The following is a 71,599-nucleotide window of genomic DNA, read 5'->3' as shown; positions in this document are numbered from 1 at the left end:
CTAAAGCCCACGGTTTTAGAAACTTTGTTGGGTTTGGGTTTCCTTCCTTCATTTCTGGAAAGATAACAACAGTTTTAAGATGCTTTTTTCCTGTTATTAAGGCCATCTACACAGACAAAAGAACTGGAACCACTAACCCAAAGGAAAGTGTTGCCTGAGAATAGAGTTGGTTTGGAGTTTGTTTGCATGTGGTAAAGCTTGACTTCCCCCACTGATGCAACCAAAACTAGAGCAGATGCTAATGTGTTGCAGGGACATTTTTAGGAGGGGATGTTGGTGGAAGTAGTTCCAGCAGATGGCAATGGGATTTTGTCCAATGGCATGCAGGACACGGGACAGGTGAGAAAGACGGTGAGATCAGTGAGTATTTGCTCCTTACCGTGCCAGAACTTTCACTCAAGTAAGGAGGTTCTTGCTCTATCATTTCAATTCCCACAATTCCCAAAGGCCATATGTCCACTTTGGGGCCATATGGTTGACCTGTCACCACTTCAGGCGCCATCCACCAAGAAGTCCGGGTTAGCGAGCACCGTTTGCTCTGCTCATGGGTGAGTTGAGTAGAGAGGCCAAAATCACCTGAGGAGAAAGCAAAATACTGCTTTTATTTGAATTCTGTGCAATTAGGAAAGCAAGCAAAAGAATTCCCCAGTAGAAGTTTGAAATTGTGCTGTTGAATCTCCTGGCATTGGCGACTTTAAAAATCCCCCCATTTTTTACACTGCATCTAGCAGTGGCTTTTGTTCTTTGGAAACTTTAGACTTGTAACTCCTTCCTTCTGGAAGGGACACACACAGAGCAAGGCCACTCTTGACTGCTTGTGGTTCCTTATACCTCTGTGCATGTTGCAACTGTGCCCTCAGCTCGCAGCAGGGGTCCCTGCACTGCCACCAGCACCATTTTTGGGGATCTGGCAGTCACTCCAAGCAGCCCCACACCCACATACCTGGAACGCTGCACCTGACCAAGAATATACTGACCCAGCTTGACAGAACCATCGGTTCTGAGAAGGATGTTGTCACTCTTCACGTCTCGATGGATCACATCGTTTGAATGAAGAAAATCCAGTCCTTGCAGGCACTGAGGGAGAAAACAGAAACAGGAGGGCAAAAATGAGTGATGTGATTTCATCACACAAGAAAGGAAACAAAGAATCTAAAAGATTCCCTCTCCAGGGGAATGGGGAGTAATGGCAGAACAGTAATGGCCACTGAGAGGAAGAGCTTGCTGCTCTAACACTTGCAGAGCGGGACCTTTCTGAGGAAAGGCACGTCAGCTTTTGAAAGAGCAACAGCACCTGCTGTTGTAGGCTGTCCCCTGCAAACCAGCCAGGATGACTCCTGCTGCAGTGCATGTGCTCAGAAGTAAAGAGCATTGTGGCTGCACTCCTATCCTTTTTAGCTGAGGATTGAGAGAAACGAGTCTCTCTCTTTTTTCTTTGCTGTTTGTTTCAAATCCTGCCACCAGCACCTTTGCTTTTACAGGCAAGGAATGCAGTAAAGACTGACTCCAGGCAAACATTTAGAGAGGCACGGTGGAGAACAGCAAATACAAATACAAGAGACAGAGCGAGAATACAACAGCAGGAGATAAGAGTACTGGCACTGAGTACAGGGAGTGCAGGGACACTGGCAGGCCTTTCACTTGAGATGCTTTTCTTGCCCGTAGCATACCAGCAACACAGAAACAAAGCTTGGCACAGGAAACCTGTTCTGAGCCCCTGTTTCCCAGACAATGCTGCCCAAGCCCTTGGAAACACAGATGGGATTGCTGACCTCCCGACTGATGGCTGCTGTCTCATCTTCAGACAGGCAGGTCTGGCTGACAATATCGCTCAGGACACCTCCATCCATGTACTCTATAACCAGCAAGAGGTCCTCACCCAGAAGGTAGCTGAAAGAAGGAAACAAGGGTGTGGAGATGAACATGCATGGCTATGTTGATTTTTTGCTTCCAGGTTTCTTATTTCCAGATGCCTTTGTGATAAGGACAGAATCAAAGGAATGGACATTCTCTCTTGGCTCTGCATTATTTGCAATCTGTGCAGTCTCAAAGAGAAAGGCACAGCTGTGAAAAAGGAGATGTCTTAGATGGGCAGCAAATGAAAAGTGCAGTTTAGAAACAGCCCAGATAAAAAACATGTCAGGCATGGTGTTTCTGGAAATAAGCACCTAGTCTTCCTGGCATGCATAGCAATGGCAAAGAGGGGAAACAATCCAAGCGAAATCCACTTTAGGATGGTTCATCTGCACTTAAGAAACTTTAAAAATCAATCCCAAATAAATGTGGAGGCAGTGAACTTTGAGGCTATTGAGTTAGGAAGATACAGCTGTACCAGGTTTTGAATAATTTTGGAGTAATTATCAAACTAGGTGTGCCAGGGAAGGCTCATGCAGACAAGATGCACTCTCTTCTCATCCATTGCAGATGAGTAGAGAAATATGAATAAATAAAAATTAACAGCTCTACTTGCTGCCACTGACCAAAGTGGGTTTTTAACCTCTCATGTTTGCTTTATGTAAACACACATCCATGGGATAAGACCATGACCTCTCACCTCTCTAAATAATTCACAACACTGGGACTCCTATACCTCTTCATGATCATTATTTCATTAAAGGTTAGCTCCTTCCTCCTCACTCCTTGAAGATTTATTTTTTTTATTGCCACCTAAAATGACATTGAAAATCAGTAACTTGGGAGGTTGGTGGCACGAGACCACAAGGCACGTGAAGTGAGTGATTTTGCAATGACACAGCTGAGCTGTGCCAAACTGCCTTGTGATTAGGCACTGCAGTAATTAGGAACTGACATTCCAACAGCCCATTTCTCTGCTCCCTTGGGAGCCAGTTACAGGACACATGGGGCCACTGACATTTTGCCTTGACCACTTGGTAAGAGTGGTGTCTCAGTTATCACCCACAAACCTCTGACCACACTCTCTGCTGCTTTGTTTGGGACTCAGAAGAAGTAATCCTTGCCTTAATACTCTGTGGATACATCTTGGGATATGGGCAGGGCTTAGGGCTTTCAGGGACGCCTTGAAGATCTCTCCCTACGTGCAGTTCCCAAGTGCAGCACTGCAGGTGGCTAAGGAACTACCAGTAACTTTCAGATGGATTTGCTGGCAGCCAGAAATGAGAATTCAGGACTATGAAGCTGTAGCCCCAAAGAGCAGTGAGGTGCTCTAAGGCACCACCTTTGTTTTAGCAATGGAGAGCGAGTGAGCGCGTCCTTCTCTGAAAGGACCCGCTGCCCTCTGTGCCTTCCTTCTGGCACCTGAGGAGGACAAAGTCCCAAATGTGTTTTATGGGCTGGCACCAGTCTGTGCTTCTTGTGCCTTTTCAGCACAGCTCTGCCCAAAGCTCCAGCCACAGCTCACACCAGAGGGGAAAGCCCTCGAGTGCAGCAGAGTCTGCAGGTGCTGTTGACATTTACCTCTCCTCCTGTGGCAGTGTCGAGTGCTCTATAAAAATCTCCAAAACCCCTAGAAAAAAAACAGAAGCAGAGAAAGGAGAAGCCATTTAGATCTTGCAGTGAAAGCCAGCCCACACAGGAGATCTCTGCTGGAAGTGTCAAAACCTGCAGGATGCAGGAGGGCTCTGCCAGAAGGCAGATGATGCATTTTCCTCTCAAGTGCATGGGCACTGGGCCTGTTCCTGAAGCACTGGGGTTCAACTTCTAAAGGGAGTTTAGTCTTTCCTCTTGTGTTTCACTTCCTAAACGGTGTGGTTCCTATCCTGACCACAGAGTGTTTCCTTCTTCAAACCAGGGGAAAGAATTGTTCCTGGGAACTGTTATCTCAAAGCTTTGATAGGGTGTAGGTTGCTCTTTCAGGCAAGCAAGTTTCTTCTCTTTTCATTAGTGTGCCAGTTTGATTTTGAGACATACAAAAAATGCTAAAGAAATTAACACAGAGCTGTCCCACACTTGAGAGACAAGGAGACCTTCCAGGTCCTGTTCCTTGATGCAGGCAAGACCTCGGTAGCAAGGCATCTCTGACAATGCCTTCTGAGCCCACTCACAAATTCTGAGCAGCATTGAGAGATGGGACAATCTATCCTTACTGTGTGAACCTCTTTGCAGCTGGCCTGACTTCACGCTGGATAGACATTCCACCAGAAAAACACCTGGCCCATGGTTGTGCAGGATAACTGCAGTTGGACTTACCCGCTGCCAATATATTTCAGATGCGTGTATTTCATATGGGGATTTTCAGTAGGGTTCACCATTCTCCCTGAGGGAAACAAAATGCAAGATGCTGACTTTAAAGCAGAGATCCCAGCTTCCAGGAGATACAAATGGTAGCCCCAGTGCCTGGAGCTCTGAGCCCTTTGTGGTCAGCTGGATAACAACAACCACAACCAGGCAGACAGCTCTGCAGCAGAGGTGGCCAGCACAGAGACTGATTTGTACAGTCTTTTGAAGAGTTCTCTTGACAGGAAACAAAGCACAGGGACGTGCAATCCCAGGAGAGGAGGACATCTTCCCCACCTTTCAGCAGTTTGCCAAAAGAATGCCTTCCCATTTGTCAACCAGAGCAGCTCAAGCTGTAACCAATCCTGACAGGGCTTTCAGCATCAGGACCCTGACCTGTTTATGAGCAGGCTGAGCTCAAAGATGCCCCTCTCCCAGCTAAGGAAGGCTCCAGCCTCTGAAGTCCCCCCAGTCCTCAGGGGCAGGGCAGCGACCATAACAAGGCTGGCAAAGCCCAAGCATGAGCACCGACAAGCAGTGGGAAGAAGCCAGAGTGAGCCTGAGTCCCGGACAAGCTGTTGCCCCCATTCAGGACACACCAGGATGGGCTTTGAGATCAGCCACACTGAGGCGCAGATCAGTGCCCTTTTTGTCCCAACAGGTGACGGTAGACACAGAATCCACTGGGCTCTGGTCTCAGCCCCACCAGGTCTTATCTGGGAACACAGCACTGGCAGCTGTTACGGGCAAGAAGCAGATTCATTGGGTTGTGCTGCAGAATCACAAAGGACTTGATGTGTTCTCCTAGAGACTGATCTGAGCAGGGCTTGGGCCAATGGGTAGGATTCTAACAGTCATGGGAAAGAGTGGGAATTGGGTATGGAAAAGTGCCATGGATCTGAGGAATATACCATGGCTGGGCTGGAGGCTCTCTCCTGAGAAATGCCTGCAGTACACTTTTATCTGATCATGCCACTTGGATGTGTCTCCTGGACACATCTTGATAAGCATAAAATTAGAAGGTTAAATAAAAGTTGTCATCAAAGTCTCTGTTTTTTCTTTGGGGGCACATGGAAAACACCTCGTGCTCTCTATTTGTCCTGTAACCTGATGTTCTTTCAAAGTAGTTCTTATTGACAAAAAGCATTCTCATGAAAATAAACTGTAGATGTAGTAGTGGTAACAGTAACAGTCATAAAAATGACATCAGTAAGATGTGGGGTAGAAGGGCTCCTTCAGGATGGAGAAAAACACAACAAAAAACCCCCATCAAAAATGAACAACACAAAAACAATCCCACCCCCCCCTCCCAAAAAAAAAAAAAAACAACAAATCCCCAACCAAAAAGACAAAACTCCAAAGCCAGTCCATTTCTGTGAAGTTCTTTTGCTCTGATGACTGGTTGGAAGTCAGGAGTCTAAGGAGAATTTATGAAGCTAAAAATTCTGTTCAGTTTGGCCACTAGCACACAGGACTTGCCTAGATCATTTGCTAGGTCACAGCCTTCTGCTGATCCAAGAACAATCCCTACTTCAGCCTTTAGCAGAGAGGGAAGCTCAGGCAAACCCAAGCCAGTCCCAGGTGCCCTCAGAGGCAGCAGGAACACCCAGAGCTCTCTCGCTGCCTCGGAGCACAGAACTTCCTCTGGGAAGTCCTAAATGGCCCTGTGACACCAAACTCAGGAGGAGCATTTGGTACAGCTCTGCTGACACCTGCCCACAACACACTGTCCCTCAGATAAGAAACACCCCAGACGTACCCAGCAGCTCCAGGTACTCCTCCTCAATCTCCTTTTCCCAGGAACTGCCCGAGCTTGAGTTCCCAGGTTTCACAGAAGGGCTTCCTCGAGGTGATGCTGCTGCGGCAGCAGGTTCAAAGCCCATGATGTGCTGGACCTGGAGCATTTCTGGTGGGCACTGTTCCTGTGCCTCACTTCTAACTTGGGGTCCTTCATTGCCAGACATTGGCTGGAAGTCTTCGCAGGCTGCCTGGTGAGACGTCAACACTCGCACATCAAGTCAAACAGAACAAAGCAGTCAGACTCTACAGCTTGTCCCTGTCAGCCAGGAGTCATCAACTGTGAGGAAAAGCAAAGAACAGATTGACAGGGGATACAACAGCTTGTTTCAATCCTCCATCTGGGTCACAAGTTCCACTGCAAAAACACCTCAAGAAAAAAGGAGAGCAGGAACAGGCCAGCAGGAATCAATTTGGATGACTGCTGGCCAAAAGGTCAAAGGACAAGTTTCACTGTCCAGGGCAGCAGTTGAGATTCAGCACACCAGGAAATGTCCTTCAGAGTGACTGTGATACACACACTACAGCAGCATGGCACTCAGAGGCATCACCTCACTCCCTGCTGCTCTGCACTGGAAAGGCAAGAAGGGCAGAAACCACCAGATTGGTGACTGCAGTGGCTGCATCCCTCTTTCACTCACTTGGTTTTGCAGAGACTGATGGAAGCGATTAAGTTTCTCTCTGATGATTTTCATTTCTTCCTCCAGCTGCTTATGCCTTGCCTTGATCATACTGTGAGCTATCTGAAGCTCTGCATCCAGCTGTTCCTTCATGGTCTTTAACAAACAAAGGAGAGAACATTTCATGAGTGGAGTGGCTGCCACTCTTTCATTCACCTGGCTTTGTTGATCGCGCCTCTGCTGATGGAGATTCTCCTCTTGAATTCTTCCCATGTCTTCCTTGTTCTTTCTCTTCACTGCCATGATGTCACTCTGAGCTTCGGGCAGCTCTGCTTGTGGCTCTGCCTTGATGTTCTGTACATACAAAAGCAGAGCAAGGGACTTAGAGCTGCCATTAGGCTCAGCTTTTTTCCTCTTGCAGCCTCAAAAATCACATTTATTCAGCCATTTCTTTCTGCTTCCCTCCCCACATCTTCCTCCATTGCAAACCTCCTGTCCCAGGGCTGATCTCTGCAGATTCCAAGGCTCTGTCCTTTCAGTGCCTGTGGGACTCCTGGCCTCCTCAGTCCCAGGAGCTCTGGTTTATGCCCCTCTTCCTGCCCTTCCCTCTGTTACCTGGCCAGTCAGGCTTACCTGGCCATTCTCCTGTGGCTCTTCCACCTGCTGCCTGAGCTGCTCTTCCTGCCCTCGGGCAGGGAACAGCTCTCCCTGAGTCTGGCCTGGCATCTCAGATGAGGCCGTGTGCTCCTGCTCTTTCTCTAGAAGCACCTGCACAGAAAGCAAGAGAAGATGGGTTTCAACTTCCCATATGCCCTTTGTGGGCCAAGACTCAAAGGCTGCTGGGCTCACACATTCCCAAAGCACTGTGCTGCTGCTCTGCTGGGTCATTCTCTGCCCGAGGGGAGGCACAGATTCCAAAGTGACCCTGGCCCTACAATCAGGGGCCATCTGGGACTGAAGCTCCAACAGCCTCTCAGGCAGCTGACAGGGAAGGGGTGGCATTTCTCAAGGGTCTGGTGAGGGCCTCCCTTTGCTTCTGCCATGTCCTGTTTGTTTTTCAGTAGTGACTGACACCTCGCCCGGTCCCACAGCTCCATCCTGGCTCTGCAGGTGGCTTCCTGGGTGAGCTCACTCCTTGTGAGAGACACTTCTGGAGTTCACGTTCTCTTCAGGTCTGAACCAGCATTCCTCCTTCCTGACATCCACCCTCTTGTTGGAAATCCGGGTCATTCAGGAGATGAGGATGCATGCAAAGATCTCTGATGGAAGTCAGAGAACCTCTATGGCCACCTCAGTATATGGAGGAGGACCAAGGTGTTTCTTCTCCCTCTTTTGTCAACTGAGAATTCTGACCAGCAGTAACAGAGTTTCTCCTAAGGCCCCATTAACGAATGCACTTACACAGCCCTGGGGATGCCAGTGAAGGAAACCATGTGTCATGTAATGCATGGCATGTATGACCAGAGTCACCAAACACCACCTAAACAGGGAATTGTTCCACCTCTCTCGGAGAGGCGGAAGTTTAAAGAAATAACTGGAGACTTCAGGGCACAAGAGGCTGGAGGAGGAAAACAGCACTGAGGGGAAAAAACAACCATCTCTGGAGGGGGAAACAACTCTGCCTGCTCAGAATCGGTCAAGGGAACATGTCTCCAATCCTCTCCAGAAAGGGATGCTTTATGTGACCTTTGCGCCTCCAACTGCCTTGGACCAGAGCCAGGAAGATTCAATTATGTAAATGTTACATAGATAGATAGATAGATAGACAGATAGATAGATAGGCAGATCCTATTACTGAAATCTCCCTTTACTGTCCTCTCTGTTGCTACAGATATCAAAATTTGGTAGTCAGTCCCCCACTCAGCTACAATCCTGAACTTGCTCTCCTGTTGCTTCAGTAACCCACACTCTTGGGGAATCTGGAGCATGTAGGTCCTTATGGATTGCAATCAGACCCAGAGCATTGCACTGGGAATGGCACTCTTTGTGCATCTGTGCTCGGGCAAGTTCCTCTCTTGGACTCGACCACACTGATGGTGCTGAAGTGGCTGGAATCAGAAATGCAGCCCAGCTCCTCCCAGCTCCTCTAATCTCTGAGGGCCAGCTGGAATGCAAGGGCATTGATTTCCTGGTCAGTTCCCAAATACAAGACACACTGATTCCCTGGGCTGCCAAAAGACACGGGAGCCGTTAACTTGAAAAGGATGGGCAAGCCCTACTGGCTGGTCTGGCACCAGAACAGCTCGTTCTGCACCAACATCCCTGCCCCAAACTATGTGTTCTTGTGCAAAAATACTGCATTATCCAGAACTGCCTCCTTGAAAATTAAAATTCTAGCAGAATTTCTCCCAGTGCTGTAAAAGGGTAGGAAAGATTGAGAAAAAGCTCCCTTGCTCCCTGGAGAAGGAGAAATTGCACAAGGCTTCTCCTTCTATCAAACAAACAAATAAACAAAATATGAAAGTGTTACCTACTCCAGTGTCTAAAGCACTTGGATGCAGTGAAGGGATGTTTGGCAGGGAAACAGCCCTTGTGCTGAGCATTGGTTCTATGGATCTAAGGCAGGGATCTATGGAAGTCTGCCTGAAGGTCCCTCAAGGGCCCTCATTGTCCAGGCTAAAGCTCCCTCAGCACCTCTTCACTGGCCTTGTGCTGCACCCCCTTGCCCAGCTCCCCTGTCCTTCTGTGCACACGCTGCAGCCCCTCCATGACTTTCTGCTTCCCAGGGCCCACAGCTGCACACAGCACTCCAGCTGTGGCCACAGCGCTGCCCAGCACAGGGCAACGCTCACTTCCCTGCTCCTGCTGCCCCACTGCTGCTGGCACAGCCACCATGCCCTTGGCCTTCTTGGCCCCCTGGCCCCAACTGCCTCATCTTCAGCTGCTCAAGGCCGCCAGCCCTGCATCCTTTTGGTCCACGCAGCTCCCCAGCCACAAAGGTGCCCATTCCACTTCAGATACAGCAGGCACCATTGCAAGATGGCCTTCCTGTTCTACTACCTCATGTTCCAAGTAGATATCATCAATTTTGATAGGAATAGGATTCTAAGTCCCTCTGTTTAAATTAAAATGATGCAATTCAACTGTACAGGAAATTGCTCTTAATTAAATTTTCCCTATCTGCTGTCTGCAAGCATTGTTCTCTTTTCAAAACTAGGTTTTTAGTTCTTCAACCTCTGAGAAGGAAATTTAAAAATATCTATCTCTGCCTTTATTATTTTTGTTACAGGCATGAATATGGATTTTCTTTTGGCCTTCCTAGCTGGCCCTGTACAGTCTATTGCTACTGGCCAAGCTCACATCTTCCTCTACAATTCTTAAACACCAGGAACATGAAATATTCCTTTCTCACTCACCTCAGGATCTTCAGCACTGCTGAATACACGCTTCAGGTGACCTGTAGTGGGAAGGGAAAATGAACCAGATCCTGTCAGAAAACTGCCTGGGCTGCTGAATCCAACAGAACAAGTCAACCCAAACAGAGATGATTTCCCGTTTCACAACATCCCTCCAGGAGACACATTTCATTCACACAGCAAGCAAGAGATCAGGACAATCTTCTTGCTTGTGCCTACACTGCAGCCAGTTTAGCCAGTAAATGGATACAAATATGATCGAGCAAATGCAAAGTGTTGTTCTTTAACACTCAATGCTCCTGTTCTACCAAATGCATAAGACAGCTTCTGAAATCCTCTCCTTCAGGTACTCTTTATTTTTTCAGTCAGTGTCATGCACTAATTCTGATTAACTTGCAGCAAACAGTTGCCCAGAAAAGCTTCCCCAAAATCCCCTGGAGGTGGTGCAGTTCTATTGTGGAAAAGCACAGCAGCATTTCCTTTCAAAGGGAACAACTATTTTAGCACTCAGTAAAAGGTCAAGTTAGTCAAATCCTTTCATGACAAAATTTAAAAAGAAATAAGCTTTCTCTGAATTCTGGGAACAACTGCAGAGTTTTTGGAAGGCCTTCCAAGAAAGTCTGCCAGTCTATATTATCAAAGGTTTCCTGCTTGTCCCAGCAACCTGAGGAAATGACAGACTCTGCTGCCACAGACTCTCCCATGGAGGGAACGGAAGCCCTGCAGGTTCCCTTGCAAATGCTGCCCCTGTGGCTACAGACACCCCCTTTTTAGCTGAACGTCATGACAGGAGCTTTACCAAACCAGTGGAATCCTAACGCTCTTTCTCATTCAAAATCAGAAACTCAGCCACCAAGAAAGAGCAGGAAGACATACAAAAGCCAAGTTAGGATACACCCTAACCTAAGCAGAAGGGAAGCCTCTACTTATGTGTGAAATTCGTACAATAATAAATGGAATAAGTAATGCCATATGCAGCAAAAACTGCAGTGGCCAGATGGTTAATTATTGGCATTTCTGCAATTTTTCTAAAAGCTAAAAAAACAAGCCTCTTGTCAGTGGGCAGCTGCCTACTGACAGATGCTTTGACCAGGAGGGTTCTCCTGATCTGAGCAAGGCCTAGGGCTGCTCTGACACTCAGGCCTTCCATGCACCAAGGCAACCTTCTGATGCCACTATGACGATGTGGCAACCATGCCCTGACATCACAAAGGGACAGCTCTGTGTTGGTCTGTGCGTTTATGCAAAGCAATAACCAACCTTCCCTACAGCAAACACAAAAGAGCCTGGGAAGTTCTTCTCTGTCACAAAGCAGCACAAATTCCCCTCATGGGCCAAACCCTGTTTTTCAGGGGATCCAAGAAGAACTCCAAGAGAGCCCCAAGCACCTACAGCCTGTACCCCAGCTGAGCACTCAGATGGGACCCAAGCAAAGGAAACTAGACCAAGACAATGGCCCACAGCATTGCACATGTGAGAAATGACTCTCACTTTTAAAATTTTAAAGGTTTAGTAAACCTTAACAAAGGACTGACTAAGGAAAAATTGCAGCATTGGGAGTCTCTGTGATTAGCAGCCATGTGCTCATCTACAAAAACGATGCTCTGCCTTTTATACCCTTAGCCCCTCCAAAAGTTTTGTCAGTCAACTCTTTCTCTGTCCATTGCTGGAGATTACTTTCTTGCATCCTGACTGGAGGTCAGGTGTTGTTACACCCTGACTGCTGGTCACAAGCCAGCCCTCCCCAAATGCCCTGACTACCAAGGCTATTGCAAGGGGGACAGGAAAGAGGACTATGGGAGGATATATTACAATACCATCACTACACATTTGAACATCCACATAACATCTGCTTCTTAATTGTCAGAGCCAACCATTGCATTACTCATCCAGAACACACAAAACCAGGAGAGAAGCCACTGTTGGCATCACAGCTGAAATGCTTCCTAACAAATTTCCCCACATATTTGCACCTTTATTGGACATGCCCAGGGCTCCGGTGCATGCACATCTCTGCCTTTCTTCCCCTTTGGCAGCAGTCAAACTGGCAGCATCTGCACGCCAGCATCAGCTGCTCCAAGCTGGGAATGCCACTGGCGGTGCTGATTTCCAGAGGCTTCTGTGTGCCAGGGGAAGCCAAGGCAGGAGCGGGTTGAACGGTGCTGGCGCTGCTGCTGCTCTGTGCCAGAGAGCCCCAGCTGGGCAGGGCATGGTGCCCACTGTGCTGCGGGCTCCTTCTGCTGACCAGGAATAAGCAAAGCAGGCTCTAGCTTAAACATAAAGAAAACTTTATTACCTAAACTACAAGAAAAGAAGGAAAAAACCTATAAGGGAAAAAAAAAATTGAAAACCTTACAAAAAACACTTTCCTCCTCCCCACCACCAAAATTTCCCAATCCAATACATTCCCCCCAAATCACCAACTGCCCAGTCTGGCACCACCCTTTAGGATATTCAAACTTCAGTCCATGAAGAGGAGAGGAGTCTTTCTTGCACCATAGGCTTCCCCTGGAAACATGCTGAAACCTCGTGTGCTTCCCTGTCACTCGGCACCGCCCGGAAAGTCCTTTTGCCGCTTGTGACATCTTCCTTCCATGCCCAGTGCTCTCACCACTATGCATGGACCAGAGCTGCTTTTAGGGTTGTCTTTTAAGGATGCCTTGTCTCACTCCAAAACGGCACAGTCTCTGCTTTGGGACATCTGTCCCCCCCATTTTTTTCCAACCCCCTGGGGCCGAGGGGTCCCCACAATGAACCATCCTGGTTCTGAGGCACTGCCTCCCCCTAAATGCAGTCTCTGTGTCACAGGAATAAAACTGGTTCAGTCTATGGCCACACAAGGAAAGTCCAGCCAAAAGGCCACTCCAATCATCTCTCCCCACTCAGCAAGCCTTCTCCACGTCCTTCGGGCCAGGTCCTTGTTATCTTATCTCTTATCTTCCTTCGTATTCAGCTCCGAGGAGGATCAGCATTTTTGCGAGGTCCCAATCATGAAAGAAAGGGGTTAAAAATTTCAGTCTCTGCCTGTCCCAGAACTCCAGCACTCCCACACTCGCTGCTGCTCCGGCCCGGGCACCTCCTCCCTCGCTGCATTCCCCCCCTTTCTCCTCCTGGGCCGGCTGCTATCACATTCGTCATCGCCGGCTCTTCTCTCTCTCTCTCTCCTGAGGGTGGAGGGGGGTGGCTGCCCGATGTCTCTTGGGGCCTCCTCCACCCTTCCATCCTCAAGGGCCTCCTCACCCCCCATCTCTGTCCAGGCCCAGGCCTACCACATGGCTGTCCCTCCCCAGCCCAGCAGCTGGACAGGGAAGGGAGATCTGACCTCCGTCTCTCAAAGTCCCAAGAGAGCCTCCCAGGGCCGAAGCTCTGCTTTTAACCCCTGTGTGTTCTCGGAGGTGTGTCCAGATCCCATTGGCCACATCAGGTGCCAATATCAAAATCCGAGCACCCATTGGTTTGACCACAGCATCCCAGAATTCCCACTTCTTCCTGGTCAAACCACCACAGCATGACAACTTGTGGACAAGACAAGGCATTTCTGGGGCTGCACTGCTCTGCACACACCCACCACACCTGCAGCACAGAATTTTAACCCTCAAACAGGTAAACCAAAGGGAAACAGCTGGAAAAGATTTCATTTCAACCATTCTTTATGCTTTAATAGGAATGACCAAAATGAAAGTTACCAAGCAGGGCCGATCCACACTGCCAGCTCAGTGTGAGAAAAGAGGCATTACTTTATTTCAGTGCTGGGTGCATGGGAATCACTTTCCTGAAACATGCACACCCACGTGTTACTATCCATGGAACTAAGACATTACTTTCATTATTTTTATTCATTACTTTGCTCAAACTCACAGGCTAAACATTCTCACAAAGTATTTGACATGTTTAAATCACTTCCCCAAAATTACTGACATTTAGAGTAGGGGTCTCTTGAGGGTCTCTGGTGGTCATGTGGTGAACATCCTTTTCCTCAAATTCTCCTTCCATGGTTAAGAGCCTTCTTCTCCTTGAATGCATTGCAGCTACCTCCTCAGTAGGCCCACTGTCTTTATTCTCAAGGCTAAGACATTCACTTGCACACATTAACCACTGGTGTGAGGGAAGGTACGACTAAGCACTGCCTGTTAAAGCTTAACAAATTCACAATTTATTGCACGTCAACACTTCCCCAATGTCTCTAATTCCTTCTCTGGGAACCAAACACAAGCATTTTGTGATCACTGAGCCCAAGGCTGCCTCCAACCCTCCTGTCACCCAGCAGCCCTTCTCACAAACAGCAGGCCCAGCAGTGCCTTCCCTCACTGGCTCAGTCACCAGCTGTGTCAGGAGTTCTCTGTCACACACTCCAGGACCATCCTGGACTGTTTGCTCTCCGCTGCACTCTGTTGCCAGCAGACACCCCCACCCTGTTCCACACCCCTTGCAGAACCCTGCACCTGCTGTCCATGGGCACCTGGCAAGGGGAGGCACTCACGGCAGAGATGCACCAGCTGCACTGGGCAGGAACCAAAACCCTCTGGCTGCACAGCTGCTGGCCTGTGTCTGGCACAGCTCTGCACGCCCCACTCCTCATGGGATTTGGGCTGGAAATGCAATTGCACTTTCTGCCTCATGGAGAAACACCAGGGCTGCACAAACAACGGCCAGCAGGCCAAATCCCAAAGGCACTGCAGCATGGAGTTGAGAAGGAAGAAGACCCTTCCCCAATTCCTAACCATACCAAAACCACCATAATGGGGACTTTTAATCTTCTGAATGTAGAGTTGATTCACAGGGTGACAAGGGAATCTTCCAATGGAGTTGAAGTTTGGTAGAGTTTTTTTTTTTCTGAGTCTTACTCAGACTGTTGATTTGAAATTTTTTTTTAAATATTTTTTCAAAGGCTGTGCAGTCATATGGTTTTGTTCTAATACCAAAATGGCTAGATGAAATGTACTGGCATTTTAATTACATCCAAAATGATTAGTAAAAGCTGTCCTGCAGGATAGCCACTAAACAAGAAATGAAAATCTGTGGACTGTTGACTTTGCAAATTTCTACTAAATTTATCAGACAATGAGGCATTTTTAGTTAGATCATAGAGCAAAATAATTCCTATGGATAACTTGATTTGGATAAACCTGTTGATTTCAAATTAAAACTGCCAGCACGTACTAAGTGGAAATCTGAATACTCCCTTCTATGAGCTCTGAATTATTAGATAGTCATTGTTTGCCATATTAACAAAAATTAACATTCTGGCTATTTTTTTTACTTACAGTCAGCTCTTCAACACTCTTTGTAATGTCAGAAAGAGAGTTTGTAGCAATGTGACCCATGGGTTGGTGGAGCATTGCAGAAGGCTCCTATGCCAGCACTAAACGTTCACATTTACCATGGCATCACTTCTTGCCTTTAATTCCAAGCTACGCCTCAGTTCCGGCAGTATACATTCACACTTGTAGTCTGTATTTGCAGCTGGTTCTTACTTCCCTGTCCAGAAAAACATCATGCTTGGATCTCAAATCAAAATAAAACCAGGAGAGAGTCAGGTTCTGGATAGGTATAGCAAGAACTAAGAGATTTTTTTGCAAATATGTTGAAAAGTTGTTTGTACATGCTGCAAAAATGGCAGATTAAAGACTTGCACTCTAACTTGCAAGCTGAGGTTTGCCTGTTCTTTCTGGACTGATTTCTTGAGGCCAGACACTGAACCTCATCAGTAAGAAAATCAAAACCACAGGAGTAGTTTGGAGAATATTGTAAATTATTCTGTCATGATGCTTTTTGCCTAAAAGTTCTGGCCATCATCCGATTGGAGCAATTAGAGGAGATCGAAGCCATCATCCTGTCCCTGTGCACACAATTCCTTCCCAGGAGTAATCCATGAAGCAACGCTGACAAATCCACATCAGCAGCTGCTGCCACACAGTCATGAAGCAGAGAATATGTATTTCTGCTACACTTGGACAGCTGACGATGCTTCTGCTAAGCTAATTTTAGTGACTGCCCATCACAGATGAGACCTTGTGGTTAGTCTCCAACAAGTCAGGGCAGTTAATATTCTGCCTAAATGAAGTAAGTCTAGCAATACATAGACCATGGAGCCTGAGAAAAGCCAGCAGCTATGGGAGATTTAATTTGTTGCCGTATCTTTCTTTTTACTAATTTTTTGCAGTCTATTATTTAAAGAATGGAATCTTTTGGCATACCATTGGCTGGAAGGTTGGTCAATCTTCCATTCATGACTCCTCTGAAAGCATCACCCCAGTGTTTTTATCAGTAGCTCTTCCATCATCATGGCTCACACAGCATTTCCTGCAGCTCTTGCTGGAGTCAGGGAAAGGCACCAGGAGAAGGAGGAGAAAGCTGTGTGCAGAGGCTGTGTCAGCTAAAGAGACATTTGTTTCCTCTGATTTGACTGAATGGCTGCAGGAACCTTGCTAGCACTGCTGGCAGGGTGGCCTTTGGCAGGGCTGGGCAGAGTTTGGGGCCCAGGATCCCTCCTCTTGGTGGGACACCAGGGTGAGCAGCCCCTGTCCCAGCCAGGAGCAGAGGTTCTGTGGCTCTGCCCTGGGCACAGGGACCTGCCACTGCCATGAGCTCCTGCCGCGGCTCCTCTGGGGCAGGTCCTGCTCTGCAGTGATGATGGGCGCAGCTGGGGGTGGCTGCAATGAAGGGTGGCTTCCAGTGGGCTCTGTTGGTCTGCCACACTGGAGCCAGCAGAGCTTCTGGAAGGAGTCTCCTCTTGTGAGCTGCTGGAGCTGGCACTGGCCACAGAGCCGCTGTTTTCATCCCTGACAGGACCAGAGAACAGCAGCTTCTGGGCCTCCTTGCTGCACGATGGCAGTGAGGAGGCCATGGACCAGAGGTTCAGTATGTGTGACTCAGTTTCCTGATAAACTGTGCTAAGAAAACCCTGCATCCCTCCTGGCAGATCTAAGACACTCCAAGAAATCTGTTGGCACACTGGGAACTCAGAATTGTTTGCATTTTGCACAATTGGCTTATGAGTGCTTTTGATTGTTTTTGTCATTTTGTGTTGATTCAGTTGATCCTTCAGAGAAGCTGTCTTAATAATATAAAACACAGGGAATTGTGGAGACCCTGGGGGGGCGGCGGGAGAGGGGGGCATTCCCCGGTCTAGGGAGACACAAGAAGGTTCCCTCAAAATGCTGTTAGACCCCATTGGCTCCTTCCCCTGCTCCTATGTCTGTTCCTGTGCTCCTGAGCCACACCTTCCCTATTACCTGATCGGCCCCCTTATCTTTGTACTGCCCCGAGATCAGGGTCAGCCCCCAGGCCCCTGTGGAGACAAAGTGAGACCCTCTGTGTGTGGCTGCTGGGACCTGAACATCTCCCTGCACAGCTGAATAAAACATCTGTGGAGATTATGCAAAGGTCCTTTTTGCTTTTTTACCCTGGACTATGCTAGCAGCAATTCAGACTGCTACAGAGGAGAAGCTGCAGTACTGGCACCAAGATTTTGGCAACTTGACCACAGGCACAGAGGGCGTGCAGGATGCTGCTCTATGAATTCCTTAACCAGCCATCTCTGGTGCTGACATATTCCCTGCAGCTTCTGGTGCAGCCAGGGCCACCTTGGGTCCAGTAGATGACATTGTTCTTTGAAAAATTCGGCCCACTCCTTGGGCAGGAGGCCATGCAAAGGCTCTGGTCCTGCAGCCCCCTGCTCAACTGGGGACAGTGTTCCCTATGGGGAAGATGGAGCAGCCATCACAGGGTCTGGGGGGCTGTTTTCAGCAAGGTGGCCAGGCTCTCTCCCTGCTGGACTCTAGCAATTGTTTGGGGGAGATGATGGCACATTGTATGTAGTCCTGTTCATCCTACTCAGAAAACCTGACAGCTTCTATCATTCTTCTGCAGAGTGGGCACGCTGGATTTCTCTTTGCCCACTGCAGGATGCAGTCCAGGCAGAACTGGTGGTGACAGGGCAGAGAAAACTTCGCATCCTTCTTAGTGACCTGGCAGATGGGGCAGCTCCATTCTGTCCCCATGGCCATGTCTGTCTGTCCCAGCAGGAGGGAAGAGCTGAGGACCATGAGCTACTCTCATCAGCAATCTTGCTTGGCCAGAGCCCAAGCTCCAGCCAGAGTGGTCCAGGCTCTGTCAGTGCCCAAATAGAAGCAGAAAGGGATGTTGTATCACAATCCATTCCTTGGTGAAGGAGGTCCACAGCAGCCTCAAGAGGCACCTCAGACACTCAACAGTCAAGGCAGTAACATATGGACAGGACACAGATGGTAGTTCATGGCTGGGAGAGCATTCATAGACATATCCAATGGCAAATTTCCCAGGAACTCTCCACAGCTCTGGGATCTGCCCATCAGCTCTGTCAGAAGCTTCAGCAGAACAACCAAAGTCCTAAAAAGCAACTTCCAGACACTTTCCCTACCATCCTGCCTGAGTAGACAGGTTGCTTGCTGCAAAACACTCTTTTTCTCCTCTTCCCCAATGCCCTGTGGACACTTGCAGCCAAAATAAAAAGCTCCTGGCACTCTGTGTGATGTGATAATACAGTTTTTATGTTTCCATGCTGGGATGAAAGAAAGCTGTGCTGTGGGTCAGGAGAGGCCAGGACCCACTTGGACTTCCTGCAGGCTGAGGTGGTCCCAGCAGACATCCTGCTGCTTTTTTGGGGAGTGTGTGAGGGGGAGTGGAGGGGGTGAAAGAGAGGCCAAGATCATAGAGTGGAAACTCAGCTCCAGAGTGGCAGTGCAGACTCTCCCTGCTGAATGCCTGCTGGGGCTGGCAAAGAAGGAAAATGCCCCAATAACAGCCCGGTGGCACTGTGTCTCAGGGACAGGTACAGGGAGGTGACAACAAACAGCAGCATGGCCCGGTCTCACAGTTCCTAGGAAGCAGTGACAGAGGGGCCTCAGGTGCCAGAGATTTCAGAAAGGCTGTCTTCTCAAAAGGCCACTCTGAAACCCCTCTCTTTGCCTCTTGGGTTTGTGAATGCTTTTGACAGCTACAGCATCCTGGGGCAACGTGTTCCCCGATTTCATTAAGCACTCCTTGAAAAGCACCTCCCATTGTTCAACTGAGCTGCCAGCCTGGTCATTTCAGAGGGTGCTGCCTTGGTGGAGAGAAACATCAATCTTCTGCCTTTCATGGAGCTGAAGGAGAAGGGACTCTTCAGCATCAAGCACCTGGCTGGGTCCCATTCAGAGGTCCTGCTCTGTAGACTTGGTGAGGTTTGCTTGGCAGTTACCAGCAAGGTGAGAACATTGTTCTGAATTGTCCCCCATACTTCATACACGGTGTGTAGAGTAGGTATGTGCTTGTTCATCTCCATGTGTGCTCAGGGTCTGCCTTCATTTCTGGTTTTAGACCTGAAATTTCCAATGTCTGTCAGCTATCTGTAGGATCTGTGGGTACATGCAGCTGTATTTACTGGCAGGTCAGGTATCTGACACTCATCTTTGAGTGTGGTGCCTTTATAATGCAGTGTGCAAATGCAGAAACTGAGACACTAATGACATTATTTGCCAGAGTCCCAGTCTCTGCCCAAGCTGTAATTGAACACTGCAAATTATTCTGTAGACCTGAGCCTGTGTTTTCTGTTTCCTGGCTGAGTGCTTCAGCTGCTGGTGTTGCTTTTTTGAACAGGAGCACCTGACTCTTTTATCTTTATGACTATGCCTTTATGATTTGAAAGCAGCTCTTTATTTAATCTTCTAGTAAAAGGTCCTAAAATCAAAGCTGTGGACATTTTAGAAGGGTTAAGTAGAACACTTAATGAAATTTTTATTTTAGGCCTAAAATGAGCAGGTCTGAAGCCAGAAATTGGTGCCAGAGTAAGTGCCTTTCTGTGCTTGTGCTCTCCTGCTCTTCTTGTACTTGTATGTTCCTCTGGACACAGTGGGATGTGTTGTCATTTCCTGGGACTTCTGTTGAAGGCAACTGATTTTCTTTTAAAGGTGATTCTTTTGTTTCCCCTCATGGCTTCCCCAGGTGACCAACCTCCATTCCAAGGTGTCCTACTCTGCCATTGTCACTCTGGGAGAGCTCTTTGTGACCTTGAAGAAGGACATGGACTCTGAGGTGGATGAGGTTGCTCGGGTCCTTCTCCAGATGGTGTCCAACTGCCCAGAATTTGTTCAGAAAGCAGCCAGTCAGACCCTGGGGATCATGGTGGAGAATGTGACTCCTGCACGAGCAATGACTGCTCTCATGGACATGGGAGTCAAGTAGGTTCTTCTTTTAGTGATGTTCTTCACCTTTGTGTGTGTGGGAGGGAGAAGGGATGAGACAGAGAATGGGAATGCTGGGAGGGAAGGGTCCTGTATCCTGCATCTTCTGTGGACTCAGTGACTTGATTCTCCAACCTCACTTCTTTCCTCTTGTCACCTATTTCTGCCCTCCTGCAGCCCATTAGTTCTCAGAATCACAGAAGTGTAGAATATGGGGAGTTGGATGGGCCCATCAGGACCATCGAGTCCAGCTCCTGGCCTTGCCCAGAACAGCCCAAGGGTCACACCAAGTGCCTAAGATTGTTGTCCAAATGCTTCTTCAATTCTGTCAGGCTTGGTGCTGTTACCACTGCCCTGGGGAGCCTGTTCCAGTGCCTAACCACCCTCTGGGTGAAAAACCCTTTTTCCTGATATCCAAACTAAAGCTCCTCTGACTCAGCTTCCTGCTGCTTCCTGGAGTTCTCCCAGTCTGTCAGAGTTTCCTAGATGTGGTGATCAGTGCGGAAGGGAAAGTGTATGCAAAGGCCAAGGATAGAGCCTTGTGCTTTTGTGGGCAGAGGGACAATTGCAATTGCAGTTGTGAGCAGTGTGTGGTATTTCACAGCTCTAACCACAGAGGCTCTGGGAAAACCATGTCTCCTCATGATGCCATTAACTTGAGAAATGAGGAGGGTCCTTGCTGGGGCGTGGAGCACATGGGGGACAATCTGCTGGGTGTGGCACAGCCTGCACAGCAGGTGCAGCTCCTGCCAAAGGAGTCTTGCATGACTGTGCTGGCCTTAGAGCTCTACTTTCTGTTCAAACTGATGTTTCATGTTAGCCTTGAGATGATGAATCACTTTACAGGCACCTCCACAGGCTGACTGCCATGGGACAGTTGAAGCAAATGCTGCTTTAAATGTTGGTGCTGGGCCTGATAGTTCCCAAGAGACACTCTCTAGAACAGGACAGCCTGGCTAAACTGCCTGCCACCCTTTCCTCAGCTTTGCAATAGGCTAAAACATTCAGATGTCTCAATTGCCAAGCCCCACAGAAGAAACAGGCTGCATTGCTGGATATTCTGCAACTTCACAGCCCACCACGTGTTTTCCCTGCATTTGTTGTTTTCCAAAGTTCTGCAGATTTGGGGATAAATGGGTGGAAAGAGCCTCAATCCTGCTGCAGCTCTGTGTACTGGGTGCCCTCTGATGGGTCAGCATCAATTGTCCTTAATTTCTAAATTATTCATACGTCATCTATTTCTTTAATCTTTCTCAGAGTAATCTTTCTCAGAGTAAATACTGTGAAAGAAATTGAGTATCACACAGTGCAGGGAGACTGAATTCCTCCCTCTTCCGTGCTGGCAGGCCTTGTTTGCAATGCTACCTTTGTGTTTAGCTGAGGACAGAACCTTCTGCAGGTGTCTGGAGGTGCAGGGAGAGCCCAGGCTCCTTCCCCCAGCAAGGGCAGGGAGCAGCTCTGGCCAAGGCCGGTGCTGCTGCTGCTCCTTGTCCCTGTGCCCAGGGTTTGCTCTCTCCTCCCCAGCAGCCGCCACACCCCGGTGCGCGAGTGTGCGGCCCAACTCCTCCTGTCCCTGGTGGAGAGAATTGGAGTCACCCAGCTCGCAGGCACACCCAGGGCTGAGAGGCTGCCACACGTGGCAGGGAAGCTTGCTCAGGACTGTCACAAGGACACAAGGTAATGATCTTCATTTCACCTCCCAAAACAGGAAAACCGTTTTGTGTCTGGCTATAAAGGTGAAACCACACAAGAGTGGAAACTAAAGGGAATATGAAGTTATCTCATGGTGTGAATAAGGGTCATAGAATCATGGAATATTCTGAATTGGAAGGGCCCATCAGGGTCATCAAGTCCATCTCCTGGCCATGTGCAGTGACTCCAAGAGTCACTCCATGTGCTTGAGGGCATTGTCCAAACTCTTCTTGAGCTCTGTCAGCCTTGGCACTGCGACCACTGCTCTGGGCTGCCTGGGGAAATGGTTGTACTGGGAAACCTGAGGTTGGCCAGCAAAAAAGAAGCATTGCCAACTTTTCCTGTGGCTTGAAGGATTCTTTACTGAGATCAAAAGAGCTCAGATCAGCCAGTCCAACAGTTTTGTTGGGCCTTAGGTGCACAACACAAAGCCAAAGTGTTGGCTAATGTTCATCGCTGAAGGATCCCAAACATCCATTTCTCATTAACTTCAGACTTTCCTAGAAATATTTGAGGGCTCTTTAGCCAACAGTCTTTCTAAACTTGTTCTGAAGATTTCTAGAATGCTGTTATCTGTGGCTCAGTGAGCTCCACATTTTTTCTTGAAGAAAACTGTGGTTTCCTAGTGGCAAAATCAACCCAAACCACCAAAATTCCCTTCCTTTGGTGATTAAATTCTCATGAATAGCTGCCAAGAACACCAGAGCCAGTAGCTGCCCCTGTGCATACACATAGTATAGAACAATCAATAGGATGCATGAGGTGTTTTGTCCTGGCTTCCCTGCCAGTTAAAGAAAGGCAAATTATTGTGCAATGGCAGCAAGACACTGCTAATAGGCTCTGACAACAAAGCAGATGTGTTTTGCCTGTTTCCTGGGATCCTTTGATGCCGCAGAACCACACCCCCAGTTTCAGAGTGAAATGGTATTTTTCTGTTGCCCCATATTTTCCTCTTGCCTCTTGTGTTCAGCTGACAGCACCGTGCAGTGTCAAGTGAGGTAAATCTCCCTCTTTGTTGAGTAGGTAATGCCTTCTCATGCCAGGATTGCACCTGATGAGTTTAAGGTATCAGCCTCTTCTGTTAACACTCTTTCTTTGTTTGTTCACTTTTCTTTTGTTTCCTTCCTTCCTTCCTTCCTGCCTTCCTTCCTTAGGCATTATGGACAGGAGATGGTGAAGATGTTGCTCAATCATCAACAATTTAAAATGCTTTTGGAACAATCTCTTCCCCCCCCCCCCTATGACCTGGAAGATATCCTGACAAGAATTAAGAAAAAGTAAGTGCTTGGCAGGAGAAATGTCTCCTTTGTGCAAGTATTGCCACTGCTAATATGAGATCAAACATACCCAATCTGTCTTTAGCTCATTCCTCTTCTGCTGAATCATTTTGCTCCCGGGAATGAGCTGTTAATCCTCAGCCTGTTCATCTGCAGACCACAAAGGAATTGATATTATTAGGGGAAAAGTGAGGTTTCGAATATTTTCAGTATCAGTCACAAAGAGGAAAGGGAAACGGGAGAAAATGGTTTTACATTTAAGCGTAAGCCCCCACCATGCTCTCTCTACTCTGCTCCCTGTAAAGCAAGTAAGTGAGAATTGTGCTTCTGAAGGTAACAGAGTCTTTGCAAAGGACACTGGAAGTAGTAGTGCCAAGAAAATTCCCAAATTTACAAAAGATGTCCAGGTCAATCCTAGTTACTACAATTACTGTCTGTCTTTTGGGAATACTGCCCTGCTGTCAAGCCTTGTGGGGCTGGAAGAAGCTTGGTGAATTCAGCAGCATCCAGTGGAAAATCCTTTGTTTGTTTGATGGGGGGGATTTTATATTTTTTATTGACGATACAGAAGGGAGCCTGCCTTTGTGCAGGCACAGGGAGAGTGAGTGTTGAACCAAATTGACTTCCAACACAATGGGCCAACCCCCAAAGAGTCCAGTTTGTTCTGCTGCTTCCTTCACAAACACTCGTTGCCTGCCAGTTTGCATTATTTCCATTTATGCTCAAGACTAAGGAATTTGGGATTTTAGACTGCTGCTACGTCTGGCAGCACCCATAACCTGCCTTGGGCTCTTGAAAACAAAGAGTTGGCATCACTGAATCTCTGGTCTGTTTCCATCTGTAAGTTAGGAAATGTTTCCCTAAGCCTTGGTAGCAGTGATCCTGGTTCTAACTTGTGTTTTCAACTGGGAATTTCCTGTTTTATACTCTAAAATTGATGGGGTTTCTCTGTGTCTTTGTAGGGGATGGAAAACCAGAAGGCTGAAGGCCCATCTGTCAAGGAGCCGGTGAAGGAGAGGAACGATGGCTCAAAGGAGCCCCAGGCCACATTGTCTGCTAGCAAACGGTACTGAGCACTTTTGTCAGATGTGACAAAGCACATGACAAGCTTTACATGCCTCTTCCTCAGGAAAAACTGTCTGGCAGAGATGACCAATGCCACAGATTGTTTCCTTTCCCTACAAATGCTCTAGGATAAAAAATGTCTACTTGTGCATTGTGCTGAACACAACTTCTCTGGAGAGGTTTCCACAAAAATGGAGAGACAAACAGACACCCATTGGGTGCAGCTCAGACGATCCAGTGCAGTGGCAAGGGCAGTGTTGTGGAGGCTGGGAGAGGGCCAAGTTTCTGCTGCCTGACTTGGGACAAGTAAATTCAAACAGGGCTTATTTTTTCATCTGAGTGGAGACTTTTTTAGATGGGTGTTTTGATGAGAAATCTCAGTCTGGAAGTAAGATGCCATACCACAATGATGCAGTTCTCATCCGTGTGGTTTGGCCTGGCTGAATCAGGGTTTTCTTACCCTCAAACAGTATCAAGTTTGAGTAGTAAGTAGCAAGGCAATTCCTGAACAACTTCAGTCAACAGGTGTCTCAATGTGGACTTTTTGTCTTGATATTCCTGTCCTTCATGTAGTTTGCTTGGTGGACAGCATGTTTGGTTTATTTCCCCCTGTGCTGCAATCAGCGTTTAAGACAGGAGTTGCTCCTTGCTGTCTCTTCATGGCAGTTGCAGAGCTGCTTGTACCTGTTCTCCTCTGATAGCAGAGGGGATTTATTTAGCTCTGTCCTGCTCAGCAGTGGCAGGAAAGTGACCACATGCCTCAGTAGCACAGCTGACATCTTCCTGTGCTCATGGAAGAGACAGGTTGATCAGGAGAATTGTTCCCAGTGGGGTTGTTAAGCTGTGCATCTGGTCTCTAGGGAAGCAAATGAAATGGGAGCGTAGTTCTGGGATGTCTGGCTTTTGTTTTTATCTCTGTTACTGATTTTCTGAATCCTTCAAATATGGCCCTGTTCATCTCTTCAGATGCATCTGAGCTACTTTTCCAGATTGTCATGCCTGGTTGTAGAGACACATGTCCAGAGTGATGAGTTTCCTTATTCTAAGACACACACGTCCCATATGAGGAGGCATTTAAACTTGGCAGTAGTGTCTTTCTTTCTCCACAAAGCAATGTGACCTGTGTGCCTTGGCAGCCATCTGAAGATAGATCAGATGCATCTCATCCTTGGTTTTCCTGAGTGAGCAGTGGTGAGAATGTCACTTGCAGATTGTCTCCTGTAATGATTGTCATGAGGTCCACGTTGTTCTTCAGAGCCTCATGATTTTCCAGCTTGAAATGACATAAATAGGAAAGCTGCTCAAGATGTTTTGCTCACATTTAAGTGAAGATATTGTCTGTGGCTGCAGCTCTCTCCACAGAGAGCAGCAGGCACAACTTTCCCAGGCATTGTCCTGGGGAAGGCTGTGAGAAGATCAGAGAAAAGAATGAGAAACAGTTCTCATCTTCACTTGCTGTGCCTGTTGTTGTGAACATGTGGAATGTGTTATGGAGATTTGTTTACCAAAGGGTGATTTCTTAATTGGCCACTGGTGATGGTGTGTTGGATTCAACTGACCAATCTGGTCTGCCTGTATCAGACTGTCTGTAAGGGCAATGAGTTTCAGTATAGTATAGTATAGTATAGTATAGTATAGTATGGTGTAGTATAGTATAGTATAGTATAGTATAGTATAGTATAGTATAATAAAGTGATTGATCAGCCTTCTGGAATCATGGAGTCAATGCTAATTATTTCCACTATGGGGATGCCATGCTACGATAATTATCACCACCAGGTCCTCATTTGGTTTTATTTCCCAGGGTGAAATCTCCCTCTGATGGACACCTCCTACACCGTGCACAAGCCCAGGTCACATCACCTCCAGCTGTGGAAGAAACGGAGCTGCTCCAGAAGCTTTACCATCTTCTGGAAGCCAAGGGGTTTCAGACGAGGATGGAAGGAGTGGAACTCCTCCGAGGCCTGTGCAAAACCAGCCCCCAGCTCATCTCCACTAACATTGCCCAAGTATGTAGGGTATCTTCACTGCTCCTTTCCTTTAGCTCCTTTCCTAAGCCTATAGCAGCAAAGTTAATTCAGTGTGTCTTGGCACTCCATCCTGGCTGTTTGCGACCCGCTGGTCCCTCTTACCCAGACAAATGTAATTCAGGTCCAGGCTTCAGGACAAGTTATTCAGTCCAGCTGTATTTGTCTGGCACGTGCATATTGATGCTGTTCATCAGATGATGGCAGAATTTTCTGCTGGTGTAACTGCTGCTGTCTCCTACTCCCAGTTGGGTTAAGTGAAGGGAATCCAGGCCCTGAAAGCATGGCAATTGTTCTCTAGACCAAAAATGGGTTTGCATAAGGAAGAGAAGTATCAGGTTGGGTTGGTTTAGACCCAGCTGATTTTTTTAAAGAATACTTCTATATACTCCATCTTGTCTTACACAGGCACAGCTCTGGCTACTCATTTCCACCCTTGTTCCTATTCCTCTTGGTAAAGACAGTGCTCACCCTTCTTGGGAGTCTTTTTTTCTCTTTGGAAAAGGAGGAAAACGACTAAGGACTCATCTCTGCCTTCTCCTCCCAGTAGCTGCTTTTCCCCTTTTTCCAGGGAAAGCTGCCTGATAATGTGGCTGTCAAGGGACTGAACCTGCTCTAATGAGAGCTGTACAGCACATTACAACTCAGAAGTCTACCTGTTACTTAGAGAAATGGTCTGGATCCTGGAAGAGTTGATCAGAGCTCTGCACTTCTCCAGACACTGGTTCTGAGACAAACAAAAGAAAACTTAGATCTCCTCCGGCCATAGTTTTGGCAAAATCATAATTGCCCTCAGTACTTAAGGCAACTGTATAGAAAACCAGGCATTGTAAACATCTGCTTCCATTCAAAGCAAAGGTAGTCTTTAGCATTAATAAATGGAATTGATTTAATGATATATAGATGGAGAGAAATACCATAGGAATTAATCTGTCCCCAGCCAAACCTCCTAAAAACAGAAGAAAATCTTTGAACCAGCATGAGGTTGTGCCACCATTCCAGTGAGTGGCCCACAGGAAAACAGTGAAATTGTGCAAGTGAGTGCTGACCTGACAGAAAGGATCACTTTCATCTTTGACATTGCTGACTGCTACAGCCACTCTTCAAACAAGGACATTTGAATCCAGCTTTCACGTTGCTTGTTCTCTTCACAGATTTTTGATTATTTTGTCCTGAGAATATCTGACAGCCACAACAAAGTGAAGCAGAGGGCGCTGGACGTACTGGCTGAAATCATTGGAGCCCTGAAAGATGCCTTGAACCCAGTGATCATTGGTTTGGTGGAGGGAATAACAAAGAACCTGAACTCAAAGGATCTCAGGGTTTGTGGGGCAGCTGTGAAAGCACTTGAAGAATCCATTGCTCATTTGGGTAAGGCTGAGCCCTGGCAGGGGCTCTCCTCAACTTCATCTCTGTCTCTCCTGCACAAGAGAGCGCTGAGTGCCTTGATAGCTGCTCTTGTCTGTGAAACCCTGCAGGTGACACCCACCAGAGGCTGTGCAGGTGCAGTCCTTATGCACCATCCCCAACAGGCTGGAATGGGATCAGCATTTCCCAACAGTCCCAGGAGCCCTTGGCTCTGTGCTGCTTGTCTGAAGAGCAAGTCCTGGGCTACAGCTCTGCTACAGTTCAGAGGCAAAGGGAGTTTGGAGTTTGCTTGGGCCCCGTCTGACTTCCCAAGTGAACAGCTTTGCTGTTGGCATGAAGGGACACAAACCCATCAGAGCTTCTGCAGGGCAGCCACCTGCAAGGCTCTACATCAGAGGCATTAGCTGCCTATTTTCCACTTTTCTTCTTTTGTTCTATTTTCAAAGGGGAACTGATGATTCACCAAGTTCATTTCTTTAAAAGAAACAGGTATAAACCCAGCTGTCAATGATGCCTTGTTCCACATGTTATTTTGCATGGGGCAAGATGGCCACAGCAATTAACTACATAGGCAAGGGCTGCTCTAAATTCCTTTGCCACACACATTTATGTCAGCTCTGAGAATGCTGCACTGGGGAAATATGCCTGAAAAAAGGAGTGTTGAAGAGGCAGGTTTTCAAGAGGCGTTTCCACTTTCTCCTCCCCAGCTGCTCTGTGATCTCAGGAACTGCCTGACTCAGTGCCTTTCTGTGACCCAAGTATGGGGCTCTTCCTTTTTGCTCTGGGATGCAAAACCTTTTCACTGCTTCCGTGTGACTGAACTCTCGAGGTCCCTGATGTGAAATGTTTTAACACAGCTCCTGGTACAGCAGACAACTTTGGATTTACAACTGTGAGAGGAGAGCTTTTCTTTTGGAATTTTAAACCCTGCCAAGCAGGCAGGAAGGAAAGAAGAAAAGGATTCAAAAATCCACAGAAATGTACTTTATTTTATAAAATGGGGTTAGCCCTGCCCTTTCCCTCCCCACTGTCCTTTCTCCTATGACCTGAGAAAAGTGAGCAGAAACGTGTGTTTCCCTTGTAGATAAAGTGTCACTGCTGAAAGAGTTCAGCTACCAATGGAATCACCTGAGTGGCCAAGCCCTGCTGGATGTCACCGAGCATATCACAGGTATGGCCTCCCCTTCTGAGCCAAGAGCTCTTCCCAGGGAGCATTTACAGGGAATGCCTGTGAGCAGACAGCAGAGCAGCTCCTCCAAACCAAAAGGTGCTGAGCTTGTCCCTGCTGCCCCATAGCCAAGGCAGGTGGGTTTGGCAGGTTTTCCCTGGCTGCTGCAGAGCTGGGCAGCATCTGAGATGGGGGCAGCGCTCGGCCTGGGGCTGAGCTCTCACTGGGGCATCTCAGAACCACCTCCAGCAAAGGGAGGGCTAAAAATGCCCCAGCTGGCTCCTCTCTGGGAAGCTCAGGGACATCTGTGATCTTTAAGGGGAAATGCTGGCAAATGCTGTTTCAGGGCATCAGTTTGTTTTGTCCTCACAGAATTCTTGTTTTTCTCTTGGAAAGTTTTGAGGCTGAACCGTGCAGAGCCTGGGGCCAGAACTCAACAGAGGTATCAGAGGCACGGGTTTAGTGCAAGGCAACCTCTGGGGCACAGGGACAGAAGCAGAGTGCTGAGGCTCCCTGCCTGTGCTGTCAGAGTGGCCTTGGACTGAGCCTTTCAGGGTGTGCAAACAGTGTCTGCCTGTGTCAGCACTGTCCAAAATGCTACAAATGCAGCTGTCCTGGTTTAGGGCAAATTTGTTAAAGAATCTGCAAAGGAGGGCCCCTCCAGAAAGCAAAACCCACACGGCCCCTCCCCCCAACCGGTTCGGGAAAAAATTCCTCGGAGAGAAGTGGAAAGAACCTGTTTATTTGACTGGCACAGCACCCCCCGCACACAAAATGAACAATACCAGCTGACACCACTCTGAGAAAGATGACAAAATCAGAAAGTCTCTTTCGGGGTGGTTGCTCTGCTCTCAGTCCCTCCGGCGCTGGGCCAGCTGCTGCAGCCAAACCTTCGGTGTTCCCGGGTCCCAGTCCGGAGCAGGTTCGAGATGGTCACAGGAACAGGAGAGGAGAAACAGTCCGGGAAGGAATTTGGACTGTTTAGCTAAACTAGCTAATAAGCAGAAGCAAAAGCGAGAGCAGAAGCAAGAGCAGAAAAGCAAGCAAGCAAAAGCAGCGAGCTGCGAGCTAGAAGTGAAAACAGCCCTATGTACTGCCTTGTCTCTGTGTCCTGATAAGGGAAACCCAAACAAAACTTCCACTTTTCAGAGCCAGTCTTAAAGGCACAGAACGGATGAATGGGGATACAAGCATCATAACGTCACCCCAGGACAATAATTGATTCCTCAGAGGAGCTTGCTATGTCAGCAAGAGCCAAGGAATGGAAAAAAGATAATCTCAATATATAGTAGAGAAAACGATTGATAGCCTTGCTTTAACTGGGGCTAAATCCACTGCTAATTATGCCAACATCTTTGAATGCAAGGTTTAATACACTTTGTGTCTTCATTAGGAATCTCAAAAGGGTATGTTCAGCAATTGGGAATGTCATAGGCCCTTTAAAGAACATTTGAATAAAGTAGATCTCCAGCAATAGGGAATTTAGTTTAGCAGTTCTTTTGATCTCTTTTTCAAATAAAGGAATTAACCATAAATTAGGACTACTTTAGAAAGAGCAGATGTTTACTCTGAGATTTAGTAGGAACACACAGCTCTTCCTCACATTCAGTAGTCACCGATGTCTTTAATTACATTTAAACTCAAATGAATTCCCACTTTAAAATGGGTACCATAACCCTTTCCTGCTTAGCAGAATTGGTTTTGGGTACTTGCAGGAGCTCTTTCAATGCTGATGACTGCTAGTGGATTAACAGCATAGAGAAAATGAAGTCTCTTCCACCACAGAATATTAAATGGCTGCTAGGTAACATTTTGTCTGATCAGAAAATAAGAATGGTCTCTAGAGCATTTCAGGTTTTGATCTCTTAGCCAAATCTGCCATGCAAGAAGTCTGTTGGTAGTAACTTTTTGTCTGTGTTTGATATAGTTCAGTTCAGAAAATGGTCAGAGAGATTTCAGAGACAATATGAGAAAACACTTGTGTTTTGGTTACATTTCAGCCCCCTGTGTAGAATTTTTCTTTCTCTGTGCCCTTATTCAAGTGGACATTATAAGAAAAAATGCCATTACCATTGGGAGGGGAAGTGGCATTAAAATGTGGAGATGCCCAAATGCCACAGCAATGGGGTCTGAGTAATTATCTAAGACACCCTGAGGTTTGAAACAGCTCTTTGTTGGAAGCCCCAAAAGCATTTTGCCAAAGACCCCAGCTGGTCACTGATGTGTCTCATCCAGCTTTCAGGCAGCAGCCATCTCTGGTGGGCTGGAGTTTTGAGGTGTGTTCTAATCCTGCCCTTTGCTGTGTGCCACTGAGCACAGGGAAGAGCCAGATTAGACATTTGGCACTTGACATCAAAGTTACAAAAATGGAATCATTCCTTTTATTAGAAACCTCTCCATTTCCTCTCTACGGTGCATTTCCAAATCTTCAGTGTGGGTTTAGACAACTTCTTAATGGAAATCAAAGGCAATTGGACATTTCATTCATTGTTCATGCAGAAAGAGATTGTGAGATAATTTAGTAAAGGTAGGAAGTCTGCCACAGGGACAAGGCTCTGGTTGGAGCGATTAGTGCTGAGGGGTTGGTGGTTCTGTTTCCAGGATGCTCAGCTGCTTTGCCCGTTTCTGGGCCAAGGGGCTCTGGGTGCTATTTTGCTGATCTTGGCCAGAGAGGCTGGCAAGAAGCAGAAGCAGAGGTAGATCCTTGTTTGCAGTGAGGCTGGTGGGTAAGGAGCTGTGTCTCTGTCCCGGCAGTGATTGTGCAGGGGGTTCATGCCAGGAGCCCTGAAGTCGTCCAGCGCGACGCCCTGCCCGTGCTCTGGTCCTGCCTGGAGAACAAGGTGCTGCCTGTGCGGAGCGCCAATGTCCGCACCGTGGCCACCAAGCTCGCCTCTGCCCTCTGCAAGGTGATGGGCACCCAGCTGAAGAAATGTGCTGCCAGCAAGCCTCCACATGTGCGGGAAAACCTCTCCAGAATGTTGGGCTGGTGAAGGCGAGATGTTCTCCAGAAAGCTGAGGAAGCGCTGAGTTGGACACCTCTGGATTTGCCTTTTGTGCTGTGCCAAAAATGACGAAATCCTAAGGAAGGGTGTGCATCTGCCCCCATTCTCTCCATTGCCCTTCCTAGTCATGGCATGGGGGGCCTGAAGCAGCTCCAGATGGAGGACAAGGTGAAGGCAATCATGGCTCAGCCTCACACAGAGGTGAGGGGGGAGCTGGGCCAATCTCTGCTGAGAGGAAGGGTCTTGTGGCAGCCCAGAGAGGCTGCGCACATTGCCAGGGAACAGCTGTGCCCTGCATGTGCCCCTGCAATGAGCTGTGCTGCTGCCAGTGCCCCTGGAGCTGTAGGGCTGCTGAGCTGTGGGGCAGGCAGAGGAGCAGGAGGGTGCATGTGCAGCTGAGCCATTCCTGGAGAGCACAGGGCTCTGGGCTCCCTGCTGTCCCAGGGCAGCCCAGAGGCCAGGCTGTGCCTGTGCTGGCTCTGGGCTAGTGGCTCAGGGTATTGCCCTGGCCTGCCTCAAGTGTCTGTGAGCAGGAGCATGTTTCCCTGTGCAGCTGTTTAGACATCTCCAGGAAATGTGTCCCATGAAATACGGAGTTTCAGGTGCTTTAGGTTTGCATTGTGGCCTCTGTTAAACTTTGTGTCTCCATTTTGCAGATCTGGCTGGTTACAGTCTTACCGAGAAATTTTCTCTGGACACTTCAGATATTCCCTCACCCACAAAGTCCTCGCCTCCCATCCAGAAGAGCTCTCTGTCCTCCAAGCTCAGGAAGAAGCTGCCACCTGTATGGAGAGTGTTTGAAGAATAGGATTGATGCATTAGGCTTCATAGTTACAGCTGCACATATGTTCTGATCTTTAGATGTAGTTTTGAATTAATGTGTTTTGATTGTATCTTTAAAATTCGATGACACATTTTTAATTCTATATATTTTATTTTGATGATGAAAAAAAAAGTAAATAAAAAAATAAAATTTAAATAAACCAAGAGGAGAATATGAGACCAGGACCTGCTAGCCTAGAGATTATGGGAGTGCAGCTCACTCAATGTGCCAGTGTCTCACCACATCCTTTCCTCACTGAGCCTCTCCTCTTCCTCTTTGGCCATGTTTTCTTTGTGTCATTTCTGCTGCTGTTTTTAACTTGTCATTGTAACAGGGCCACACATTGACATGTTTGGGGGACAATGGATCCAAAAGATCCTGTATAGTCAAAGGTTTTTTACCTAGGTGTGTTCTGTGCTCACCAAAGGCCTGAGCAAAGAAACCAAGAGAAGTGTGCCCAAATCCCAAAGCTTTGCTCCTTTGCAATCCCCACAGATCTGGCTCACAGGTGTCTTCAATCGCAATTCCACAGGTAAGAAGAGGTCATGTATTTCACTGGGAAATGATGCACTGCTTTGGCAAAGTCACCTGTACGTATATTTTCCCAGGACAGGAGTCCAGCTGTGTTGTTTGCACCTTGTTTGCAGAAGGATGAGTGCACTGGGAGGCCAATAACAAGTGACAAGGGTTCCTCAAATCTGCACTGCAGCCTGGGTGCCATTCAACCCAGAGCTAGGGGATCATTTGTTCCCATGGACCAGTGCTTGCCAGTGGAATGAATTCCTGCACAGCTGGAAGAAGCAATTCTGGATTCAGCTCCAGCTGTTGGTAGGCTACATGATCATTGACAATGTTGCACTTCCAGAAATTATTCTGCAGTTTCCTTTCATAGTCATTTGAAGCTTTTAAACTTCACATTTCAATTTGCTTTGCCTTAGGGAAAAACACTTCTGGGCCCAGTGCAAACTGTAACCTTTTGACAGCAAAGTCCTCATGGTTGCCAGTTTCTGATGTTACAGAATGTCACCTGGCTGCATGTGTTTGCTTAGCTCTGGGTCTAGTCCCGGCCTAGTAAAGCCCAGGCAGGGTGGCACGTTGCAGGGAAAACTGGTCTGTGAGCTTATGGGGTTGCCATCAGCAGCAGAGTGAATGTGCCCTTTGGGGATTTCTCTGGAGACAAAATTAGGGACCTACTCCATGCCACAATATTCTCTTAGATCTTTCTGAAATATCCTAGAAAAGGCTGTGAAACTTCACATCTCCTTGCACACCCACTGTTTGAAGAGGGGCATTTTTTTCCCTCCTCAAAGTCATTGCTCTTGCACACCAGAAACATGAACATCCACCAACAGGAATGATACATGGTCCTGCTGCTGCTACTGCTGCTGCAGAGCACTGGGCATTGCAGACCTGGGTGTTACCAATATGAGCACTTAATTAGCATTTCATGCTCCTTCAAGCTGTCCAGATCCCAGGGCTTTTTGTTTCAAAGCAGCCACTGCACCATCTCTAGGGAAGAACGGGAAATGGGAAACAGCGACTGCCAGCCTTGCAGGGGTGTGGGGGAAAACCTGAAGTGTCTGCATCAAAAGATGAATGGGAAGAGTGTAATTGCCAAAGCAAACGCCTTGTTAGGATAGCAGGAGCAGTTCTTTACTGCATGCTTGCATGGAGATAATTTGGGATCTCCTTTTTGTATCTCATGCAGAAAAGGAGCTCTTAATAATACCACGCTACTTAAACCAGATTGGGATGTAGCTCTGTAGTGGTTCACAATGAAGCAGACTGCCTGCTTTGTCACTGCCAGCCCTGGTGAGCCTGCGAGGGATTGTAGTGTATCCCATGCCTGTTGTGCCTCCAAGCAAAGCTTGGTTTTCCTTATTAGTGTGGAGTAAATACAAGAGTAATTAAATGGACAATTAAACTGGCCACTTTGGAGGATATGCTCATGCTTTTGCATGTCAGTCCTGTACCTCATTCTCCCAAGGCTTGTTACTCATCATGAAATATTTTAACAAAAAAACCCCTCAGCTCTCATGTTATATCTGAATAAAATTACACAAGATCATCAAGAGTTCTGCTGTCAGGAACAAGACAAAAGCCTGCCGACACTCACTTGCAGCTGTCCTGGATTGCTGCAGCCCTTTGTGAAAAGCTGCTGCAGACAGAGTGTTTGGAGTTGGTTTGGGCCTTTATGAAAGATCTGTGGAGCAATGTGCAGGGCTCTCCTGGCAGGAAACTGTTTGTCCAAGCCCGGGGACACGGTGCTGGCAGGAGCGGAGTGGCCCCGCTCCCAGCCCAAGAGTCTGTGAGCTGAGTCACGCCGGGGAGAAAAGACAGCGAGGGGCTCCAGCCCAGCTGCTTCACCTGCCCTGCCTGCTCCATGGAGCTCTGCCATGGGAGAAAGCCAACGCCAGACGAGCCACTGAGCTTCCATCAGCTGCTGAAACTGCTCCGTGACAGCTCCTGTTCTTCCGAGAGAGACCCCGGCGCCTTCTTGTAACATGTGTCATGGGGGAATCCTGTTTGTTAATAAACTGTTGGGGGTTTTCCACTTTCATCTATCAGTAATAATTTCCTATTGCTGGAAAGGGGTTGCAGGAACACTTTAGAGGAGACGACTTATTGCACAATATCCTGTTTGAAGTTGTCTCAAACTGTGTGAGAGAGATGGCTTCACACAGGAGCCCCCCATGGCTGCTGAGGGGAAGGCACAGAGGAGGACAAACCCAGTATTTCTGAGGGAACTCCTTGACACCAACCCAACCTGAGTTGTCAAACAGCAGACCTGATGTTTCGAGACATGGGCCACAGGGGAAACCGTTCAGTGTGTTTGGTCCAGGCTGGGCTATGCTTGAGGCAAAGGTGTGTCAGTGTGTTGGATAATACTCTTTTCTTGAACTAGAGATGGGGCAACTGAGAGGTGCTTTAAAAACTTTTATTCCATTTTCAGTCTCATGAGAAGGGTGAGACAATACAGATGTTATAATTCACACCATCACAATCAGAAGCCAACTACTTCCTAATTATAATACACTATAAGCGTTTCTTGGTCTATCAGCCTTTTGCCATGCCAAGTTGTAGATGGCTTAAAGCCAATGATTTCAAAATACTCTTTGTGGGTCCCACTACAATGCATCTTTCACAGCTCTGTTTTTCCAAAATCTTATTTGCAAGGCCATCTTTTGAAACTTTTTTCCGGCTCCATTTCTGTCTCAACAATATCTGTCCTATTCCATGGAAATTTTTAAGTTAGCATTTCTTGTCTCAAGATTTATATACAGATTCATACTTTGTGGGCCTTCTATTAGGCCCTAAAAAAATTCTACAAATCCATTTCCCACATCAGTGCACTTGCCTCCTTCTCTCCTCATTGTGCCTGGAAAGCACAGGAGCCCAGAGCTCCTGCAGAACCCATCACAGCACTCAGTGGGAGCAAACTTGTGTCCAGTCCTCATCTGGAGCTGTGGTGCCCAACATTGCACCTCATTGCAATGAGGAACTGTTCCTGCTCTTTGAGAAGGAGCTAAGTAGCTTTGGCCTTCAGATCAATTGTCTGCAGGCTCCTGCAGTGCCTGGTGCTGCTCCCTTGCCAGAGGCACCCCAGGCCAGGGGGGCACATCTGGGCTGCTGTGTCTGGCTCTGGGGCTCCCTGTTCTGGGCAGTGAGGAGGAGCTGCAGAGGCTCTGCAGGACTGACAGGATGGGCTTTGGGGCTGGCAGGAGAAGCTGAGGGACCTGGGCTGCTGGAGCTCCTGAAGAGGAGGCGCAGGGCTCATCCTGTGACTGCTCCAAGTGTGCTTTCAGAGAATCCCAGAATCAGCAAGGGTGGAACAGGCCATGGAGATCATCAAGTCCAACCTGTGCCCTGACACCACCTTGTCTCCCCCGGGCCTCCTCTTCTCCAGGATAAACAATCTCAGCTCCCTCAGCCACTCCTCAAAGCTCTTGTGTTCCAGACTTCCCCCCAGCCTTGTTGGCCTTCTCTGGACACGCTCCAGCCCCTCCATGTTCTTCCTAAATTGGGGCCCCAGAACTGGAAACAGCACTCGAGGTGCTGCCCAACCAGTGTCCAGCACAGGGGAAGAATCCCTGCCCTGCTCCTGCTGGCCACACCATTCCTGATCCAGGCCAGGAGCCTTTGGCCTCCTTGGCCACCTGGGCACACTGCTGGCTCATGTCCAGCCTGCTGTCTATCAGTCCCTGCAGGTCCCTTTCTGCCTGGCTGCTGTCCAGCCCCTCTGGCACCTTGTTGAGGGAGGGAGGTAGGGACGGAACAGGTCCAGATCCAATCCTTCTTGAAATGGGGTGTTTGCTGGCACTGCCAGTTCCCAGATCTTGATATTTCCCTATTCTGGTACAGCCCAAGTGCAGCAACTTGCTGGCAAAGAAAGTCAAAACCAAACAAAGACCTGGTACCTACAGCAACCCGATCTCGGGTTTGCTGACACCGCCAGTACCCAGATCAGGAATGTCTCAGATGCCTGCACAGCCTAATTCCAGCAGTTTGCTGGCACAGAAAATTAGCATCTGGAAATTTCTCAGTGCCAGCAAAACCTAAATGCAGCAATTTTCTGGCAAAGAAAGCCAGAACTCAGCAGCTTCCCAGTGCTGCCGCCAGCACCACCCAGGTCTGATGTTTGCTGCGCAAGTGCCCAGATCTGGAAATTTCCCAGTGCTGGCACAGCCCAAGTCCAGCAATTTGCTGGCACAGAAAGCCAAAATCCGGCAATTTCCTGATGCCAATACAGGTGCCCAGACCTGGTGTTTGCTGCCACTGCCAGTGCTCAGATCTGGATATTTCCCTGTTCTGGCAGAGCCAAGTCCAGCAATTTTCTGGTAAAGAAAGCCAAAATCTGGCAATTTCCCGCTACCATCATTGGCAATGGCAAGATCTGGTGTTTGCTGGCACCACCAGTGCCCAGATGCGGGAATTTCCCAGTGCCAGCACAGCTCAAGTCTAGTAATTTCTGGCAAAGAAAGCCAAAACCTTGCAAATACCTGGTACCTACAGCAACCCAATTGTGTGTTTGCTGACACCACAGTGTCCAGATCCAGATTTTTCAGGTTCCTGCACAGCATAGTTACAGCAATATGCTGGCACTGAAAGTTAGCATTTGGCAATTTCCTGGTGCTGGCACATTCCCCACCCAGATCTGGTGTGCGCTGGCACTGCCAGTGCCCACATCTGGCAATTTCCCTGTTCCGGCACCACCCATGTCCAGAATTTGCTGGCAAAGAAAGCTAAAACCTGGCAATTTCCCCTTGCCAGCACTGCCTAATCTGGAGTTTGCTGGCAGCAGGATCCCAAGAAAGAAGGAAGGAGAGAAGAAAAGAGGAGGGCATCCAGATCCAGTCCTTCCTGGAGCCTGGAGCCTGAAATGGGCTGTTTGCTGGCACTGCCAGTGCCCTGATCTGGAAATTTCCCTATTCTGGCACAGCCCAAGTGCAGCAATTTGCTGGCACAGAAATCCAAAAGCCGTGGCAGCTTCCTGCTACTGGGTCTGGCACTGCCCCCACATCTTGTGTTTCATGTAACAAGAACCCAGATTTGGAAATTTCTCAGCGCCAGCAGAGCCCAAATCTGGCAGATTTCTGTCGCTGGCAATGACACCACCCAGATCTGGTGTTTGCTGGCAGTGCCAGCGCCCAGATCTGAAAACTTCCTGGTGCTGAAAAAGCCCAAGTCCAGTGATTTGCTGGCACAGAAAGCCAAAGTTTGGAAATCTGCAGGTTCTGGCTCCAGCACCATCCAGCTCTGGTGTTTGCTGGGACCGCCAGTGCCCAGATTTGGAAATTTCCCGATGCCTTCACAGCCCAGGTCCAGCAATTTGGTTTTAGCTAGCTTAGGAAGAGAAGTTCCTTGGACTGTGACTTTCCTTTTTCTTGGAACTATTTAAACCTGCTCTGGACTGAAAACCCAGAAAAACACCGGCAGCTCACACCTGTGGCCCACCGAGCTCTGGGACGCTGCATTCCAGCTCCAGAGGGACTTAGAAGAGACCGAGTGAGCCAACTACAACCCACAAAAAGGACTTTCTGAATTTGCCATCTCTTCAGCACTGTCAGAGGTTTTATTTAATATTGTTCATTTTTCATGCTTGTGAATACTTTACTTGTGAAATAAACTGGGGTTTTTTCACTTTTCTCGAGGGAAGTCTTTTCCTGAACTAGTAGGGGGAGGGGCTGCTTGAACTTGCTTTCTAGACGGACCTCTTTTGTAGATTTCCTCCCAAAATTTGCCCTAATCCAGCACAAACAGTCATAATGAAAACTTCACCAGTGGCATAATTTCCTGGTGGCAAATCTTGTGACAGAAGCTTGACCTTGTTCTCCATGAGAGATTCTTGGGCAGAGCAGACACAAGATTCCTAGAAAACTAAAACAGCTTTCCAGAAGTGAAATGAAAATGAAAGAAACAATCCAAGATGTTTTCCTCTATTTATTTCTATGCTCACCTTTTCCGTGTTGCACTACTTCTTCATCCCAGTAATTCCAGATGCACAGCACCTCTAAGATTGGTGACTTAGTGATTTTTAGACACTCTAAAATACCATGAGCCACACACAGTTCTCCTTCCCCTGCTTTTACAGGAAAGCAACCCTGGATATGTAAGTGCAGTGCTGGGCAGAGGTAGGAATCCTACCCCAAGGGAAGGTGGCCCGGCAGTGTTTGACCCTCAGCAAGGACAATGCACAGCAGCAGGCGAGGGGATCGCTGTGCCAGAGTGCAGGAGTCAGGACTCTGCATCTGGGCTCAAGGCTGCAAAGTTCCCATGTTTGGACAGACGGAGGGGCTGTCCCCGGGGCGCGCGGGGCTCGAACGTGGGGCTCGTGGGGCGAGCGGGGAACGGACACGGGGATGAACGGCCCCGGTGGTCCAGTTGCAGCAGCGGCAGCAGCAGCAGCAGCAGCGGCGGCAAAAGCAGCGGCGGGAGCAAGCAAACAGATACTTTTGACTACTCTTTCTCTCATTCACTCTCTTTCTCTTTCTTAATCTCTCCCTTTTCCGCTGTCGGGCACCCTTCTCTCGGTGTCCGTTTCTCAGCGTCCCTCTCCTCTCCCCGCCTCCCTCTCCCCATGCCCGGCCGGGCCATGCCCTCGGCCCGCCCCCAGCCCGGGCGGGGCTGCCCCGTGCCCGGCCCCGGCCGTCCCGCCGCGGTCTCGCCTCCACCCGGCTCTGGCCGTACTGGCGGTGGCGCTGCTGGGCGGGCATCAGTGCCTGGGGCCGGGGCGGCATCGCCGCCCTTTGCCTCCGCCTGGCCCGAGCCCGGCCCCGGACCCGCCGCAGGGTCCAGTCCCGACTCCGGCCCCGGCCCCGGCTCCTCCCGGGGCCCGCGGAGGACACACGCGGTGCGGCCGCTCCCGCCGCCTCCGCTGCGGCTTCCCCGGCCCGAGCTCCGCCGCTCGGCAGCGCGGCCGCCGGCCCCGAGCCTCCCGTGCCGCGTTCCGAAGAGCGAACGCTTGGGCATGGCTGGCCCGGGGCGGGTGAGGGGCGCTCGGGGGCCGTTGCTGGCCGCGGGCCGAGCGCTGACAGCCGCGTCCCGCCCGCAGGGACGGCGCAGGAGGCCCTGCAGGAGCGGTACCGGCTGGGCGCGCTGCTGGGGCGCGGCGGCTTCGGCAGAGTCTTTGCAGCCACGCGGCTCTCGGACGGCGCCCCGGTGAGCGGCGGGGCCGGCGGCGGGGGCAGGAGGAGGGGATGGAGGAGGAGGAGGAGGAGAAGAAGAAGGAGGATGGGACTGGGCATGGCGGGCAGCGAGCTGAGCCCGCTGCTGCCCTTGGCTTGCAGGTGGCCATCAAAAGGGTGCCACGGAACCGCGTCCGGCACTGGGGCGAGCTGGTGAGTGAGCGGGGCCAGCGGCAGAAGCCGGGGCTGCCGGCCGGGGATGAGGCGAGGCCTGGCATGGTGGGAGCTGCCAGGACGCCCCGAGAGAGAGCGGGCGTGGGGCCAGCGTGGGGCCAGCGTAGGGCGCAGAGCATCCCGGGCTGGCTGAGGGCTTCCCGAGCCCCGGCACAGCATCAGCCCCACTGACGGCATCGTGCTCCTCCCGCAGCCCGACGGCACCAGCGCACCCCTGGAGATCGTGGAGATCGTGCTGCTGGCCAAGGTGTCCACTGGCTTCCCCGGTGTGGGGAAGCTGCTGGAGTGGCTCGAGCTCCCCAACTGCATCGTGATGGTGCTGGAGCGGCCAGAGTGGTGTCAGGACCTGCAGCATTTCATTCGGGCACGGCAGTTTCTGCCCGAGGAGGAGGCGCGGGAGGTGTTCCGCCAGGTGCTGGAGGCTGTGCGGCACTGCACCAGCTGCGGGGTCCTGCACCGCGACATCAAACCAGAGAACATCCTGGTTGACCTGGACACCGGGCAGGCCAAACTCATTGACTTTGGCTGTGGCACCTACCTGCAAGAGACAGCCTACACTCACTTTGCAGGTGAGCCTATCCAGGGCTGTGCCACCGCTGCTAGCATCTCATGGCCCAACATCTCACAGCCCAAGCTGGCTGTGGCAGCGGGGATTCTCCCTTTTGCTGCCAGTCAGGGGACTGAGTCTCCATCTGAGTTGCTTAAGAGCGGGGTTGGGTGGGCAGCCATCTTCCAGCCCTGCTGGCAGCCTTTGCCAGCCACTCTGCCCAGGACTGGGGCTGGGCTGGGGCAGCCAGCCCGACCAAAACCCCCGTGGGTGGGGGTAGCAGAGAGGGGGGGCAGAACCTGTGCCCCAGCCAGTTTGGTGTGCAGGGGAGAGGAAGGGCTTGGACTGCTCCACTCGCCCTGTTTGCCTTGGCTTCATAATATTTTTGGGGCAATACAGGCAGGGAGGATAAGGGCAGGTTTTTTCCCCAGCACAGAGGGGGTTTTTCCTTTGCATGTCATGGTCGGGCCTAGCCAGGGCTGCCCTCTTCCAACACCAGAGGCTTCTTTTCCAACCCTAAGTTTTTGCACAAATCCCAGGTGCTAGCGAGAGGGCAGTTGTCACTCTGTGTGCCCCTGATGCAGCCCCCGCAGGCGCAGGGATGCTGGGGCCAGGCTCTGCGAGCAGCAGCATCCCCTTGCTAAACTCCATCTGTATTCCATAGGAACACTGTCCTACAGCCCCCCGGAATGGAACGACTTTGGCTGGTACCATGGCGAGGCAGCAACAGTCTGGTCCCTGGGCATCCTGCTGCACCAGATGGTCTGCGGGGAGCACCCTTTCAGGAGGGGCCAGAACCTCAGCTGGGGCCGGCTCCCGCTGCCACAAGGGCTCTCTCAAGGTAGATCCTCTTCTCTGGGCACGGGGGGAATCCCAGTGCTGGGAGCCAGCAGCGGGCTCATGAGCATCCCGCTCTGGCAGCTGCTGAGGAGGTGGCACATATCCTGCTCTCCTCCAAAACAGGGAGTTGATGGGAAAGTTTAGGCCCAGCTCTGAGCACATCCAGCATGGCCTGGGCACAGGAATAGTGGGGTAAAGCAGACAGGAGCCTTCTCTGGCTGACCGGCAGTTTCTGCTTTCTCTCCCCAGAGTGCAAAGATCTGATCAGGTGGTGTTTATCTGTGAACTCCTTGGACAGACCCACCTTAGAAGACCTGTTCTGTGATCCTTGGGTGCAGGATATTCCTCTGCCCTAGAAGAAGGGAGAGAGCCACAGGCACACTTTGATCCAGGGCCCTGGTAAGTTCCAGCTGCACACATGCCTTGGCAGTCAGAAACAAAGGAACCCAGAGCTTTTTGTGCTGCCTGTGTCGCTGCACCAGGGTCATGGAATGGGAACACGCAGCCCTTGTGCTGGAGCTGAGCTGCTCTGCCCAGCACTGGTGGCCGCCATCCCAGCTGGTTTTGCTTGTCCTGGTTTCCTGACAGCTGGGGCCCTGGGCAGAGCCCTGACAGCCTGGTCTCCTCCCAGGGAAGGAGAAGGAGCCCCTGGAGAAGCTGTACCGGGTGGGGATGCTGCTGATGCTGCTGCTGGAGACAGTGAGGGAGACATCATCAGGGATGACAAGCGCTTCCTCAGCCTGGCCACTGGAGGCTGAAGGTGACGGACTTTACTTCTGGAACCTTCTTCAAAGCCAAACTCCACAGGGAATTTGCAGATGAGTCCTCACCCGGGGAAATTCTGCCAGATTTGGGCATGGCCCAGCCTGGCTGGGAACCAAAGGTTCTCCCTTTGCTGGGGCAGATGCAACTCATTCTTCAGTCGCTGCCCAGCTGCTTTTGGCAGGGCTGGGGGGATGGGCTGGGGTGGGTACGAAATGGGAGTGGGCTCCTGGCCCTGCCAACAGCCCCCAGCACCCACCGTGCCCCGGGCTGGGGCTGGGGCTGGGGCTGGGGCTGGGGCTGGGGCAGCCAGCCCAACACAAACAAAGCCCCATGGTGGGAGCAGAGGTGGGACTCCAGAATCTGTGCACAGCTGCTTTGCTGTGCAGGCAAGGAAGGGCTTGGGCTGCTCCACAGCCCTTGTTTGCTTTGGGATCACTGTGATTTTGGGGGGCACTGCAGGGGGGAAGAGAGAAAGTGTGGGCTTCCCTCACCCATGGCTGGGTTTTTCCCTGGCATGCAGGGGTTGGGCCTTCCTCAAGACCCTGACAGAGATGGGAGTTTTTACCATTTTTCTTGTTTTCCCTTTTTGCATCTAACCTCTTTTCAATAATGTGTTGTTTGTTTTTCCAGAGGAAGTATTCGAGGTGGTCCAGTGTGGATGGGGAAGTGCTGGGGAGCAGCTGTGGCGTGGATGGGCCGTGCCCTTGGAGAAGGCTGAGGCCATGGTTTGGGAGCAGCTTTTCTTCCAGCTGTGGCTGGCGTGAGGTGGGTCCCTGTGTGCTTGGCAGGGTGGGATCAGAGCTTTTGGGAGATGGCAACAAGCACAGGAGCATCCTGCTCTGGGCAGCTGCTGAGGGCTGGATGTGCCGTGGCTGGCTGCAGGCTGGGCACATGTCCTGCCCTCCTGCTCTGCTGCCAAAGGCAGCAGGGATGGGCAGCTCTGGGCACAGCTCTGGCCACAGCCAGCATGGCCGGGGCACTGCAGGCCTTGGCACAAGGGGACAGGAGCCCTCAGCTGATGGGCGGTCTCTGCTTTCTCTCCTTGCAGCCGGGCTCTGCGGGTGCTGAGGCTGCTCTGGGCTCTGCCAGGGCTCTGCTGGGCTCAGGCCTGGGCCCAGCTGGGCTGGCTCTGCCCTCACATTGCTCTGACAGCTCTGCATCAGACAAGCCTGTTGCGAGCACAGCACCTGAGCTTTCTGCTTTGGCAGGTGAGTGAGACTCTGCTGCAGGCCCAGAGATTGCAGCTGAGGACACACATCCAACTGGCAAGGACCTGATGCCGAATTTTGCCCCAAAAGGCGATAATAAGCTGCCCAGAGACTAGATTTGAGGTCTATAGGCAGGAGGTATTTATTGACAACGCGTTGGAGAAATCACCAAGTGGATTTCTGAATCAGGTACAGCAAAAGCAGGTTTTTATACAATTTTGAACAAGGATTACATCATTTATTATATGCATATTAATAAGCAGGCAGGAGTATAGGCGGGGTTTTCCAGGAACTCTTGGTCTTCCTTAGTTAAATTTTAAGCTTCTCCTAATTTGGGCATTTTCCTGTCATCCTTGGCATGTTTTTCCATGACTTGGCAGAAATCACTGTTGCACTTGGCTTGATTCTGACGGCTTGGCAGGTCACCTTAACTTTTTGGCTTCTACTTTCGCTTCTTCAAATATTCTAATTCCAAAGTTTCTTTTGTGAGTGTATTTTAGATTATTTATTAACTTATCTAATCAAAGTTTTCCCAAACAATGTATTTTAGGTTATTTATTAACTTCTGTGTTTCCCTTGATAGAGTGTCTTTTAATTCTTTTATTCCTCAGGTCTTTTAATTCTTTTCTTTCTCAGAAACTACTGTTCATTGTAATGAATGGCTTCATTCCCCCCCTTTTCTTATAACTTACGAATTCTTTCGTCAAATTCTAATCCTATAGGGCGCTGGTACGCTTGTACCATAGCCCAAAACATTTGGGTCCTTTTCATTATGATTCTTGGTAGTTGAAGACCTGTGTAGCTGTTGAGTAGTATACAGCATTGAGCAGTATAATAGGAACAAACTTTATTTTTCTTTCTGCCTTCTCTGTTTTTCCTTTCTTCGTTGTCTTTTCCCTGGTTTGTTAGAATGTCTATTATAAGGCTGTGTCAATTTTTGAATGCACTGGTCTAATTCCAAATCTGCATCTTTGCTTACAGGTATAGCGTGAGGTAAGTTTAAAGGCAAATCAGCTTTACAGCGAGCTGCTATAATGCGGGAGGATGTAGTAATTTCAAGCTCTCTAAGTACTTGCTGTAATTTCCACCTCATATATGCTATGGCCACTTGTTCTGTACTCTCATAAAGTTGTAATCCTGACCTTCCTGGTAGACCAGTACTGTGCTCAAGAGCTCTATACCAGGAAGAATATCGAATCCATCTTCCAAAACAAGGTCTACACCATAAAAATCCTATTGATCTTTGTGAGTACCAGTAAATCTGATTACAATCAGCACAATGCAGAGCTATCCAAGCATAGCACTTATCAACATCCCTTTTACAAACATAACAAGGAAGTGAATGTAAGTAAGGGCCAGTATAAAAGTCTGGTTCTTCAATCCAATATAACCAATTCAATGGTGGTGACTGTAAAGCCTCTTCGGCTTTCTTACTATATGCGGCTACCAATTCAAGCTCCTTCTTTAATGCAACATGTATCTTACTTCGTAATCGTTGTTCTTGTTCTTCAACACCTATAGCATGCCACGAAGCAGGGTCCCATGGAGCAACAGCGTCCCACAAGGCAGGGTCCCTTTTACATGAAATTGTCCTAATCATAGGGAACTAATTAGCAATTACTAATAACCTTATTTAGATGAAGTCGTTCCTTTTCTTGCCTTCTTTTTCTGATCTATTTTCAGTTTTGCTGCTCCTAACTTTACTGGTCCCGTCACTTGCAAACTCAATTTTGCAATTTTCCAATACAATGATCTAATGCCTTTTCAGGATTTCCCCTGAAGGGCCCTACAATTGAACGCTGTGTTAAAGGTACTAATTTTCTACACCTTACAGAAACTATACGCGATTTACTTTGAACCTTAATTCTATCCACAACACATTGTACTTTCCAACGACAATAAGCAAGAATTTTCTGTTCGGGAGACTCATAAAGATTTAAAGCTGCATATGCATTTTGCCCCGTCTGTCTCCTTAATTCATTTTCCCAGCTTCTACCCCACGTGTGCTCGTGCTCACAAGTATGACACCATAAATCCCATAATAATGATTGTTCTATCCAAAAAGTGTTATCACAACCTCCACAATGTTAAGCTATCCAGGCAGCACAATGTGGATCATAACAATCAAGGCAAGGTGCCTTTGCCGGACTTGTTAAACGAAAAGTTGATAATGAGTCAATAAAACCATTCAAATCCTGGGCCGTTTGATAGTGACGTATCAGAGCTCTGTCTAACCCTCTCGAGTGTCCCTTCAGCTGTAGCGGCAGTGGTCGTAGGACTAGGGGCAGTTTCTTCTTCAGTCGCTCCCTGTCCTCTTCCGTGGGGTGCCAAGGCTGCATCAAAAACAGGTTTCGCCCACAAGGCCACCCACTGGCCTGTGGACGGTAAGGTGTGTGTAATTGCCATTTAATTTGTAATGCTTTGCTTATTGCTCTCACCACTTTTGCACAGAAATGTGTGCCCCTATCCGAAGATATGCTCTTCGGTACTCCAAACCGTGGAATAATTTCATTCAACAATACTTTAGTCACCTCTCTTTCCTTATTTGTCCTGCAAGGGAATGCTTCAGGCCACCCAGAAAATGTATCAGTTAATACCAACAAGTACCGAAACCCCCCTTTTCTTGGGAGTTCGGAAAAATCAATTTGCCATACCTCACCTGGAAATTTACCTCGGTTTATTGCTCCCTGGTGTATCTTAGTCCCTGTATTCGGGTTGTTCTTCAAGCATCGCTCACACTGGGATGTGACACGTTTTATGGTGATAAATAATTTCGGTCCTGCTATCCTGGCTTGCAAATATTGGTAAAGTGGATCTAGACCCCAATGGGCCTTTTCATGCTCCGTCTTTACAATCTGCCGCATTAGGTTCCCTGGTATTACCAACTGTCCTGTCTCTAATTGTCCCCATCCACTGTCTAACAGTTTACCTTTATTCCTTTGAATCCATCTATGATCTTGATTCCTGATAGTTTGGTTGGAGGTTTACATCCAGCTCTCCTGGTATCAGAGCTGCTATATTTACCTTTCCGGTCCTTGCAGCAGCTAATTTAGCTTCTGCATCTGCCTTTCTACTCCCAACTTCTGGAATAGTGTTACCTTTTAGATGTCCTTTACAATGCATTATGGCCACTTGTGCTGGGAGTTGGACTGCTTCTAGCAATCGTAGAATCTCCTCTGCATGTTTGACTGTTTTCCTTTGAGTAGTCAACAGTCCTCTTTCTTTCCAGATGGCTCCATGAGCGTGAACAACGGAGAAGGCATACTTAGAGTCTATCCAAATATTTATTCGCATGTTCTCTGCCAATTCTAGGGCTCGAGTCAGAGCTATCAATTCTGCCTTCTGGGCTGAGGTCCCTGCAGGCAAAGGGTTTGACTCGATTACCTTTTCTGTGGTAGTTACTGCATAACCAGCCATTCTTATTCTTTGTTTTACAAAGCTGCTACCATCCGAGAACCAATCGTCTGCATCTTCGAATGGCTCTTCTTTGAGATCCGGGCGACTGGAGTAAACGGCTTCGATCGTTTCCAGGCAATCGTGCTTGATGGGTTCTGCTGAGGTTTTCCCTTCTAGGAATGAAGCTGGGTTCACAACGTTAGTTACCTGAATAGTAACATCATCTGACTCAGCCAAAACAGCTTGATACTTTAGGAATCTGGAAGGTGACAGCCAGTGATTCCCTTTCTGCTCTAGCACAGCAAACACAGTGTGAGCCACTAACACAGTCATTTTCTGGCCCAGCGTGAGCTTTCTGGCCTCTTCAATGTTGATTATCACTGCGCCACTACACTCAGGCAGCCAGGCCATCCTTTACTCACTTCATCCAATTGTTTGGAGAAGTAGGCCACAGCCCTTTTATGTGGTCCTAACTGTTGTGCTAGGACTCCTAGGGCCATTCCTTGTCGCTCATGAGAAAACAGCCAGAATGGTTTTGTCACGTCTGGAAGACCCAAGGCTGGTGCTCTCATGAGTTCCTGTTTCAGTCTCTTATAGGCTCCCTTTGCCTCGGGAGTCCAAACTAGAACACCCTTACTTTCCTTCAGTAAGTCATAGAGTGGTTTGGCGAGTATTCCGTATTGATAGATCCATAGCCGACACCAACCAGTCATCCCTAGGAAGGCGCGCAAATCTCTCACCGTCTCTGGTTTAGGCATTTGGCAGATGGCTTCTTTCCTGGCTGCTCCCAGGGATTGCTGTCCTCTGGAAACTTCATATCCCAGATACACCACTTCTTCTTGCACCAGCTGTGCTTTCTGTTGAGAAACTCGATATCCACTTAAACCCAGAAAGTTTAACAGGGAAATAGTCCATTCAATGCACTCTTCTTCTGTTTCTGTTGCTATTAGGAGGTCGTCTACATATTGCAAAAGAGTACCATCTCCCAGCGGCCTTTCCCACTGTTCTAATTCTTTGGCTAACTGCAGATTCCCATTCAAACGCAAAGATCTTTTAGCTCTCCGGAGCTAAAGGAAGGCAGAAGAATGCGTCTTTTAAATCTAACACTGTGAACCATGTCAAATTATCTTTTAATTTAGTTAAGAGTGTGTAAGGGTTAGCAACTACCGGATGTAGCGTCTTGGTTATCTCATTTACTGCCCTCAGGTCTTGGACTAATTTATAAGCTCCATTAGGTTTCTTTACTGGCAGAATTGGGGTGTTAAAATCTGATTCACATTCTATCAATAAACCTAATTCTAAAAACCTTTTGATTATGGGCTCAATTCCTTTTCTATCTTCTAACCTCAGTGGGTATTGTTTCCTAACTACCGGCCTCGCTCCAGGTATAAGTTCAATAATGATAGGTGTTGCTTGTTTTGATCTCCCAGGTATATCGGTAGCCCATACTAATGGATATGTTTCACTCAGGATACGCTCAATATTGTGGCCTTCAGGCTTCGATTCTATACAACTGATTGTTAGGCTTAAGGCTGTAATCAGTTGCTCTTCACTTACTTGAAATTCCAATTTGTCTTTGTTGAATTTTATTCTGGCTCTCAGGTTCTCCAGTAAGTCTCTTCCTAATAGAGGCTTTGGTGAATTTGGCAAATACAGAAACTGGTGAATTCCCATTTGTTTCCCAATTTTGTATTTAATGGGTTTCAAAAAGTAAGCTTTTTCTGGTTGGCCTGTTGCCCCCACAACTTGTACAAATTCATCACTCTTAGGTACCAATTCCTGATTTAAAACCGAAAATGTTGCTCCTGTATCAATCAAAAAATCCAATTCCTTTTTACCTTCCCCTAGCTCCATTTTAACCAGTGGGTCTGCTAGGGTACGGCCCACCGGTCCCCCTCATTCACTGCCCTGATGTGCGGTAGTAGTAGTGTCCATTGATCTCTCTCTTGATTGAGGGCACTCACGTTTCCAGTGTCCCGTTTGGAAGCAATAGGCACACTGGTTTGGCCCTATTCTAACTGGGTGGGGTTGGAACCTCCCTCCCCCTCTCACTGGGTAGCCTCTACCTCTACCCCTGGTGTTAGGCCCCAAATGGTTTGTATTTTGAGCTCCTACTGCTACAGCCACTATTCGAGCTAGCCTCTTATCTTCCTTTTTCTTTTCCTCTATTTCCCTATTATTATACACCTTCCATGCCTCATTCAGCAATGCCTCCAGGTTTTTATTTGCTGGATGCTCAAGCTTTTGTAATTTCTTCCTGATGTCTGGATTACTCTGCGCCATCATTAATCCTAACAGGTGTTGTTTCCCTTCTTCCGTTGCTGGGTCCAGGGGTGTATACTGTCTCATGGCTGCCCTAAGTCTATCCAAAAACTCTGATGGGGTCTCATCCTTTCCCTGCCTGATGTCATATAGCATTGACCAATTGATAGCTTTAGGGATCGCATTACGCAAGCCCATCGCTATCAGTTTTCTATACTGCACCAGCCGCCGATAGTGCTCTTCGTTGCCCGGGTCCCATTCTGGTTTACTGCTGGGGAAATTATCTTCTAGTCTCCCTGATAATACTTGAGCATGTTGTTTTCCTGTTTCCAATACGAGTTCCCTTTCGGTATCTGTCAATTCTGAAAGCATCACCTCTATATCTTCCCAATCAATATCTAAATTCTTCGCCATTAATTCAAACCTCTTCACTACTCCCTCTGGGTTCCTCCTGAAGTTCCTTGCCTCATCTCTCCAATTGTTCAGATCACTCGTGGAGAACGGCACCTTTACCCTAGTCCTTTCCCCTACCATTGGCATAAATTGTCGGAGAGGAGCTATCGTATGGTTCCCTTCCTCTCTTTGCTTTGCTTCCCTCCGTGCCACAGATCTGGTATAATACGAGTGACTGATCGCCTCCCCGGGATCTTCTTCCTGTGCCTCAGTGTCTTCCCTATTCTTTCTCTTCTCTTTTCTCTTTCCCTTTCCCTGTTCTTCATCTTCACTTTCAATTTCTGTCAACTCTTTTCCTACTACTCCCCTAGCATGGTTTACACAGTCCAACCGCCTCTCGCTCTGCATCTGTCGCCTTTCTTCCCGCATCTGCCGGCGCCTGTCCTGTTCCGGGCTACTGTCCTCCTCATCTTCCGTTCCCCTTCCGTCTCTCTTATCCTCTATCTGGATTACTATATTCAGCTTCTGTGAGTTGTTCTCTGCCTCTCTTTCGCATGCCTCATTGTCATTCTTCTCACTATATTTCAACTCAGAGACATCGCCTCCCAGTGAGCTACTTTTGTCTTTAGTCCTCTGTGTGCTAGTTTCCATTCTACAAGTACCTGATTTCCTTAAACTTCCATTCTTAGGTGTGCTACTAGCCCTACATGGACTTAGTTCGGGCAGGCTGCGTGTCTCCCCTCGGCTCTCAGCTCCATGTGGACTGGCTTCTTCCCTCTCAACTTCTAGTCTAGGTGGGCTGTCAGCATCCCTGTAGTTCCCCGACCCCTGTGGACTATCTGGTCCCTGCGGGCTGCTTTCCCTCTTTTCAATCCCCGATTTCGATGGGCTACCTTCTCCCCAACTGTTGTCTAACTTCTGAGGGCTGTGCCCAAACTTTAGATTTCCACCATCGTTCCAGTTCCTTTAATGGGCTAAGATCCCCTTGTTCCTCTTTTGGCCTGGGAAGGGGGCCCTTCCCGTCCTGGGGCGAATGGATGGTATTCCCACAGGCTTATTTCACTCTCCTTTCCACTATCCCTTCTTGTTAACTTAAGACATTGTTCCCCAATGCTACATGCATCACAGCAACGTTCTTTAGGCTTTGAACCTTTCTTATCTTTTTCTAGAGCTAGTACTAGGGGGTCCTGAGGTGCTACATAAAGAACATGTCAGCATACATCACTTCATCCCATTTATTAAGTCAACGGAGGAAAAGCATCAGTTGTAAAATAGTGTTATAATTAGTTGTTCCCTCCGGTGGCCATTTCTCATTGTCATCTAACTTATACAATGGCCACCACTGTGTGCAATATTTAAGGAGCGTCTTTTTACTTATGTTTCCCCCCGGAATCCCTCCCAAGTCCTTCCAGTGCTTTAGGATACATCCTAAGGGGGTTTTCATATTTACGTCCTTACTCTGTTGACCTCCCATTGCTATTTCCTGTGTCTGTGTTTTCTGTTTAACCGGAACAGTCTCTTTCTCGCAAATACTGTAAGCCAATTGATTTTAACACTTCATACACACAATTTCCAATCGCTTTGTCCGTTTCCGACCTGGCTTCTCGCGAAGAACAGGAAATGCGGAGTGGGACTCCCTCTCGCTTCGCAGCGATGCTGCGTCTCATTCACTCTCACCCACACACCTTTATGAAATAGTTCCTACCTTATGGTCTATATCAGAACAGATTGTTTACCAGGTAGGGTCACGAGAGGTCGCCTACAGACCGTGAGATACCGGTTTGCCAGATTCATGCAATCGCAAAGCACCGTAACAATTGCAGGGGGTGACAAATTTCTTCCCGGGATTGAGACGTGTGTCTATTACATGAAGAGTGACAAGACGCCTCCTGTAAGATTTTGCAACAGACACATAGAGCAGACACAAAAATACCACGAACTGACCGACCTCTCTTCCGGTCTCAGAGAACAATTTCAGTTCTTGACCCTTAATTCACAGTATTATAACATTAAACACAATGTTAAAACGGTTTCCCACATAATAAGAACAAACCAAAGATACCAAGATAAACGAAAAACAAATATTCTTTCCAAAGATACCGAGATAAACGAAAAACAAATACTCCTTTCAGCAGGACTCTAACCTGCGTTACGAAAAACAAATATTCCTCACAGCAGGACTCTAACCTGCGTTACTATTACCGTACCTCTAACACAACTGGGATTCTTTACCAGGGCGTCCCCCGGCTTCCCTTTGAGCGGTCACGTCTGACCCTCGTTTCCCAATAAAGCGCTTTACCATAAAACCCTTAAGCAAAGATAAATACCTCTTAATTTGGAGCAGGAGATGCAGAAAGTTCTTGTCCACCGTTGCGCGTTGGCTGGGGGATGGGGATCCCTTCTGACAGAATTCCGTCAAGGGCCCTGAAGAGATCCCGGTCCCCCGAGCCAAGGCTCGGGAGGACCCTTTCCGTCCTGCCGCGGTCGCCAAAAATGATGCCGAATTTTGCCCCAAAAGGCGATAATAAGCTGCCCAGAGACTAGATTTGAGGTCTATAGGCAGGAGGTATTTATTGACAACGCGTTGGAGAAATCACCAAGTGGATTTCTGAATCAGGTACAGCAAAAGCAGGTTTTTATACAATTTTGAACAAGGATTACATCATTTATTATATGCATATTAATAAGCAGGCAGGAGTATAGGCGGGGTTTTCCAGGAACTCTTGGTCTTCCTTAGTTAAATTTTAAGCTTCTCCTAATTTGGGCATTTTCCTGTCATCCTTGGCATGTTTTTCCATGACTTGGCAGAAATCACTGTTGCACTTGGCTTGATTCTGACGGCTTGGCAGGTCACCTTAACTTTTTGGCTTCTACTTTCGCTTCTTCAAATATTCTAATTCCAAAGTTTCTTTTGTGAGTGTATTTTAGATTATTTATTAACTTATCTAATCAAAGTTTTCCCAAACAATGTATTTTAGGTTATTTATTAACTTCTGTGTTTCCCTTGATAGAGTGTCTTTTAATTCTTTTATTCCTCAGGTCTTTTAATTCTTTTCTTTCTCAGAAACTACTGTTCATTGTAATGAATGGCTTCAGACCCAAACTCTCCACAGTCCCGGCTGAACACCTGGATCTGTACAGGGTGTTTTGTCTGTCGCATTCTTCCTTCTTGATTGGCCGGAATTGTGCAATTGCACTTTCTTCTTCCTCTAGAAGTGCCACGAGTGGGCCAAAGCTGGCGAGTGGGCCGTGCTCCTGAGGCAGTGCAGTCTGGAGCTGGTGGATGGAGAATTGCCCTTCTGCACTGCCAAACCAGAGCAAAAAGCTGTCAGTGGGACTTTGTGTCTCTAAGAAATCCCTGACAGTTTCAAAGGGAATGTGCAGCTCATTCCCAGGCTGAGAAGGAAGGTCATCTTCTAAAGGATTTGGGCTTTGACAGGGTTTCCATTCCCAGTCCTGCTTGGAGCTGGAAAGGCACAAAGCAATTTCCTCTTGCTTCGAGCACAATTTCAAATACCAGTGTTGGAAACAAAGCCCAAAATCTTTTAAGAGGCTTTTGAGGTCACAAAGATGGATCCATGCCATCAGCACATTTACAATGTAAATAACTGAGTTATCTTTTTAAAAAGATCATTTACCTGTTAATGCAAAGAATGTAAATTGGCATTTATGGGGGTTTTTTTCATTTACTGTATGTTATGTTTTTTCACTAACACTTGGATTTTATGCTTATCTTTTACAATTTATAATTTTTTTTTCCTTTTTCCTTTTTTTTCCTTTCAATAGAAAACATGTCCTACAAAAGGAATGTCCTTTGCTCCTGGTTCCCGTGTGGAGCAGCTCCCTTCCTGCTGGCTGAGCTGCTCAGGCAGAGCCCAGCAGCTCCTGGCCCTGCAGGGCTGAGGCTTTTCCCCGTTGCTGGGCAACTGATGGACTGATGGAGCAGCACTGCTGAACACGGGCACACAGAGGGACCAGCAGCAGCTGCCTTTGGCCACCTGAGGCTCCAAGGCCCAAACTCTGAGCAGCCAGGGCTGGAAGAGACTGGCAGGATCTGATCCCTGACTCTGGACAGACAGGGCTGCACAAATGACCCCACAGCAGCAGCAGCAGCAGCAGCAGCAGCAGCACATGGAGCTGACTTTGAGCACAGCCCCTGCCCCTCTTCCCTCCTGTGTGCAGCGGTGTCACAGCAGCCTGAGGCACCTGGGAGCCCCCAGTGCCAGCAGGGACTGGAGATGGCAGCCCTGGGCTCCTGGAGGCTGTGCAGGGAACGGAGCTGGGCACTCCCTGTCCATGGGGAGCTTCCAGATGGAAAAGGCTGCTGTGCCCAGGCAGCTCCAAGGGCACAGAAAGGAGGCTCTGGAGCACTGGATCTGTGCCAGTGCCACAGTCCTGGGCAGCAGCCAGCGAGCCCTGGGGGAACAGAGGGCACAGCAAGAGGGACAGAACCAGGCAAGGGCAGAGACTGGAGAGAGCCAGGCCCAGGAGCAGGAGCAGCTGCTCCATTGCACTCTTGGAGAAAGCTCTTGGCTGGTTCAAAGCACTGAAAGGTGTGAAGGGCAGAGAGGAGGCCACAGCAAACAATGCTCCAGTTTGCACAGCCTCCCCTCTCCGTGTCCCAGAAGGAATTGCATGGACTGTATTCTTCTCTCCGAGTCGTCTCGTTCAGCATGAGCAGCTCAGCACCAGGAGCTGAAGCCTCAGGCCACAGGAGCTGGTCAAGAGGAGACTTTTGGAGCAAAGTAATGCTGCTAAAATAGATGCAGCTGAATGCAGTGGATAAAATCATGGAATCACAGAATCCTTTCTTTTGGAAAAGCCCTCTGAGCTCCCGCAGTGCAGCTGCTGACCCAGCAGTGCCAAGCCCAGCACTAAACCACGTCCCTGAAGTTCCAAGGCCTGGACACCAGCCCTGAGTGAGGCCTGGACAGCAGGCCCTGAGCCAAAGGTGGCCTCTGGATGAACCTTCCAACCAAAGGTTGTCTTTGTATCTGCTCCCTAATGAAATATGCATTGTCATTAGCACTGAGATAGATGTAGCCACTCCTTAGTGAACATGTATTGACCTTTGTGTATTTAGAAGCCAGACAAGGCCATGAAATCTGACATCTGGCCTTGTTTGGGGCTGTATCGTCAAAGTCACCTCCCTTGGTTCCTCCTTGAGCTCTGGTCAGGCTTTGGGAGGGACCCAAGAGGAGGATGAAACCAGCTGTTGCCACACTAGCAGTGCTGTCAGTTTGTTCGTTCAGCACTGTCAGAGCTGGGCCCTCTCCCAGCGGGGTTGGAGCCTCACCTGGGGCTGGAGGCACCTGCAGGAATTCTCAGTGCCCAGGAGTGGCTCTGCAGCCCTTGGCTGTGACAGCTTCCCCAGCTGATGTGTGGGTCTGGGGGATGGTAAAGCCTGAGGGTAAATGCTGCTGGATCTTTGTTAATCACTGCAGGCAATCTTTGGTGGGGATGGTTGGGTGCATTGCTGAGCTGCTCCTTTTGTGATTCTTTGCTGCTCTGAACTGCAGGAAATGACACTGATTCCTTCAGTTGGTGTCTGTGTCTCTGGTGCTGACTTTGCCCACTGGTAAAACAAAACTGGCACAGTCTGGCCAGATCCCAACAAAATGTCACTTGTTCAGTGTAAATGTGAGGAATCAGTCCCATCAGAAATTCCCAGCTGGGAAGCCCTTTTCTGGAGTTCCCTGGCTCTGGAGTGGGCTGAGGTTGGAGCCCCGTGTGGGCAGTGGGGCAGTCGGGTAGAAGAAGCTGCACCCCTGGGTGGCTTCAAATGCATCCAAAAATTGCATATGGGAAAGGAAAAGACCTTGTGGGTTTGGGCAGACAAAGATGAATTTGTTAAGAGTACATTGAGAACAGCACCTTCAGAAGAAACAAATTTTCTGTTGCTTATGGAGCAACAGAAGAAGGTTTTAATCTTGAGCTCAGATGCACTTGTGCAAGTGAAATATCAATATAATAAATAACTATATACATGTTTAAAGTATAATAAGACCTTCATACTTATGTTTATAGATTTATATATATGTCTATATATATATATTTCTATATCAATATGTACATACAAAATAATAATAATGTGAAATATTGCTGAAAATACTAATTTGGTAGCTTTGGCTGCTCAGGGATGTAACACGAAATACCCTAAAAAACAGGACTGGCCAGGACCCTAAAGTCAGTGGTCAACTTCGTGAGATTGTATACAATGGAAAAAGGAGGAAGGGAGGAAATTGGCTATTTTTACAGGAATTGCTGATACTGTAATGCAGAGTGCTTTGTCTGTTCCTGTTAAAAATACAATGGTTTTGCCTGCAGGGTTTTTCATGTACCAGACTATGCACAAGCTGCAGGATTGGTTGAAAGGGTGAAGGGGTTGTTAAAAGAGCAGTTGAAAAAATGAGGAGATGGGAACCTTTGCCCATGGAGAACCCATCTCCCAGATGTGCTCCATGCCCTTAACAATGGCCCACTGGGGAAATGGAAACCCCCTGGCTGTGCACAGCTGCCCCCAATTTGCAAATCCAACCATGGGCAGTGAGACTTGGGCTGCCTGGGAAATTGTTCTGGCTGTGATGGCCCCTGGCAGGGCCAGCCCAGAGGCTGCAGGGCTGGGCCTTCATGCATTGGAATTAATGAAGAGAAATTCAAAGCCAATGAGAGCTATCAGTTCTGAAACAGGAATTCAGATTACTCCAGGACACTTTGCTTTGGTAACTGCTCCCTTGGAGCTTGGCCTTGCAAAGTGTTCCTGTCATGGCAGGAGGAATTGATGCAGAATACCCAGGAGAAATTACAGTAATTCTGTTAAACAATAGTGACCAGGATTGGATTAGTCAACCCCATAACAGGGTAGCACAATTATCAATATTGCAATTTTAAGATCGATTGTGAAAACAGGAGATCCAGCTCCAATCACCACCGTTTGTGGAGATAAAGGGTTTGGATCCAGCAGCCCTAATAATGGAGCCAGAGTGTGGGTCTGGAGTCCAAAAGGCCCTCCTGAGGCAGCTGAAGGAGCAGCTCCTGGGAAAGACAACTCTGAGTCCTGAACCCTGGGCAGGAACAATGGGAATGTGTCCCTGCAGCCAAGGATGCTGTGTTTGAGCAAGTAGATCTGACAGGATATTGTTTTACACATCCTGGCAGACCAGATCTCCCTGTTTGCCCCAAGGGCCCCAGTGGAAAATGCTCTGATCCACAGGGCTCCATGTGAAGGCTGCTGTGACACTGAGGGACTTGCACAGGAATTCCATCCAGGAGCCTGGGTGCCCCTCAGGGACTGGGACCCGGCCCCTTCCAGCCAGAGGGGAAAGGGCCCCCCAAGCCTTGTTAGCCACAGACAGCATGGTAAAGCTGAACAGCAAAGGGCCTCGGGGCATTATTCTGGAATTAAAAAGGTGCCAGCTCCATGGACAACAGAATTCTTGTTCCTAATTGGAATGAGATTGAGAAAAAAGGATGAAGAACGGTGTCACTAAAGTACTACTGATGTCTGTAAGGTGTACCTTGATAGTCAGCCAGAATCTTTGTCTGCCACAAACACCTCTGGTGTTTCACCAAGGGATTGGTCATCAAAATGTAATGATGGGTTATGATGGATTGCTGAGCTTCTTTTGTAATTCTTTGCTAATGATAATGTGCTTTGCTGAGCTTATCCTTTTGTAAATCTTTGCAGCTGTGCATGATATGAATGACACAATTCCTTAAGCTGGTGTCTGTGTCTTTGGTAGTGACCCTGCCCACTGGTGAAACAGGGCCCCCTGTTGCCTAAGTGTTACCTGGGAAGGCAAAAGCCCTCCCTCCAAAATTCCCCCCTTCCTCCTTGTTCCCCCCTTCATACCCTGAGCATGATGTGCTCTGGTCTGGGGTATGCCCGGGGTCAGTTCGGGTCCCCTGTCCTGGCTGTGTCCCCTGCCCAGCTCCCCCGCAGCCCAGCCCCTCCCCAGCATGGCTGGACGAGGGGCAGGACAGGCCTTGGCTGTGCTGCAGCTCAGCAAGAAAAAAACCATCTCTGCGTGCTCAGCCCTGTGCTCAGCACTCAGCCCAGCAGTGTCTCAGTGCCAGGGGCTGTGCCCTTAGTCCCTGCCAGGGGTTTCCATGGCAACTGCCAGGCCAGGTGACCCAGGTGCCCAGTGCCAGTTGCCATGGGAACAGTGCCCAGCCCTGCCCCTTTCTGTCTTGCTGACCTGGCCTTTGGCCCTGGCAATGCTGTTGGCTGCTGGTTCCTAGTGCCTGAGCAGCCAGCGCGGCACAGGGCAGGTGGCCATGGCACAGCCCCAAGCAAGGGATCCCCTCTGGCTCTGGGCACTGACACCAGCCCTGAGCAAGGGCCCAGGGCAGCTTTCCAGGGCCATCAACCATCACAACGGCTCCAGGCATTGGTTGCCATGGCACCAAACCAAGGACTGGTCCCCGTGGCCGTTGCCATGGCACCTGGTGGCACCAACAAGTGTCACTGCAATTGTACCTGGAACAGCTCTGGCACCGCTTTGTCCCAGGGTTGCCATGGCAGCTGAGGGCAGCAACAGCTGGTGCTCTGCAAGGGCCCTGGTGCAGACGGGAAGGAGCAGCAGAGCAGGGGCTGATCCATCCCCAGTGCGCTACACAGCCCAGGGCAACATCCCAGAGCATCCTCATGGAGCTGCCAACAACATCCCCCCTCTGCAGCCCTGGCCTCTCCCCCAGCTCACACAGGTGCCCCATCCTTGCACACACAGACAAGGCAGCACTGGCTCAGCAGCCCCTGTTTGCATTGCACAGAGCACAAATGCTATTAGCCCCTGGGGCCAGCAAGGGCTGGGGGACACCAGGGAAACCACTCAGCTTTGTCCTGGCCTCTGCAGTCAGCCAGAAAGTTTGTTCCCATCAGATGGGAGTTTCCTGTCCCACTGCAGGTGCTGTTGCTCAGAGCCAGGGCTGCCTGGCAGCCACCCCTAAACTGCCCTGAGCATTTCCTTGGCTTCACCTTTGCTTTCTCTCCTCTTCCTGATACAAATGTCTTCCCATTGCCCACCCCTGTTCCCTCTCCTGCAAACAGCTCATCCCTACTTGCCCTTTCCTGTCTGGCCCCACTCCCCATTGCAGGTCCTGACTTGACCCCATGGGTGTTGTTATTGTATTTCTAGAGTCCCATACTGTTTCTAAAGTCCCATACTGTTTCTAAAGTCCCATACCTCCTCTCCTCGGTGTTTTCTTATAGCTAAAGACCTACACAGCAAAGACTCCTCCTTCTGCATGTTCTTCCTTCTTAGTCAGGGCACCCACAAGGCTCTCCCTGACTGGCCAACCCACCCCCTTTTATCCCAGTTATCTTCACTAGCCACTGCTGCAGCCCAATGAAGGACATCACAGCTGCAGCCCATCAAGAACAACTGGGACTTACCTGGGCAAGGCCTATATACAGATATTCAAGTACAATACAGATATTTTACTAGGACTCAAAAGCCACCTATTCTATACATGGGAACGTCCCTTGGGCAGTAGGATCATCCTACAAGTTCTGCAGGAATTGTCTGCAGGCTCCTGCAGTGCCTGGTGCTTCTCCCTTGCGAGAGACACCCCAGGCCAGGGGGGCACATCTGGGCTGCTGTGTCTGGCTCTGGGGCTCCCTGTTCTGGGCAGTGAGGAGGAGCTGCAGAGGTTCTGCAGGACTGACAGGATGGGCTTTGGGGCTGGCAGGAGAAGCTGAGGGACCTGGCCTGCTGGAGCTTCTGAAGAGGAGGCGCAGGGCTCATCCTGTGACTGCTCCAAGGGTGGCTTCAGAGAATCCAGCAATCAGCAAGGGTGGAACAGGCCATGGAGATCATCAAGTCCACCCTGTGCCCTGACACCGCCTTGTCTCCCCTGAGCCTCCTCCAGGATAAACAACCTCAGCTCCCTCAGCCACTCCTCACAGCTCTTGTGCTCCAGACCCCTCCCCAGCCTTGTTGCCCTTCTCTGGACACACTCCAGCCCCTCCATGTCCTTTCTAAATTGGGGGCCCCAGAACTGCAACAGCATTTGAAGTGCTGCCCAAGCAGTGCTGCGCACAGGGGAAGAATCCCTGCCCTGCTCCTGCTGGCCACACCATTCCTTATTCAGGCCAGGAGCCATTGGCCTTTTTGGCCACCTGGGCACACTGCTGGCTCATGTCCAGCCTGCTATCCATCAGTCCCTGCAGGTCCCTTTCTGCCTGGCTGCTCTCCAGCCCCTCTGTCCCCAGCCTGTAGCACTGCAGGGGTTGTTGTGGCCAACATGCAGGGCCTGGCACTCGGACTTGTTAAACCTCAGCTAGTTCGATTTGGGCCCTGGATCCAGCCTGTCCAGAGCCCTCTGCAGAGCCCTCCTACCCTCCAGCAGATCCACACTCACACTCAGCTTGGTGTCATCTGCAAATTTGCTGATGCTGGACTGAATCCCCTCATGCAGATCATCACTGCAGACATTGAAATCCACACTGGCTGGCTCTGTTCCCTTGGCCATCCTGTGGGTGCCCTGGGATAGCACTCAGGGTGATCTGTTCCATAACCTTGCCAGGCATTCAGGTCAGGCTGACAGGCCTGGAGTTCCCCAGCTCCTCCTTCCAGCCTTTCTTGGGGATGGGCTCACATTGGCACCTCCAGTGCACTGGGACCTCCCTGCTGAGCCAGGACTGATGGTGAATGATGGAGAGCAGCTTGGGGAGCTCATCCACCAGCTCCCTCATCCCCCTGGGATGGATCCCATCTGATCCCATACACCTGTGAGCATTTGAGTGGCTCAGCAGGTCACCAACTGCTTCCTCCTGGATTACAGGGGCTGTTCTGCTTCCTGTGCCCATTTACCAGCTCAGGAGTACACTTGTCCTGAGGACAGCCTGTCCTAATATTGAAAATTGAGAGAAACAAGATGTTAAGTAGCTCTGCCTTCTCCTTATCTTTAGTTACTATATTCCCCACTGCATCCAATAAAGAGTAGAGGTTCTCCTTATCCCATGTTTTGCTATTAATTTAATTGTGGAAACATTGTCTATTTTTTTTTCACAGAAGTGGTCAGGTTTAACTCTAATTGAGCTTTCACCTCTTAACTTTTTTTCTGCATGACTTTACAACATCCTTAAACATTTCCTAAGCTGCTTGACCTTCTGTCCAAAGTTGATGCACCTCTTGTTACCCTTGAGTTCCCACAAAATCTCCACGCCCAGCCAGGCCAGTCATTTTCCTCACTAGTTCATCTTTTGCCACACTTGGACAGGCTGCTCCTTCCCCCTTATGATTACTTTCTTGAAATGTGTCCATCCTTCCTGGACCCCTTTGTTTTTAAGGGATGTTTTCCTTAAAAAAAAATCAGTGCCTGATTCATTACTCCCCAAATCTGCATCCTAAATAGGCCAAAGTCTGCCCTTCCTAATTCCAGTGTAGAAGTTTTGTTGCTGCCCCTCCTTTCACAGAACATTGAAAACTTGATTATTTCATGGTCACTGTGCCCCAGGCAGCCTCCGAGCCCCACATCTGCCACCAGCCCTTCTCTGTTTGTGAACAGCAGCAGACAGAGCTTTCCTTGGCAGTGGGAGTGTTACCAAAAATTCAGTAAAACAGAAAACTCCTTAACACCAATGCAGCATTAAAAAGCAGCATTATTTATTCAGGGGGGTGCACGGGGGACAGCTCCTCCCAAAGCCCTGCAGGCTGAGTAAAGGAAAGTTTCTGTTTATATTCTGTATTTTGCATACATATTCATTAATTGTCCCAGACTAAATATACATCTGATAATCATTTTCCCACAATCATTAATGTATTTCCCCTCCCCTGTTCTCCTGGGGGTCTCCCTGGTGGTGCTTGATGGTCGTGGACCCCGATGTTCCAGTGGGCCTGGCTGAGCTGGCAGGACACTGAGGCTGCTGAACTTCCAGTTCCCCTTCTCACACAATGGGCACTGTGTGGTTTCCTGGGGTTGTGGAGAACAAGCTCCAGGTGTCAGCTCAGCTGGTGGAGACAATTGATCATCTGGTAACATGAGGTCACAGAGTGGGCTGTGACATCACAGAGCAGACTGTGACATCCCAGAGGGGCTGTGTGACATTAGAGAATGGTCTGTGACATTACAGAGAAGGTTGTGACATCACAGGGCAGAGGTCTGACATCACAGTGCAGACAATGACATCACAGACTCTGGTATGACATCAGAGAGCAGCTCTGTGACATCAGAGAGGGGTCTGTGACATCACAGAGAAGGGTGTGACATCACAGAGCAGGCTGTAACGTCACAGAGGGGGCTGTGTGACATCCAAGCAGGGCTGTGTCAGGTCACTGGGTTGGTCACTCTGCCCCAGCTCCCCCTCACATTTTCTCCCAACAAGTCCAATGCTGTCCATGCCCAGCAAGGTCCCTGTCCCCCGGGATCCTCCCGGCCCACCTGGAGCCACAGCCTCCACCAAAGGGTGTTCCACAGGATCCACCCCAGAGACTGACATGGGGAAAAGGGGCCAGGGCTGTGTGACCAGGACATCAAGTACGGGGATTATCCAGGTCACTGTGGCCTGGTTTGGGTTGCCCAGGGCAGGAAAGATGTCTGGCAGCTGGAGCAGGGTCTGGGAAGGGCCTCCAAGGTGGGGCTGGAGCCCTTGGGCTGTGAGCAGAGGCTGAGGGAGCTGGGCTGGTCCAGCCCAGAGCAGGGAAGGCTGAGGGGCTCCTCATCCCAGCCTGGCAGTGCCAGTGAGGAGGGGATGGAGAACACAGAGACAGGCTCTTCATAGGGGCCTGGTGGGAGACAAAAGCCAATGGCTGGAAGGGGGAAGAGGGGAGATAAGCCAGGGCATGAGTAGATGAAATGAGTCAGGCTGCTTTCAGAATTTCCTCAACACCAAGAGCAGCCTGACTCCCTTCTCCATCCACCACTGACAGCTTTGCAAATCAGGAATTGTTGGAGCCATTTTCCCCACACTCCAGAAGGAGCATCCTGATACAAGAACTTAATTGTGTTTATACCTATCACAAAACACCGTTTGTCTGAAATTAATTTTAGTATGGAAATCACTTGTGGATATTGAACATCAGATGCTGCTGGGACATTGCACATAGCTCCGGGAAGAGCGTGATTGTTATTAAATTGTTTCCTGTTCAACTGTGGTCTGTTGGCCATGAAGAGAAACTTTCTGTGCCTCTGAGTCTCACCAGTTCCTGACCCCCAAAGAACACTAACATGATGAGTTGTGGTTCCCACACTAGTGGTGGCACTTCATCATCCCTACATGCACAGAGCAGAGCTCCCTTGTCCCAGAAAGTCCCTGGCAATGCAGGGATGAAGGAAAAAGGACAGGCTGTGGGGATCAGGGGCAGGGCACAGCCAGGGATTTGGAGCCTGGTTGTGAGCCCAGTGCAGGGCTTGTCCACTGGCCTTGGTGAACCTCATCCCATTGTCCTGGGCCCATGGCTCCAGCCTGCCCAGATCCCTCTGCAGAGCGTCCTGCCCTCCAGCACAGCCACACTCCCACCCAGCTTGAGCTCACCTAGGAACTGACTGAGGGTGCCCTCAATGGCCTCATCCAGACCAGCAATAAAGAGATTTCACTGACCGGGCCCCAATCCTGAGCCCTGGGGACACCCCTGGATGTGACTCCATTCCTCAGCTGCTCTGAGTGCCAGGGGTTGGGTGAAGGAAATGGCGGAGTGGGGGTAGGAACAAAGTGTGATTGATTGTCAGCCATGAAGGGTCTTGATTTTCATATCTATTCAGACTGCATTTGAAGGGGTTTGGGGTCAATATCAACTGGACATTGCTGATACCAATCTATAAACAAGAAAAGAAAACTGGACAAAACCAGTTCTCTCTTCTTAGTTTTCAATATACCATATTCACTTTAAATACACCTCTGAAATCTGACTAATTCACCACAGAACAATTGAAAACTTCAAATTTTCCCACGGGGTTTTCTTGTTTAAATGTCTTAAACAAATGCTTAATAGCCTTTTTCACTGAATTCCTCAACTGAGTAGCTCAAGAAAGAAGAAGCCTCTGGAGGAGTAAATTTAATCAGCAACCTCCAAGTGGCTGAGGATCCATCCCATTCAGAGCAGCAATGAACAGAAATGGGCACAGCTTTGTGGCTGCCCCAGCTTTGGCATGGGCCCTGGGCCTGGAGCAGGAGCAGCTCTTGAGGGCCCCAAGGCCGGGGCTCTTGTGCTGCCCTGGGCAGATGGGATGGCAGCAGGGGCTGCAGAGCTCTCAGCACCTCAGGCCGAGAGCAGCAGGGCAGCCAGGGAGCCTCCTTTGGCCTTGGTCAAGCACCTTCCCCCATGGCTGGGGCTGAGTCCTGTGGCAGCTGCTGCTGCTGCTGTGCCCTTGCAAGGGGCTGAGGCCGTGGGGCAGTGCCCAGAGCAGCCTGGCCTGAGCAGAGCTGTGGGGCCAGAGCTGGCTGGGCTGGAGAGAGGCCCTTGGTGCTGCCCAGAGCTCAGGGCAGCTGGCAGAGCTTGCAGGGAGCTGGGCTGGGCTACAAGAGCCTGGCCCAGAAACCATCAGTGTCCATCTCAGCCTGGCTGGGCGTGCAGCGGCAGGACTCAGGCCAGGCCTTGTGGGGCAGGGCCAGCGCCTGTGCAAGGCATTGCAAACAGGCAAGTGGCCCAGAGAGGAGGCTGCTCTGTGCCCTTGGAGGCATGGGCAGAGCAGGGAGGGGGCCCAGGATATTTGTCAGGGCCAGACTCTGTGCCCAGCCCTTGGCAGCCCTGGCTGCAGAGCCCAGCTTTGACCTGGGCTGAATTTGGCTGTGGCCCAGCTCCATCCTCCTGTGGGGCTCAGGGCCTGTTCCCGGCCATGGCCAGCCATGGCTGCCTCTCTGCTGGCCCAGAGGCCGGAAGAGCCTGGGGCAGGGCTGTCTGTGCAGCCCTACAGGTGCCCCAGGCTCTGCAGGAGCTGGCAGAGACTGCCCAGCAGGGAGGCCATGGGGCACAGAGCCCCAAGGCTGCTGTGGACACCACGGCACAGGGGCCGTTCCCAGCCGCAATGCTCCTGGCCTGGGCTGGGCCTTCACAGGGGCTGGGCCACCATGGCTGGGCCAGCACAGGGCCACAAAGGGGCAACGCAGCCACTGCCAGGGCTGACAGCAAGGTCAGGCACACAGAAGCAATTGCTGAGCATGGCCTGTGCTGGCCAGGCCTGACTGTGCCAAAGGCAGAGCTCAGCTGCCCTTGGGGGCTGCAGGAAAACTCCAGAGCCCAAAGAGCCTCCATGGCTGTGCTGGAGACCAAGGCTGCCGGAGGGAAATGCAGGGCCGCTGTGGGATGAGGAGGGCATTGAATTCCAGCACACACCTCAGCTCTCTGATGATCCCGGCACCATGCTGGGCCCTGTTTCAGACTGGAGCAGAGCAGATGTTGATGGGACAGGAGTCCTGTGGGGCTGTCAGGGACCTGCAGCTTGCAATGTGCTCTGCTCTCCCTCAAGTGCTCTCTGAGTGATCCAATCCCAGCTGGGCACCTCAGGGCACAAGTGGCACTGGCTGTTCATGGGCACATTACTGATGTCAGCCTGGATAGGGGTACAGCTTTTATTACCTGTTAGTTTCATAATATACAAGGAAATCTTTATTATCTGGGTCATTTGAGTACTGTTAAGAAATGGCACAGTTTTCCCATCAGGAACAGGAATTTCCTGGAGGTGTACAGATGGCAGGAGGAAAAATACTGATCTTGCCTTCTACTGGTGTGACCAATATTTTGTTTATTACTTCCTCTCCATTTTCCTTCAGGTGTTTTCAGCTCTTCTGTTGAAATGGCCATGTTTAAGGACATCTCTTCCTTTACAGCAGGTGGATCTATGTACTTCTACTGCTCTCTGATTTCCTCCTCTAGATGCTCTCTGGTCATTCAAGTGCCTCTCACCTGACTGGCTTCATGTTTGAGCTGGAAGAAATTGCCCAATATTTCTGAAGTTCAAATAAATATATAATAAATATCATCTTAATTGTGTTTTTATCTATCACAGAATTACCTTATTTCTTTGTCTAAAACTGTTCCTATACAGAAATCCCTTGGGGATGGTGGACATGTCAGATGCCGCTGGGACATCACAGAGAGCTGAGGAAAGAGCTGTGATGGTTGTTAAACTGTTCAAATATTCAACTTGTGTTTGTTGGCAAGAAACCTTTCTGTGCCTCTGAGTGGCACCAGGCCCTGACCCCAAAGGACACGAACCTGATGAGTTGTGGTTCCTACTGCAGGGGCTGCACTTGGACCTTGGCTCTGCACAGGAGAGCTCTTCATCCCCTTTCTCTCTTTTCCTCCCTCTGGGCATGGAGGGAGCTCCTGACTTCAGCCTGTGACTCAAGTGTGCAAAGAGCAAATCTGGGCAGAATTGGGGCAGGGAGGGTTTGGGGGGACATTGGGATCTGTGCTGGGCACAGAAGATGTTTTCCATTGCTCTGAGACTGTCTGCTGTGCAAAGTGAATTTAATACCCAGCAAAGAATGACTTTTGCATTTGATGGAGCTGTGACTTGCCTTGGCTTTGTTGGCTGACAAGAAATGAACATCCCTCTGAGTCTCGGGCAGCTCCTTCTCCAAGGAAAGTAGGTGGGAGTTGGAGCCAAGGAGCTGAAAGCTGCACGTGCAGCCTTGGCTGGAGGGAGCTCAGATTTGCACAAGGCTGCTCTGAGTGCCAGGGCTTGGATGGGGGAAATGGTGGGGTGGGGGTATTACAGAGTCTGATTGATTGTCAGCCATGAAGGGTCTTGATTTTCATATCTATTCAAACTGAATGAGGAGCTACTTGGATTCAGTGTCAATAGGAGACTGCACAGACTGATTTATGAACAGGAAAAAGTCCCAAACAGGACCTAAAAAATGTTTTCTCACTGTCTTTTTAAATATAAGGCATTCACTTAGAACATACTACTGAAAGCTATCAAATTAACCACAAATATTTGAACACTTAAATCAAATCAACACTTAAATCAAACTCCAGAGGCTTGGCTTTTTAAGGTGTTCTGAATGTTAACGAGCCCTGGGACACTGAATTCCTGCACTGAAGAGCTGAAGCCTGAACAAGCCTCTGGAGCAGGAAAATTCAGCAGCAGCCTCCAAGGTGCTGAGGATGTCAGCAGCCCCCACTGAGGTCATCCCTGCCCAGAGACCGTGGGGGCAGACAAGAAGCGCGTCCCTGGGGCTGGGGCAGCACAACTCAGAGGCAGCAGCGGCTCCAGCTGGGAAATGGAGTGTGGAATGTGGCTGGGAAAGCCCTGCCTGGGCTGTGCCAAGCAGGACACACAAGCCCTGCTCCCATCCACTAAAAAACAACTCTCTCAATGAGATATTTAAAAGAAAGTACAATTGTTTGTGTACTCTGAGATGGGCTCTCTAGAGAAATACCAACAAGAGATTCTCAGGAGCTCAAAACAACAAATCAGCCTTTACTGGCAACTTTAGAAAATCAGACAAGCTTTGCCAAAAGATTTATTATGACACTGTAGTGGTTTTTGGTTTGTTAATTTAAGATTTTTCTAATCTTGAGATTTGTTAATTAATGTATTGATGAGTGTGGTGGGTTTTAGTTTCAGTTAATTATTTATGGATTTACTTTTATTACTTTTTAAAACTCTTCTATGTCAAAATATGGCATATATTTGATCAACAAAAAACACTTCTCAAAAACATTGACTTGGTCCATTCAACTTTACACTCTAAGCCTGGTTAACTTAATGTTAATCAAAATTTGCAGGAGCACAGAAACAGAAGAAGAAGACATAGAAAGAGAAAGACCAAAAAGATACAGAGAAGCACACAGACAGCTACCACCTCCTGGATTCCAGCAGTGTTCAGATGGAAATTCCAAGAGAAGGTAGGATCAAGATGTGTGTTTGCCTTGTGGTCAGCCTTAAATACCCCTTGGTCTTGCTGGACCCTTCCCCCAGGTGGACCTTGGGCTCATTTGGTCCCTCAGGAGCTGGGCTGGGGGCTGCAGAGGTGGCTGTGGAGCATTGCCTGTGCTGTGCCAGGGACTGGCAGACACTGCTGGGCTGGGATAGAGGCTCTGGGGGGATTGGGGTTCCAGGGCAGGGCAGGGCTGGGGTTCCAGGGCAGAGCAAGGCTGGACCTGCCCCTTCCTCCCCCACACACTAAAAGTTTCAAGCCAAAAATCTTCTTCAGTCTGCCACAGTAAGGCAATGTTGGATGTGAAATCCCAATTCTGGCCATGGGCACCTGGCCGAGAAGGACAGCTCTTTTCCATATGAAGGAAAGCACAGAATCTTGCCAAGTGTTTTGGGAACCGATGAGAGGTGACCCTCATGAAACCACTGCCAGCCAGACTTGTCCTGGCAATATTCCTATGGGAACAATCCCCGGGTATAAGGAAATTTGGAGGTGAAACTACAATTCTTGCCATACGTGCCTGTAGCAGAATGTCAGATCTTTTCCATAGGAAGGAAAGCACGGAGCACCACTGTTTCAATAGTGGATGAGACCCGCAACATGCCAAGGTCAGCCTGACCTCTTGGGAGGTCAAACCAGCCAGACCTGTACTGTATTCCTTTGTTTTTATGGGGCCCTGAAGTGTCACAATGGTGCCTTGGTTCTGTGGGGCTCCACACTGCCACAATGGCTCTTTGATTACAAGAAGACCTGAAATGTCACAATGGACCCCTTGTTTGATGGGATCCCACAGTGTCACAGTGGCTCCCAGGTTTCACAATGGTCCCACTGATTCCATGAGGCCTTGCAGTGTCACAATGGTCTCCATGGTTCCCCAGGCCCCACAGTGTCACTGGAGTCCTCTGTTCCATGAGCCCTGCAATGTCACAATGGACCTTTAGACCCTGGAGGTTTGCAGTGTCACAATGGTCTCATTTTGGCTCCACAGTCTCACAATGGTCCATTGATGACAGGAGGCCCTGCAATGTCACAATAGACCTTTGGCTCCATGCAGCCCTGCAGTGTCACAAAGGCCTCTTGGTTTCACCAGGCCCCATAGTATCAAAATAGTCCTCTTGGTTTTGTGGTGACCCCCAGGGTCACAATGGTCTCACTGGTTCCATGAGGCCTCACAGTTTCACAATGCTTTGCTAATTCCATGGATCCTCATAGTGTCACAATGATCTCCATGATTCCATGAGTCCCCTCAGTGTAACAATGATCTTCTTGGCTCCATGGTGCCCCACAGTGTCACAATGGCCCCTTGGTTCCATGAGGCTGTGAAGTGTCACAATGGCCTCTCCATGATTACATAAGGACTTGCAATGTCACAATGGACCTTTGGCTCCATGGGGTCTTGCTGTATCACAATGATCCCTACATTCCATGGAGCCACACAGAGTCAGCACGATCCCCTTGGTTCCATTAGGCCCAGCAATGTCACAGCGCTCTCCATGATTCTATGAGGCCCCACAGTGTCACAATGGTCCCTTGGTCTCACAGGGCCCCACAGGGTCACAATGGTCCCTTGGTGTCACAGGGCCCCACAGTGTCACAATGGTCCCTTAGTTCCATTTGCCCTGTGCTGGTGCATTTCCCCCTCCCCTTCTCAGGCCACCCTGCCAGCTGAGAAATGCTCCTTGGGCCTCGGCCTTGGCCAAGAGCCCCTGGCCTCAGCTCCTCTGCAGCTCATCACAAACACTGTCAGCTCCAGGCACTGCTGCTACCACACCAGCTCCTGGTTCCTTTAGCAGCAGCCCTGGGAGCTGTTTGTGTTCCCTCCGTGGCACAACATCCCTGTTCTCACCCTGCCAAAAAAGCTGTTGGTGCCAATGTTGGAAAAGAAATGAAATTTAGCAAAATGTGTAATTATAGTTTAGTTATGAGTTGTGTGTGAATTGGTTTGTTAAAAGCAGTTTTGCAGTTTTGTAGCCGTTGATAGTGTGTGTGTTGGGTTTGTGTGTAACCTAGCAGGTAGTCTTAGGAATTTAATAAATAATTAAACTAGTGCAGGAAAGTAAGAATGCTAACCTGTCTGGAGGCAGCATACAATGCTCTTAGAATAAGATAAGCAGAAGATTTATGATCTTGCTTGTGAACTAAGGAATGTATCACAAGGGGACTGTGACTAGGCAAGGGGAACTGTTTCTTGGAGACTTTGTTATGAATCGCATGTATAAGAGGGAAGCACCCATACGTGAAATCGGGGGGCTCGGGCTTTGGGACGTTAGTCCCCCAGTTCCCCCGGGCCCTTAATAAAGCACCCACAAAACTTATCCGAGTTTTGTGTCATTTATCAATCGGGCAACAGTTTTTCTGGCGACCGCGGCAGGACTCCGAAGGCAGCCGGGGCGGTTCCGCGTCTCAATCCACTCCAAGCCGGCACCGAGCATTTCTCGGGGAGGCATCGGGTTCGTGCCCACCCCCGTGCCTGTCGGACAACTGCATTAAGGTAAGCCCGAAGGTGCTTTATATTGGAAAAGGGTGATAATTGGATTTGGATTTGGTGGTTGGTAAAAAAAAGCCTAGGCTCCGGCCATAAGACGTCTAAGGACGCAGGACCGAAACTCGCCTCCTGTTTTTTTTTTTTTTTTTGGGAAGGATGGCGAGAAGGTATATTGGTTTAAGGTATCTTGGTTTATTGGGACTAAAGGTGGAATTAAAGGCTGTAATATGATGTCTTTTAAAACTTTTAACACCTTAGTGCAAGCCAATGGTAAAATACCTGGAAATACGCCATTAGGTTATATATTGAAACGATGGAAAAGTGAGGGGTATTATCAAGAATTGGATAAAAGCAAAATGATAGATTATTGTAATCATTGGTGGCCTGAATATGAGATTGGGGAAGCGGGATGGCCGGTGAATGGTACACTGGAATTCGGGATAATGGAATCTCTGATGCAATTTTTAAGGAGAAATGAGAAATGGGATGAAATACCATATTTGGATTTGTTTTTCGTTTTGTACCGGAAAGATGAATGGCAAAAGGAGTGTGGTATTTTGGTTTTAGAAGTGAATGATGAAAGGGAGTGTGTGGGATGTAAAGAAAGAAAGGAGCGTAATTTGTATCCTTCAGTTGAGGAAGGTTTGTCTTATTGTATAGCACCTCCGAGGGTTCCGGTTGCTCCTAATGTGCCCCCTGCTCCCCCTGCGGATATAGCTATAAAAACGGGATCTAGTGAGAGTGATAGTGATGGTGATGATGGTGAAAAGAATGAGAGTGTTAAAAGAACTCCGTTAGCAGGGCGGACTCGCAAGGGGAGGAAGGGGCAGAAGGGGCCACAGTTAATTGCGCTGTTAAGGGAAGCTGTGGGACCACAGGGAGAAAGGATACTTATAAAGGTGCCTTTCTTCCCTGGGGATTTGGTAATATGGAAGCAATCAGTGGGGAGTTATCGGGAGGATCCTGAAAGGGTGGCAAGGGTGGTTAAAATGGTAATAAAGACTCAGAATCCGGACTGGAATGATTTACAGGTATTATTAGATACTATAATGGATTCCACGGAAAAGGAAATGGCTATTAGAGCCACTAGAGAAAAGGCTCGTGAGGAGATTCGGTTGAGACAACTAAATGAAACAGTTGATGAATTGGTACCTAGTGAGGAACCAAGGTGGGACCCAAACTCTACGGGGGGAATAAGGGCTGTAAAACGATATCAGGAATTGTTGGTGGAAGGAATTAGGACAGGAATACCTAAGACTATGAACTGGTCTAAGCTGTATTCGGTCAAGCAGGACAAGAATGAGTCACCGTCTGCCTTTTTAGAACGATTAAAAGACATGGCTCGGAAGTTTACTAATTTAGATGTAGAGGATCAATCAGGAAAACTTCAATTGGCATTGTTGTTTATGGGGCAATCACAAGA

The sequence above is a fragment of the Melozone crissalis genome, unplaced genomic scaffold (genome assembly GCF_028551555.1).
Source record: "Melozone crissalis strain CALT ecotype California unplaced genomic scaffold, PUWL_Pcris_2 ptg000049l_1, whole genome shotgun sequence".
Taxonomy (NCBI): domain Eukaryota; kingdom Metazoa; phylum Chordata; class Aves; order Passeriformes; family Passerellidae; genus Melozone; species Melozone crissalis.
Note: the sequence above shows the minus strand (reverse complement) of the source record.